A 72089-nucleotide genomic window follows, 5' to 3' on the forward strand; every position below is an offset into this window, starting at 1 on the left:
CCACGGCCACAGATCCGCATCATCGACACCACCCTTAACCCAACCACTAGAGCAGCTTCCGACACCCCGTCCACGGCCGCAGATCCACGTCGTCGACACCATCCTTAACCCAACCACCGGAGCAGCTTCTGACGCCCCGTCCATGGCCGCAGATCCGCGTCGTCGTCACCATCCTTAACCCAACCACCGGAGCAGCTTCACCAATGCCCTCGTCCACGGCCACAGATCCGCTTCGCCCACACTGTAGTCCGCCCTACCGGAGCCGCTCCACAAACACCCTACTCGATGGTTCTAGATCTCCTTACCGGACCCCGTCAGCCAGCGCAGCATCATCACCCTTGACGTTTCTAACATGAGTCCCACCGTCTGGAGAGATGCCAAGCACCCGCCACAGCCTAGGTACTTGTCACCTTTAAACCCATCCAGCATCACCTACCCGATGTACTTCAAATATACTAACCGGTCGCTGTTACCTATTATGCAGCTGGCAAAAACTACAAGGACGATGTTTCTTCTGGATCTAACAGCTTGGCCAACCAAGATCCTGGACTGAGGCATTGCTATGATCTTGTAAGCACGTCTCTCTCTCTCTCTTGTATTGTTCTGTGCCTGCCAGCGTGCTTTGCTAGGATTTTCAACCATAATCCCTTTGTGCAGACAATGATTTCTACTACTGGCTGCTAAATTAGATATGTAGATGTCATACATGATACTACCTCGTACCTCCCTTCCTAAATATAAGTCTTTCTTGAGATTCCACTATAGGCTACATACGGAGCAAAATGAGTGAATCTACACTCGAAAATGCATCTATATACATATGTATGTGGTCCATACTGGAATCTATACAAAGACGTATATTAGGAACAGGGGCAGTATATTACACAAAATCGTAGGTGGCATGTAGGAATTGCAGTGCACTACATTAGGCTCCCTTAGAGTGCCCGCTAGTCCAGCATACAGAGTCATGGCTAATTTATGGTACGCACATAATCGTTAATTGGTGGTTTAAATATGCGCAAGGGATATGCAATGTAGTATCATGTAGAGATGTCTGAAATTAGCCGTGTCAACTTGCAGATAGGGTTACACAATGAAAAAGTACAACATGTATGTGGCAATTTCATGAACATCGCAAAAAAAGGAGAGGCAGCGGTGAGCCTATACAGTGTGCTATGGTACGTCACTCCTCCATTGCAGTTATTTGTACGCCATTTTTATTAGCCAAGTTTCTTAGGGACAGTTATTACGAGTTATCCTAAGAAAATAAGCACCTGTGAATATAAGCTCCATGTAATAAGCCAACCAGTTCTTTTCATTGCGTTTTCTGCTTATCTTTGGTATGATCAGCGGAAAGTCTAGATTGAATTATATTTTTTTTCATTTTGCTGCCCATATGGAAATTAATTTGACTTGCAAACATCACAAATTGAACCCAGTGCAGTAATTAATATGATGGGAAAACAGACCATCACTATTTGCTTAAAATGCAAATACAAAGATACCATCTACTTGGCACAATCTACTTTGGTCAATGTTTTCCATAGAGATCCCATTGCCTAATTTAAACGAAGAACGCATGACCCACATTTAAATGAAGAACAATTATTTATTGAAATTCGATGGTCCAAGTGGCTGGTTATTATCATATAGCAGCACCACCTGAAAGCGTCATATAGCAGCAGCAGCAGCTCATAGCAACTCATCATACAGCAGCAGCAGTCTGCAATTCATCATATACTAGCAGCAGCTCATAGCAATTCATCATATAACAACGGCAGGAGCATCTCATAGCAATTCATCATATAGCAGCAGCAGGAGCAGCTCATAGCAATTCATCATATAGCAGCAGCAGGAGCAGCTTATAGCAACTCATCATATAGCAGCAGCAGCAGCAGCTCATAGCAATTCATCATATAACAGCAGCAGCAGCTCATAGCAACTCATCATACAGCAGCAGCAGCTCATAGCAATTCATCATATAACACCAGCAGGAGCAACTCATAGCAATGCATCATATAGCAGCAGCAGAAGCAGCTCATAGCAATTCATCGTATAGTGGATCAGAATGAAAATTTGGCAAAATATCAGAGGAGATCCTCACCTTATTGGATGAGCTCATCCTTCAACAGCACCTCAAGGCCATGGCCTGGGAGGAGGGTAGGGGGAATAAGGTGCCTTCTGCTATAGTGTGGCATCAGTCGTAGTTGTGCAGCGCCCGCCGGAGTAGTGCGTTGGACGAACCACAGTGGAGCAGCTGCTGGAGACCATGAGAATGAGGGGCGGTGCCAGAGGGAGGAGTAGCCAGGGAGATTTGCCCCTACCCACCCCCATGTAGCCTAACTGGACATAGCATCATCGAGGACCAGGCCAGATGGGACCAGTGGCGACGGCTCGCTGGAGGAACCCTAGTGCTGCAGGCAGGGGATCGAGGTAGAGGGAAAGGGGAGAGGAGATGCAAGCGGGTAGGATATGAATGCTTGCGTGTTTGTTTTTACTTGAGGGTCAGGTGTGACACGGGCGGCAGCAGTTGCATTTTGAGTGTAATATAGGCAGACAACAGAGTCATTTCACTATTCCCCTTCCCTTCAATTTTTAGTGAGGTTCTACCCAAAACACACCCCTCCAAAGCGAAATTAGTTAAGCCCAAGCCCATAACTCAAAAATGACTTCTTTACATCTTTTATGGATTATTTTGACAATATGCCCTGAAAAGCCGGAATCGAACTGGCCCTTAACCTGCAATTCAATTGTGCGTGCAGTGATGAATCACTCCTGCCTGCTATATGTACATTTAGGCATCATCATACATGGCATAACCTAATACATGTGCATTCCATTATAGAATCTGGAATATGCAATGTTTATGTTAGTTCATACGTTGCACATGATGTTTAAATGCCCCTTAAATCTGGTGAGTCAAGTGATGGTCTTTAAGCCTCCGTCTTTGCTTCTTTTCTTGATATGTAAGATTTGCTCACACATCTGTTCAATTACTTGTTTGCATCAGCCAGCCATACTAGGACTGTTTGCTTTGATTACTTGTTGTTCTTGACCTAACACTCTAACAGAGCTTGTCAACGATTTAAACACTAAGGGCTGTTGTAGTGGGGCCTTGTCTAACTCATAGGTGACATATAGGTTTGGCTGTACACTACAGTAGGCTCTCCAAGAGTACCTGGAGATCTAGTTCGAAGGTATGCCTAGTTTTTACATAGTGTAGACATAGTAAATGCTCATTTCATTGTGTGCAAGTGCAAGAGATGCGGCATGTTTCATTATGTGGTGTTGTTTTGTTATAATCTCATCCTTTTGTGTTCACAGACTGGAAAGTATGCATATTTATCTTCCAAGGAGACGAGTAACTAGTTTGTGTCACCTTGTAGAGGGGGTGCAATGAAGATAAGATTGAGGATTTCCAAGTACAAGATGTTAGGAAGGAGCCTTGCAAGAGAAGTAGGAGCTGCACTGAGCCTCTTCAACCTGCTAAGGTAAGTCACTGTATGCAACTCAATAGTTCAATTCCTTGTTTGTTTCAGGCATAGTTAATTTGCTCTTTTCAATTGCTTTATTTGTCCTCAGTTAATGAGATGCCCAAATAATCATGCCTAATATTCGGTACTTGTATAACTATTAGTTGACATAATTAAAGGCCTTACCATTTAATTACTCTGCGGAAGTGTGCTTGAAGCTTTGAAGTCTATTAACCAACTAGTATTGCATGAGGCTCACAATCTAGTTTATACTACGCTAATGATTGCATAGTTTTGCCTGTTGTAGTATGTTTGTATGAAACCCTCTGTTGTTCATTATGCTCCCTAAGACTTTAATTGAGATACAGAATGGCCAACTGCTTGCTTATACGCAACATGTTGTCTAAATTTGTAACTTGTCTGTGTTTTCAATTGGGCCCAAACATCATGCTCCTCTGGTGAACTAAGAGGGATTTCTGTATGCAGGCTGCACAGACTATCTTTCTTATAATTTTTAAAATATCACCTGCTTATGCTTCATGACGTGTAACATTATTGTTAGTCATGTTTTGCCATGTAGTACAAAATAGTGTCTTGCTCGCTTCACTGTTGTAACTATATTTTTGCCCTAGTCATGTGTACTTACAGAAACATTTCAGGATGAAGTGACATCAACACAAAGATCTGCGAGCAGTGCGGCATGGACGTTGCTGAATGATTATGGATTGGAATTGGAATGTGATGATGTTCTCGAGCATCAACTAGAGGTGACAAGACAACGTGTACATGATTGTCAACATTTAATCTACAAGTTGAGACTAGACATGCAGGTATTAGATGCAGGAGTCAAAAAATGAAACAAGACACTTAGGTAACCATGAAGGAATTGGAGATTTTGCAGACTGAAATTTGTGCTACCTGAATCCGGCCAATTGATTATAGTTCAAATGGAGTTAAGTTGATGCGCGTCCATGATGTATGAGCTGTATTTGCCCAGTGTATGTAATTTGTTGTTTGTGTATGCTTTATTAACACATGTGCCGAACCATAATGCACAGTGGGTATAATCGGCTGTAATTTATTTATTGTATAGTGTAGGATTATTCTACCTTTCTATGCCTTGATCTCTTTGTTGTATAGTGTATGCTTTTTAGAGGTGATAGTATTGAGTAGGATAATTCTTTGAATATGCTATATCATTCAAACGGGGCCCAACTCGCCCGACCATGGCCCTTAACGGGCCGTACGATCCCATGGGTCATGTACGGGCCTTCGGATCCATGGGCCTTCAATCGGTCGTCGGACCCATGTGCCTTCAATGGGCCGTCGGACCCATGTGCCTTCATTGGGTCGTCGGCTCCATGGGCCTTCAATGGGTCGTCGGATCCATGGGCCTTCTACGTCTCGTAGGATCCATGGGCCTTCTACGTCTTGTAGGATCCATGGGCCTTGTAAGGGCCGACTCATTTATGGGTATTGTACGGGCGTTTAATGGGCCGTAGACGGGCCTTTAATGGAAATCGAACGTTTTATGGGCTGACCATAACGGGTCGTTAATATGCCGTATTTGGTGATGCTATGAAAATGGCCCAACAGATTAATGGTCCACAAACGGGCCGACTGTAACGACGGGCTGAATTTGGCCCACAAGCAGAAAATGACAGTAATGGGCCGTAAGTAACCGAATGCTGCAAATGAGCCCAAGAATAAATGGGCCCTCAGAAGGCCGAAAGATAACTTGGGCTGGAATGGAATAACGGGCCGTTAATGGGTACAAAGTGATACATTATTCATTACGGGCCAGTTTCACCATGGGCCGTTTATGGGTGTAAAGTGATACACTGTTCATTACGGGCCAGTTTCAACACGGGTCATTAATGGGGCAATAGTTACAAAGGGCCTCATATGGGTCGAAAGACGTCATGGGCCATACATGGGCCAGAAGTGAAAACGGGCTGGAATCATATTGGATGGCCCAGATGACGCTACTGGGTCTAATTTGGATAGGGCATAACGGGCCTTGGGTTAGCGGGCTGTAAATGGGCTATACGCGAACAGGTCGTTAACAGGGTTTCCATGGGCCGGCCCTCCACCTTTTGACCAAGTCAAATGGGCCGGCCTTTTCACAGGAATGGGCCACTGTTGGGCCGTGCCACGTGTCGACGTATCATAGGCGCCTTCTGTCCAATGAGTGGATGACATCTGTCCCAACGATGAGCCGACACGTGTTTCCTCCAGCCAATGATGATTTTACACGTGGAAAATCCCCATTGGTCGGGGCTGTTAACGGGTTATCGGATCCAAAAACCGACCCAATAGCTTAACGGCGTTCCGTTACGGTGGATGCCACGTGTCGGTCACCCTTGACGAAAGCACTTCTTTGACGCGCGATTTATCGTCATGGAAGTGGACACTTCTGTGATGATAATTTTGGTAATGTCATGGAACACTTCTACGACAGCACAAGTATGATTATCTTGATTCTGTCATAAATTTGTCATGGATGTACATGCATGACAAAAAACGCGACCTACTGTGACAAACACGTACAATCACGGAAGTGTATTTTTTTTGTAGTACAACACCGACCGCACAAGGAAAAAAATGTAGTTCTAGGGCCCAAGTTGAAACTAAGCTCTGGTTGGGCCGCCACATTGCGTTGAGTGTCGAAGGCCCACAAAGATAAAAGAGTCCTAGAAAATAGTCCATGCACTGGCTCTATTTTTTGGCCTACTTATTGCAATGGTAAATCCAGTTATTGCCATGCCGAACAAAAAAAGTGCATGATGGTAAATCGATTTATTGTTGGACTTGCCCATGTCAAATTTATTTGTACATATCGCGGCAATATCCTTCTGTATATAGCCTACGGCACAACACTTTGATTTTTTGACATGCGGGTATTATAAACATGTTTTTGTTGCAAGAAAAATATTGTATACACAATTTTTGTTTTTGTTTTTGTTATTAAGAGCATGTCATATTTAATTATGTAGATCATGATATCCATCTGAAACCACGTCTAAAATAAAGTCTGGTGGCACCGTTAGCTACCATATCCATCTAGAGAGAATGTCCAGGGCTCGGCTACGGGACCATATCTATCTAGAGAGCATGTCTAGGGCTTGGCTACGGCACCATATCTATCTATCGATATCTCACATAGCAAGCATACATCCATAACATAGAAAGTAGCAACCATAGCATAGTTCTTACATAAAACATAGGGTGCCCTAAAACATTTTTTGCGGGTGAAATAATGTATTACTCATCATGAAAGGTTCAAACAATCAATGAAAGCTAGCTCTGTCGCTAACAAAGGCCCCGACCCTATCCAAGTCATAGTTCTGCCTTCTAAACGAGCAAAATTACCTAAGCTATCACTAACGAGGGAGTCCATCTGGATCATAACGGGAAGACATAACGACAAACCCTCCATACACGCACATAGTTTAGCTTCAAGGGTAGCCAACAACATAACATAAATATATAACACGTTGTACATAAAAGAGTTCATGGTACAACCAATGACATAACGTAAAAATATGGGATAAAATATATAAAAGCCCTAATGGGCAAGACAAGCTTCACGAGACCGGTTGGGCCTTCACCACCATCTTCACTGCACCTTATCTTCAGTGTTCCTCCTCCATGTCGTCCTCGCCGAGGTAGTAGGGGAGGCTGTGCATACCGTTGCGGGTGGGAAGATGATATCGAAGTCTGTGAAGATGTTGTAGGTGATGAATGCGATGAACTTGCATCCACACCAAAACACCTTGTCGAGGAGGTAGTTCGCATTGAATCTGTTGGTGAAGTTGCCGATGAGCCCTATCGCCGGAGTGGTAGAGTTTGGATGCACTTCCTCTAGTCGGAACATCATCGGCGAGCCCGCACCAAGGAACCACTGGACAAACTCCTTTCCACCCCTCCAGTGTGAGAACGCCCACACGTGGAGCATCGTCTCCACGACGACACCGGGAGGATACTGCCTCTCCGGCACAGTTGGTAGGAGCTGGAAAGTGGGGCCGTTGTACTACATCCTCGCCTGGCTTTGAGAGTGCTCTGGCTTTGGGTGAAGAAGAGATGGGGGCAGCACAAATGGATGTGTGGAGAATAGCTGGAGGCATGGGTGGTTTAAATAGAGGGGTAATGTGGAAGGAAAGGGGAGTGGTATCGTCCGCGCTTTGGATTTGCTACATTCAAACGATCGGCGTCGATCGATATGCCACTTTAATTGCCACGTTGAATAGATGCGAGTTGATCAAGGAGACAAGTGTGTGACATGAGATGAACCAGCAGCAACGACTGTCCCTGCGTCTGTGGCGGCTCGCGTGCAGAAAGATGTCGGTCAGCGTTCATGGCGGCTCACGTAAGAAAGAGGGGAGGTCAGCGCCTCGTGGCGGCGGGCATCAGCACATGTAGGCAGGCTAGCTACGTGCATGCATAGCAGGCTCATGTCATTGTGGCGCACGCAGGGCCCAACAATCTAGCCACGGCCCAATGGGCGAACAAAGGCACCGTCTGACGCGGCCCCAATTGTCAGGTCCAACGGGCGACATAGTCCAGCGCGACCCCACTCGTCAGAGTTAACGGTCAAAGCACTGACCCGACGGCATCCACCGTTTGTGACCATGTATGAGGGTTTCAGACAAGGGAGTGGGGAAAAGTGAGCAAAAGTTAAGAGCGTGGGGATGAATGAGTAGAGCTAAGGAACCAGGGGCACGTATGTAAAAAACCCATAATTAAAATAGGGATACTCTCCTCTCAGCTGACCAACAACTTGTCTCCCACTTCTACTTCACAGGATCCCCAATCACATAGAGTGGGTTACCACTATGCACACTCATGCAGTGGGTCTCAAACCCATCTCCGTCGATAAATTATCTATTACATTACGCGATAAACCCTTTGTGAAGGGATCTACCAATTTTTTGGATGTTTGGATATAATCCACGTAATAACTCCGGAGTTCCTCAATTTTCTAATAGATTTTAGTCTCCTCTTCACATGCCTTGAGGACTTCATATTGTCCTTAGAACTTTTATCTTTATGATCACAGTTTGATTATCACAGTCCATCAGGATAGGGGGTATTGGTTTTTCAACCATAGGTAAGTCCATCAAGAGCTCACGAGGCCACTCTGCTTCAACAGTGGCAGTGTCTAATGTTGTGAGTTCTGCTTCCACAGTTGACCTCGTTAAGATGGTCTGCTTGCAAGACTTCTAGGAAACAGCGCCACCACCAAGTGTAAAAACATAACCACTTGTGGCCTTAATCTCATCAGCATCAGATATCCAGTTTGAGTCACTATAACCCTCCAGTACCCTCGGATACCCAGTGTAGTGAATCGAATAGCTCGCAGTGCCTTTCAAATAGCGCATAAATCTCTCAAGCGCATTCCAATGATCATCTCCCTGTTTAGACACAAACAGACTCAGTTTGTTCACATCAAAAGAGATGTCAGGCCTCGTGGCACTCGCCAAATACATAAGCGAGCCAATAACCTGAGAATACCTCAGTTGGTCTCTAGCAATCCGTCGGTTCTTTTGAAGCAACACACTAGAATCATATCGAGTTGGAGAGGCGTGCAGTCGCTATACCCAAAGCGACTCAAGATCTTTTCCACATAGTGAGACTGAAGGAGTGTAATCCCACCATTCTCATCTCTCAACAGCTTGATGTTTAAGATAACATCAGCTACTTCTAGATCCTTCATCTCGAAACAATGAGATAAGAAATCCTTAACCTCCTTGATTAGATCAAGTTTGGTTCCAAAGATCAATATGTCATCGACATACAAACAAAGAATAACTCCTTCGCCCCAACCATGGCGATAGTACACACAGTTGTCACCATCGTTTACTATAAAGCCTACAGTAGTTAATGTTCTTTTGAACTTCTCATGCCACTCCTTGGGAACTTGTTTAAGGCCATATACATACTTTAATAACTTGCACACCTTTCCTTCCCGACCAGGTACTACAAAACCATCTGGCTGATCCATGTAGATTTCCTCCTTCAACTCTCCATTGAGGAAAGTCGTCTTAACATCCATTTGATGAACGAAAAGACCATGTGAGGCAGCTAGTGATAGTATTCCCCGTATAGTGGTCAGTACAGCCACAGGTGAGTAAGTATCAAAGTACTCTTCACCTTCTTTCTGGGTATAACCCTTGGCCGCAAGTCGTGCCTTGTACTTTTCAATCGTACCATCATGTCTAAGCTTTTTCTTGAACGCCCACTTACATCCTACAGGTTTGCACCCATAAGGACGATTAGTGATTTTCCGGGTTCCGTTAGCTAAGATGGAAACCATCTCGCTGAGGACAGCTTCCTTCTAGTAGTCAGCATCATAGGATGCATAGGCTTCTGAAATAGGCATGGGTGTGTCATCCACGAGGTACACAATAAAATCATCACCAAAGGACTTTGCGGTCCTCCGTATCTTGCTCCTTACAGGAGTTTCATTTTCATCCTCAACAGAATTCTCAATGTGTTCTGTCACAATGGTGGATTCAGGAATTACAGTGAACTCCTCACTAGATGGAGTAGGTATCTCCCGATTTGATGAACTAGACATATCCTTCATAGGAAATATGTCCTCAAAGAAAGTTGCATCATTCGACTCCATAATCGTACCAACATGCATGTCAAATACCTCAAAGTTTATTATCAAAAATCTATAGCCAATGCTATGAAAAGCATAGCCCAGAAAAACACAATCTACGGTTTTTGGTCCCAGCTTGCGCTTCTTGGGAATTGGTATATTGACTTTCGCCAAACAACCCCAAGTACGTAGGTAGGAGAGTTACAGTCTTTTCCTTTCCCATTCCTCAAAAGGAGTCATGGTCTTATGCTTTGTGGGAACTCGGTTTAGGACATGACATGTAGTCATTAGCGCCTCCCCCCACCATGCCTTGGAGAGACCCAATGTGTCTAACATGGTGTTAACCAAATCAGTTAGAGTTCGGTTCTTTCTTTCGGCTACCCATTTGACTGAGGTGAGTAAGGAGGCGTCCTCTCATGGATTATACCATGTTCCGCACAAAAAAATCAAATTCATTAAAAAAATACTATCCATCACGATCAAACCTAAGCCGTTTAATTTTTCAATCAAGTTGGTTCTATGCTTCAACTTTATAGTTTTTGAACAAATTTAAAGCCTCATCTTTTGATTTCAAAAGATACACATGACAATATCTAGTGGAGTCATCAATCAACGTCATGAAGTATTTCTTTCCACCTTTTGTCAACATGCCATTCATCTCACAAAGATCAGAATGTATAGGCTCTAGTGGCGCCAAATCTCTTGCCTCTACAGTCTTATGGGACTTGCGAGGTTGCTTAGCTTGCACACACACTTGGCACTTGGAGCCCTTGACAGTGGTGAATTTCGGAATTAAACTCATATTGGCTAGCCGCATCATGCAATCAAAGTTAATATGACAAAGTTGTGAATGCCAAATATTAGACTCATTATCGTGGCAAACATGGTTAATAACCTTAGTGCAAATATCTGACAAAGACAGGCGGAACAAGCCTTCGCACTCATAGCCTTTTCCAACAAATTGTCCACACTTAGAAATTACAACTTTATTGGACTCAAAAACCAACTTAAAATCATCTCGACATAAACAGGAACCGCTGACGAGATTCTTATTGATGGACGACACATGATGAAAGTTCTTTAGACGCACGATCTTCCCCGAAGTAATCTTCAGATCGACCGTACTGACACCTCGAGCAGTGGCATGTGACCCGTTCCCCATAGCATGGGAGAAGTCCCAATGACCTGGTAAAAAGAAAACACGAAGGTGTGAGCACAAACATGTACATTGGCACCGGTGTCAATTAACCAATCAGGAGATTGAAATACTGAAAGGATGGTAGGAAGAATACTGTACCCAGATTCCTTCATATCAGTATCATCGATGACAACATTAGCGGACTTGCCACTCTTCTCATGTTCACACTCCTCAAAGCGGTTAGGACATTTCGGAGCCCAGTGATTAGGATCACCGCAGACATGGCAATGTCCCTTCCCATTCTTATGAGAATTCTTCTTGAAGTTGGTAGAATGTGACGACTTGTTCTTTGCATCAAACTTGCCTTTGCCCTAAGTTTTGTTCTTATTGTTTTTGAACTTATTGGGCTGGAAGTTCTTCTTCTATACCATGTGGACACTGGAAGCTCCCTTAGCAACTTGAGCACATGTGTCTTTTGCTCTCGCCTTCTCTTCAACATCAAGAGATCCAAAACGCAAAACTCATGTCTCTTGTGTCTCAGGGAAGTAGCAAAATTATTGCACGAAGGTGGAAGCTTAGAAATAATTCCTTCGACAACAAATTTGTCCGGCAACACACACTTGAAGTACTTAAGCTCCTTTACGAGTGACTATATCTCATGAGCTTGTTGGACAACAGAGCGCTCATCAGTCATCTTGTAGTCATGGCATTGCTCCATGACGTACAACACTTCTAGTGTCCAAGGCCCCAAACTTAGCCTCGAGCACAGCCCACATGTCCTTGCCGTTGTCAAACGACATATATGAATCCACAATGGAATCATCAAGAACACTCAGAAGGGTGCCTTTAAAGAGGGTATCGATCTTCTCAAAAGCTTCCTGCTATGCAGGATTAAGAATGCCATTAGGCTTGCCCTTGGTGGTGTCATAGCAGTACATGGTTTGGAACCAGTAAACTGCTCTCGTGTGCCACCTCTTATATTGCACACCCTTAAAGGTAGGCGTCTTCAGATGCGCAGCAAAACCACTCGGAGTAAATTGCGTATGATCAGGTTTTTGGATTGTTGAATATACTAGAAAACTACTATGAGATTTAATCCGAATAAGCACTAAATAAATCATGGCAGCAAGAACAGAGACTAAACTAATCATGCGGACTAGCATAGTAGATGAACAGATTATATCTAGAGCACAGACTAGAACTAAGAATTCTAGCAAGATCTTGAACAGGAAGGACAAGATCACATACGGTGCAGTGGGAGCAGGATCGCCGGTGTCGATGTTATCGCCCATATCGTTGATGAGGAGGTTACCGAGGTTGGGGAAGAAGTTGTCGTTGGCGAAGTCGTCACTGCCAGTAGTCGCGCGAGTGTGCTCCCCAAAAACCTGATCGCCCCTCTCACGTACAGGATCACGAGAGGTGGGGTTCCAGAGGCCTGCAGTCCCTTCTCATGGTGCACATCGAAAGAAGGGATGGAGAAGACTTGCATGGCGGCGCAATGATCTAGAACGGTGGTGCAAAACCATAAGATGCAGGGGCGACTAGGGTAGACGTCTGTCTGACTATATAATGCGGGTCGGGTAGGTCGTGTAGAAAACCCCACGTTCAAGTAACAGCCCCACGATCCAAAAGAATAGGAAACCGCCGAGTAATTAACGCGTCCATTAATTTAATTAATGACTTATTAAGTTTTCCCGAGCAGCAAAAAATATAGCAACATGCATAGCTTTGTCCTTTGCTCGGCTCATTCCCGCAAACCGTGGCGCGTCGTGACAAGGCGAGGCGAGGCGTGGTGTGGCGAGGTGAGCAAGGAGGAGGAGCACGGATGTTGGTCTCTTCTTCTCATGCTCATACAAGTGGTAGAAGAGCTCGGCTTATAAACAGGTGCAAGTCTCACTCAACTTCCTGGGTGGGACTAAACTTTAGTCCCACTCACACCACTCACTACCTATGCATGAATGGGTCAAGAGAATTTCAGAATTTAAGTTGGGCTTTGGGCCAAAGGCCTACTAGTAAATTCCAACACTATCTTGCGTGGATTCTCCATGACGATAGTGGTGGCGTCTGCAGCATCGTCCCCTTCCAGAAGGCTCCATCACGGCCGCTCCCAGTCATTGGTGTGATGGGGAACGGAGCAGGAAAATCAAAAATTTCCTATGGAACACACAAGATCTAATCTAGGAGATGTAGAGCTACGAGAGGGTAGTGTGTCCACGTACCCTTGTAGACCGAAAATGTTAGCATCGTAACGCGGTTGATGTAGTCGTACTCTTCACGACCCAATCGAGATCTAATTTGATCTAGTGCCGAACGGACGGCACCTCCGAATTTAGCACACGTATGGCTCGGCGGTGTCCTATCCTTCTTGATCCATCATGGGAGGGAGAGGAGGTAGATGAATCTAAACTAACACAACGGCTTGGTGGTGGTGGTGTCAGCGAAACTCCGGCAAGGCTTCGCCAAGCGCGTACCGATGAAACCTGGGAGGAGGTGGAAGAGGTAATGGGCCAGCATCAAAGGGGGCTGCCCCCAAAGCCTCCCCACCTTTAAATAGGCATGGGGGGGCTGGTGGATTTCCCTCCAAGGCCCTAGGGTCGTTGGCAAAGGGGGGTGGAGGAAATCCCTCCTTTCGTTCCTCACCGATCGCTATCCCCACTTTTTAGGGATTCTGATCTTATCACTTTGGGATATGATACTATTCCTTTTAAGGGAGGATCTTGGTGCGCCTAGACCAGGGTTGTGGGGACTTTCCCCACTACCCACGTTCATGTGGGTCCCCATGTAGGTGGGCCCCACTCCGGAACCTTCTAGAACCTTCTGGATACAATATCGAAAAAACTCGAACTTTTTTTGGAACCCCGATAACAACTTTCCATATATGAATCTTTACCTTCGAACTATTTCGGAGATCCTCGTGATGTCCTGGATCCCATCCGAGACTCCGAACAACCTTTGGACTTTCCACTATTAATATCTTAATACTACCTAGCGCTATCGAACGTTAAGCGTCCGACCCTACGGGTTCGAGAATCATGTAGACATGACTGAGACTCCTCTCTGGTCAATAACCAATAATGGGACCTAGATGCCCATATTGGTTCCCATGTATTCCACTAAGATCTTTGCCGATTGAACCACGATGTTAAGGATTCAATCAATCCCGCATGCAATTCCCTTTGTCCGGCGATATGTTACTTGCCCGAGATTCGATCGTTGGTATCTTCATACCTAGTTCAATCTCGTAACCAGAAAGTCTCTTTACTCGTTCCGTAATACAAGATCCCGTGACTAAACTCATTAGTCACATGCTTGCAAGCTTCTTGTGATGTTGTATTACCGAGAGGGCCCAGAGATATCTCTCCGTCACACGGAGTGACAAATCCCAGTCTTGATCCATGCCAACCCAACAAACACCTTCGGAGTTACATGTAGATCATCTTTATGATCACCCGGTTACGAAGTAACGTTTGATAACACACAAGGTATTCCTCCAGTATCCGGGAGTTGCATGATCTCATGGTCGAAGGAACCGATACTTGACATGAAGAAAACTATAGCAAATAACTTAAACGATCTGATGCTAAGCTTACGGTTGGGGATAGTCCATCACATCGTTCTCCTAATGATGTGATCCCGTTATCAAATGACAACTCATGTCTATGGTTTGGAAACCTTAACCATCTTTCATCAACAAGCTAGTCTAGTAGAGACATACTAGGGACACGGTTTAGTTTATGTATTCACACATTATTTAAGTTTTCGGTCGATACAGTTTTAGCATGAATAATAAACATTTATCACGAACGGAAAATATGACAATAACTACTTTATTATTGCCTCTAGGGCATATTTCCAACAGTCTCCCACTTGCACTAGTGTCAATAATCTTGTTAACATCCCCATGTGATTAACACCCAATCAGTTCTGAGATTCGATCATGTTTTGCTTGTGAGAGAGGTTTTAGTCAACGGGTCTGTAACATTCAGATTTGTGTGTACTTTGCGAATCTCTTTGTCATATTATAGATGCTGCTACCATACTCCACTTGGAGCTATTCCAAATGACTGCTCCACTATGCGCGTCCGGTTCACGACTCGGGGTCATCCAGGTCGGTGTCAAAGCTTGGATCAAAGTAACCCTTTACGACGAACTCTTTATCACCTCCATAACCGAGAAACATTTTCTTAGTCCTCTTTAGATACCTAAGGATAAATTTTGACCGCTATCCAGTGATCCACTCATGGATCACTCTTGTACCCCCTTGCCAAACTTATGGCAAGACACACATCAGGTCTGGTATACAGCATGCCATACATTATAGAGCCTATGGCTCAGGCATAGGGGATGACCTTCATCCTTTCTCTTTCTTCTGTCGTGGTCGAGCTTTAAGTCTTACTCAACTTCACACCTTACAATACAGGAAATAACTCCTTCTTTGACTGGTCCATTTTGAACTCCTTCATATGTGCTCTGTGAAAGTCTAATCAGGTGTCCTGATCTATCTCTATAGATCTTCATACCCAATATGTAAGCAGTTTTATCCAGGTATTCCTTTGAAAAACTTCTTTCAAACAACCCTTTATGCTTTCCAGAATTTCTACATCATTTTCAGTCAACAATACGTCATCCACATATACTATCAGAAATGCTATAGAGCTCCCACTTAGTTTCTTGTAAATAAAAACTTCTCCACAAACTTGTATAAAGCCATAACTCTTTGATCACCTCATCAAAGTACTCTGAGATGCTTGCACCAGTCCAAAGATGGATCACTGGAGCTTGCGTTCCTTGTTAGCATCCTTAGGATCGACAAAAACCTTCTGGTTGCATCATATACAACTCTTCTGTAAGGAATCCGTTAAGGAACGATGTTTTGACGTCCATCTACCTGATTTCATAATCATAGTATGCGGCAATTGCTAACATAATTCTAACAGACTTAAGCATCGCTACGGGTGAGAAAGTCTCATCGTAGTCAACTCCTTGAATTTGTCGGAAACCCTTTGCGACAAGTCGAGCTTTATAGACGATGACATTACCATCAATGTATGTCTTCTTCTTAAAAGATCTATTTATTCTCAATGGCTTGTCGATCATCGGGCAAGTCCACCAAAGTCCATACTTTGTTCTCAAACATGGATACTGTCTCGGATTTCATGGCCTCAAGCCATTTGTTGGAATCCGGGTTCATCATAGCTTAGTCATAGTTCGTTGGTTCGCCGTTGTCTAACAACATGACTTCCAGGACTAGAATACCATACCACTCTGGTGCAGAGCGTACCCTGGTCGACCCATTAAGTTCAGCAGTAACTTGATCCGAAGTATCATGATCATCATCCTTAGCTTCCTCTTCGGTTGGTGTAGGCATCACCAGAACTACTTTCTATGATGTGCTACCTTTCTGTTTTTGGCATCTATTGAAAATGCTCTATTTTTTTGTTTAAGATTACGCCTAGGCGTATCGTATTTTTATGGAAAACATTTATTTTCAATCGGCTGATAATAGCTACGCATAAGTCGCTTCGCCCTAACAACGTGTGTCCCGCGTGGCGTGGTCCCGTGCACACCTTATCCTCCCCGCGTGCCCTCGTCCTCCTCCGCTGAAATTTTATCCCGTCCTTTAAATCCCCACCGCCTTCTACCGACGGAGGAACAACAAGCTACCACTGACCACCGGCCCGTCGTCACCGGCAGCAGCCACCACTGCAGGAGCCAACCCAACCGCTGTTGCGGGCACCACCAGTTGGTACAACTGCTCCACTTACTTCTTCTCTTTTTTCTCGTCACGGGCACATCAGCTGTTGCGATCCCACGATCTCGCTGTCGATGATGGAACGCGGATCAGCGGCGGAGCTGCAGTGCAGCAAGCCACATGCGACCCGTAGAGTCGGAGCTGTCAGCGCTGCGTTGGAGCTCCACCGAGACTACAATGGAGCTCGGCCGGAGTTGCAATGGAGCTTCGTCGAAGCCGTCAGCATTGCGTTTGAGCTCCGTCGGTGCTGCAATGGAGCTCGACAGGAATTGCAATGGAGCTTCGCCGGAGCCGTCGGTGCTGCGTTGGAGCTCTGTCGGGGTTGCAATGGAGCTTCGCCGGAGCATCAGTGCTGTGTTGAAAAATCGTGACCGTGTGGGTCGAAAAATCGTGACAGGTCAGTGACCGTGCCGCCCGGGCGTTTGAGGAGTGTTTGGGGCAGCCAGGCCGTAGATGGTCTAAGGTGTCTCAAATTACAATTTCTTTGGGACCGACGGCTGTTTTTGGCATCTATTGGAAGATGCTCTGTGAACAGCCAAAATGGTTTGCGTGTACGTACCAAACCGTGCAACGAAGTTGGTTTTGCTCTAGGACGCAGCTCTCTCGGCGTTGGCGTCATATGGCACTCACACATCCTCCAGCGCCCCTGGAGCGTCCACGTCCTCCACCGCAGCGGATCACGGTACCGCTCGCCGCCCGCCGCGGTGGGTGGGCGCCGGATTGCGTCACGTCCCCGAACCCCGCACACCGGCACGCAGATCCCCACAAGTCCACCGCCCCGCGTCGCCCACCGCAGGTTTTCACACCGTCCGTCCGTGCCCGTGTCGCGCTCCCCGCGCCTCGCGGATCGCGCGCGCGCGTCCACCGTTGCGGCGTCCACATGTCAGCCTGGTCGAGCACCGCAGGCAGGCGGCCAGACGGGTGGAGACGGGCACGACTGGGGGGCGGCGGGCGGACGTGGGGCCCAGCCCGGCCGTGTGGCGGTGGGCCCCCCGGGGTTCCCCGTTCCACACGCGTGTGCGCCCGGCCGCCGCTCGGCCAGTGGATGGGATGGGATATCCGCACTTGTTTATGTTTTGATTGATAGTGGGGCGTGGATCGGCGGCCGGCGCCACGCAGGGCCCGCCGTGACGTCGCCGTTTCCCCGTTCGCCGTAGCTTTCCGCTCCGGCGCGCTGTGCGGTCGCTCGCGGACCCGATTCGCTTTTTGTCTGACCGTGGCTCTACGCCGACAGGCCTCTTTTACACCTGCAAGGCTGCAAACTGCCACCGACCGACGACGGGTGGTTGGGCGGGCTCCCTTGGCCCTGACCGACCGAATCGGTCGATTGGCTTGGGCTGCCGCTCCACATCGTCGTAAAGCTACGAAGCGTTCGATTTTCTGGTCGGCCTCGTAGAGTAGAAGCTTCAGGAGTTGGAGGGCTTCCGAACGATCCAGGGCTTCGGAACGGGAAACAGAAATTCAAAATTTTGAATATGGATGGATGGACTCTCCCTCTCGCTGCCGGTGATTTGACGCCAAGAGCGATTGGATTGGATTGGATGATGAGACGATCGAACACCCAACATAGGAACTAATCATTTTTCCAATCAGAACCTTATTTTAATTTTTTTTCAAAACGGAGGCAAAGATTGTCTCATCTATTAAATAAGCAGAAGAGAATTGCCCAATTAATTACGGAAAACCGGGCAAAAACCGAAACAACAAGGGCCAAGCCCATTCCCATAGACTGAAACACACAGGGCAAAGCCCATCCTTATCGACAACATGCCGACCTACGGCCAGACAACGCAACTCCGACTTTGACAGAGAACTCAGAAGAACGAAATCAGGCACGGCTGGCGCCACGGAAGATCGTCGAAAGGGCCACCTGCAGCCAGTCATCGTACACCACAGGGCCCCACCGCCGCATCTTCGACTCCACAGCAACAAACAAACCGAGGCAATACCGTGGACACGCCGAAGAAGAGCCGACTATCGCAACCATTGCCGCGTCGCCGACATCGCTCCCACCATCATCGTTGCCACAGAAGTCTGGCCGCCACAGTGATTCTCTCGGGGCCGCCGCCCCAACATCCACCGCTCCCTCGCGCCCAGCGCAATCAACCGGCACCGCCTTCCGGGGCCGCCGCCCCGACATATCACCACTCCCCTCGAGCAGCAACGCCGCGCAACCCGGCTGCCCGCAGCCCACACTGCTCAGGGCAACCGCTCGCAGGCCACGAACGTCACACCACATCCGGGGCCGCCGCCCCGACGTAAAGTCAGACCGCCCCCTCTAGGGCGCATCGACCAGGCCGACGACCTCGCTACCCACGCAACACCAAGCCGCCACCAAAACAATGCACAACCGCGACTTTACCCCATAGAGGCACCGTTGCATCGCTATCCGAGGCCGCCGCCTCGGCGTACATCCACCGTCCAGAGCCGCCGCCCCGGCCTCCATCACCCCGACGGCGACGCAGCTCTGCACCACTGCCATGAGACCACCACTCCACAAAGGTCATTGCTTCCAAGGCGGTGCCTCCAAGAAGGTAACGGCATAATTGCCGCCGCCGCCCGCTCCAATGGAGCTTGGGTTTTCACCCGGAAACACCAGACAGTTGCGGCAGTAGATGGACGTAGCTCCGCGATGTGCCTTCAGCAAGGAATGCAATGCTCAAGAACATCGCCAACATCGGCACCGACCCGAGAAGGTGCAAGACTTTCGCCCGGAGAATCTACTCCACTGCCGAGCCTCACGAGGTAGCCAATGACATAGGAACACAGCAAGCTGCGCAGAGTGCATCGTTGCCAACCACCAGCCCTCAACACGCCGCAGCAAAACGCCTTGCCAGATCTGCGCACCCCCGGCCACCTCCAGCCCAAACTGCTGCTCCATTGCACACACGGCCAGAGCGGTAGAAGAGTACACCACTCCGGTGGCTAGAGACCGATCTCCACGACCACCATCACAGCGCCGCTGCGTCGCCGCCCAAAAACTGCGGCTCACCGCCACCGCCGCAGCTCACCAACAGAAGAAACCTCCACCGTCGCGGCGCCGCCACGCCGCCATCCAAAAGCTGCGGCTCGCCGCCATCACCACAGCTCCTCCGGCCGAGGGAGGGGACCCCAGGCACCCAGCGCGCCAAACAGCCGCAGCCCGCCGGAGCGTCGCCGTCGCAGCACGCCGGAGCGCCTCCACCGACAGATCTGGGCGCCGGGCGCCAGATCGACGACGGCGGGACGGCGCTGGGGCAGAACCTTATTATTAAAACACGGCCGACGAACTATAGCGCCGGATTATTTTATCTGCAACAAGACCGCGGCAGCGCGGGCGACACGAGCGAACAGGAAGCTGCAGAGAAACCGGGGCAGGCAGGCAGGCAGGCGGGCAGGCGTCACGTTGCCCACGACGGACGAGGCCGCCAGCGCGTGGGCACGCACAGGTGGCGTGCTGCACCGCGTGATGGCCGGCGGTAAAGCGAAGGTCACGACGCCTCCGCGCCAAACAAACCAACACGGCCACCACAAGCCGCGTCGGAGAAGCGAGTTCAGAGTGACGACTTTGAAAACATATGCACATGATCTATCTGGTCAAAGGGATTTGCACATGATTTACACCCTGAGCTGCACGCACGCGGGGCTGATTGCTCCCGTGCAGATGCACCGTCCTCCGATAGACAAAATCTGAGCCACAACAGGAGGCCCGCGTTGGGTCTAACTCCAACGCTCATCATCCTGCTCCTCGCCGTCGTCTTGATCTTCTTCTCCCTCCGCCGAATCAAATGTGTCCTGCAAAGCATCGGACGTGAAACCGTGTCAGTTTGTTCTCTCCGGCCAGTCTGGACTGGAGAGCGGCATGGGCAAATTCAGAGACAGTGCATGTAGTGCACTGGATAGATATGACCAATGGGTGTGAAATCTTCTGTCCGTGCGAAACCCAGCGGAAGAAAGAATCTGGCAACCAGAGTATCACAAGTTGCATGGTGCCAAGGACTGAAAGTATACATCTGGTGAATAGTTCAATGATGATTTTGCCCAGTCTCAATATTAATTAAGATAGTCTAAAAGGTTGCCCACCGTGGTTCATGGTTTCTGTTTCATTTTGTGCAGTTTGCTTAACTATTACTACAGATCACCAACCACCAATCAACTTAGAAAGATGACGGTAGCATTAGATTGGGCACCTCAATTTCTTCTTCTACATATGTAATGCAAAACATATTACTGCTACCCAATACTTGGGTGCAGACGTATACATGCGAGAAAACCCAGATTTTATCCCCAGACCCCACCCATCAGAAGCTACTTTCCTCCCTTGAATATACTGAGGGGCCTCTTCTCCCTCCAGCCATTATCTATAGATGTATGTACAGATATGAGGTAGATTTTATCATTACCTGCCGTGAAATTTGACATCGCTTGCCCCTTGCAACAGCCACCGCTGATCTCTTAGCACCCTACAAAAGGATGTGTCAGAAATGATAAAATAGACATCAAACCCCTGTTAAACGAGTTAAAAAGTCAGTTTTTTTTTCTTACAACACGAACAGCACGTGCCGAGGGCACGCTACGCATGTTTTGCTCCAAGGACAGAAACTTCTTCTCCCAAGTTTCATTCAGTCCTTGCAGAGCTTGGTTAATCATCAGCTGCACCTGCTCCTGTGTGAATCTTGGCTGTTGTCCCTGTCTGCTCAAGAAATCTGGGGAGGATTTTGACGATGAATCAGTCTGGGCCTTCTTGCTGGCAACAGGAGTACCATGGTACCTCTCACGCTTCGAGCTCCCCAACTGCTCTTGCACAGGATGGGGGCCAAGCAGAGGATCTCTGGCCTCCTCAGCATCCCAGGATGTGGTATCCTGAAAAGTAGAACAAAACAGAATCATCAATACATTCTGAAAATGATAGCACCCAGAAATTGCATTCTTAGTTATTAACTTATTACCTTAGGGTGCTCATGCATTGCTATGATTTGTGAGCCTGCAGCAGCAGAGGGGTGGCCTCCTGCATTCCGATTCTTTCTCTTTTGGTAAGAAACCTTCATAAATTCGTCTTGGGCCCAATGGTCACACAACATTTCCCACCATGCTGGTTGCATCCAATCAGGGACAAACGGTTTCCAATTCAGTGGATCATCATGGTCGATCGACACAACGGACCCATCTCCCTGTCGTTCCTCTGAATCTTCTCTATCGTCTCCCTTTTCTAATTCTCCATTGGCCCTACCAACCACCGAAGATCCTTTGAACTTCTTTGCTGCCAACTCCTCTCTAACCCTTTGCTTCTCATAGCAAAAGAGGTTAACTAACTGTCTAACTGCTTTGCGCTCAAAGATCTTCTGGCACTCCTCTTCGTGGCCAGGGGCCCACTTGTAGCGTTTCTGCAGTATTCAAATGACAGGAAATCATCACCTGCAAATCTTACAGTGAGCAAAACATAGTTTGAGACGTCCTGATTAGTTACTCACAAGGAATTCATCCAACACGGTAGCCCTTACATCTGGAGGGCATTGGTGCCAATAGTGAACCACAACCTCACAGGATCTTCCCTCGTCATCCACTGAAATACAGGTCCCAGGATAGTTCTGCTTGATAAGAAGGGAGATGGTAGTTGCTACCTTCTTAGGAAATGGCGGGTGGACACTCCAGTTGCTGGTTACAAATTAAATTGACACATGAAGATCAGAATGTATCAGTTCTCCGACCATCGATAAACATAAAGGCAGGGGGGATACTTACTCTGTACCACTGGGCGTCAACACAGGCCTATCAGCTTCTTCGCGTGGTTGCACTAGCACTGAAGGGCCACGCCCCTTGCGCTTTTTCGATGACTTGCTAAGAGATCCTGATAGCATATCATCACACTGTGCATCCTGAAATTGCTCGATATCAGACAATCACAAAGATTTCCATGAAAAGGTGAAATTCTTAGTTTCTCGGAAAAAAAGAACACCTCTTGCAAAAGTTACATCTTTGGGTCTTTCTATCATAACTAGAACCTTTGGTGTGCCTTCCCATGCCGCTTAAGAAGATACCAAGGATTAAGACATACCACAAGAAAGAAGACAACACGATGCATCCACAAGTAAAACATCCATACCCATGACCAACAGACCTTTGAGGAAATAAATATACTCTTTGGACAACTTCAATCCCTAATTCCCTATACACCAAAATCACATACAGTCCAACACAGAAACCACGAGGAAAGACAAAGGCCGATGATGAGTCCTACGACAAGCAACACATAAGGCGGATGCCAAACAGTGGCTGTCGCTACAAACCATGGAAATGGAGGGAAACTGAAAACACGCCTTATAATGGACACCTAACAGTCCTTTAACAACAACAGCCAGTCCCAGAAGGGCATGCAGGGTGCCATTTCGGGTAGCCTTACAGCTTGGAGGAGATCCCATTGACAATACAGGGCTTTCCATTTGTAATACAATTAATCTAGCATGAAACATTAACACAAAACCAAAGTAAAGCTACTACAGATGAAACTCATGCCAACACCTTTTAACTGACAAAAAGGTTTTCAAGCTAACGTTCTCAAAAAAAAAAGTTTTCAAGCTAACATCACAAGTTCGCAAACCTGCATCGGAAGTATCAATTTCAAATGGTAATAATCAAAACCCATCTCACCAAGCCATTGGCAAGAACACATTTGAATGGCGGCACAACAGTTACAAGTGACACTATGCATTGCTGTCAGACGAACACTGCACATCACACATAACACTTCTGACCATGCATTGAAAACAAAGTTCAGTAAAGAAGGGGTGAGGAGAGGGACCTGGGAATATATAACTGCTCGTGGTTGGTTATGCGGTGTTATTGGACTGCTGCACTGAGGTGGTAGCTCTGCAAGAATGGGAGGCGCATGTTAGTGATACACAGCTCTCAATAGAGATTACCAAATAGGTTGCAGAGAGGGACATACTTTCAGGTGAAGAAATCGAGGAAATAGTGGGCAAAGTAGCGGAAGCTGGAACAGGCAACAAGGCAGCAAGGCGGCTGCATGAAGCAGCCAAGTTTATCGGCCTGCCATGCTCTGCAAAATTCTTGCTGTGAGGCTTGAGTCGCACCTGCTCCGAGTGGTTCTTGCCACTGCAAGCTGCTTCTGCCACTTGTCCATCCATATACTGATTTTGACCATCTGATGGACTTGAATGTACTTCCTCATCACTTCCATCAAGCTGGTCAATCCCATTAAAGCTTTTTTGGGGAATCTCATGCTCATGCGATGAACTAGAATCAGGATTAGGAAGTGCCCACCCAGTCTCTGGAGAGAGTGTTTGATCAGCTATGCTACTCGCAATCTGTGGAGCTTCTGAATGATTTTGATGGGGGGAAGCATCTAACATCTGGATAGGCTCAACATCAATAAGGTCTGGTGATGATCCCTTTGACAGGCGTTTACTGCGCCTAAGCTGAGGCCGCTCAATAGAAGAATTCATCAAATTCTTGTTTTTCCTCTTACGATTTCCTATGGTATTTTCGGTGCTCTTTATATTTTTGTTTGATGGCTTGCAGACAGAGTCCGCCTTTTCCTGCTCCATGTGGACTCTGTCACTAGGATTTTCACCTTCCTGCTGCTCATGGTCAACTTGATGCCGAGAACGTACCTGCTCATGCTCGATAGCACTAGGGACAGCCACATGTTCAGTTCTCTGCTTGCCGTGCTTTGGAATTGTGTCATCAGGAAACCCTCCGTCTGCCTGGTTTATATGAACCGAAGACTCAGTGGGCATTACTTGTGCCTGTGATGCGTGGACATTTATCAAATTACTGTTTTCCCTCTTATGATTTCCTTTAGTATTTTCGGCGCTCTTCCTATTTTCGCTTGATGGCTTGCAAGCAGAGTCCCCCTTTTCCTGCTCCATGTGGACTGTGTCAATAGGATTTTCACCTGCCTGCTCTTCATGGACAACTTGATGCTGAGAACGCATCTGCCCATGCTCGGTAGCACTAGGGACATCCACATGTTCAGTTATCTGCTTGCTGTGAATCGGAATTGGGTCATCAGGAAACCTTCCTACTGCCTGGTTTGTAGGAACTGAAGACTCTGTGGGCATAACTTGAGCCTGTGATGCATGGACAACCTGGTTAGGCTGCTCTTTCTGGACATTTCCTTCTTGCCATGATTTTGGACCAAATACAAATCTATATGTCCTCTTGCCAGACCTGGCAATATTTCCTTGGACAGGTTCAGTATGTGACTCCTCCCTGTGGATTGAAGCATTAGGAAGCTCATTTTGTAGTGTCCTTGCTGCATCAATTTGTGTCCTCTTGCCAGGCCTGGCAAGAGTTCCTTGGACAGGTTCAGTATGTGACTCATCCCTATGGACTGAAGGATTAGGAGGCTCAATTAGTAGCGTCCTTCCTGCATCAATATGTGTTCTTGGTTCAGCTCGAAATGAATTGAAGGACTCCTCTCCAAAAAAATGCTTGTATTGTTGTGAATGAATGGGTTTTTGAACCATTCCTGCACGAGCTGATTGACTCGAAGGCTGCTGCACCTGCTGCACAATATGGGTCAACAAAGAAAAGAAAATTGAACAATAGATACAGTGCATGATATACTCCCTCTACTAAAAAAATATCACATTGGTAAATGCGGACAATTCTTCGTCAACTTTGAAGGTTTGACCAACATGTTAACAAAAATTGGATTGATCACATGATAACTGTATAAGTTTATCATGAATACATATTCATAACGGGCACAAATTTCAATGAAGCATCCAACGACGATAACGAGTGAAGCTATGGCTCCATGGAGCTGATAAACAATTTTCTGTTCATAATCTTGATATTTTGTAGCTTTTGCTATAAGGTAATAAAACCAATGGTTCAATTTGCACAAAGAAATAAATTAAATTTAAATGGGTAAAAAGAACACCTTTTTCATGGTCAGTGGCAATAACATTACGATTCACTCTGACGAGTCTACAAGTTGACACTTGGCACTGGAATAGGGACCCTACCAACATGCTGCCGCTGGACACCAACCAAGACAACCTTCTCCTTGACCTGGTCCTCATGAGCCACCCATGTCACAAAGGTGCATGGTTGTTTGTCCTCTGAACTAAGTCTGGTTTGCTGGCTCCTTTTCTTAGCATTTCTCCCTCTGTTTTTTGGGTCCAATAGCAGTACAAGTTGTTGTGCCACAGTAGTAGCTTCTCTGCGACACAGATCATGCTCTGATTTGGGTAGTTGTGTACAACATGGGAGATGCTTCTGACTTCAGGTTCGTCTCCCCTCCCTGCCTTCATATCTTTTATTATAATAGTGTGGCATTTGTATAATTGGTGAGTTAGTTCCCCGGCCAGTCAGAGATCCACGAGACCATCCGGCTCCTAAATATTGGTTTTTGGAATGAAGAGCGGAACAGGAAATATCACATCCAATGAGGTTGTCTAAAATTTTCAAAGCATCTAAAACCCATATTCCATAGCCACACTGGTTTCAGTAGATAAAGTTCTTTGTGATTCACTATAACTTATCAATTAGCACAAGTCTTGAGCTACCCAAAGCACTTCCTGCACTTGTATCCCTTTCTTAAGCTGTTTCTTTGATTAATTTTCACCAAACTTGCTTATTATTGACAGGAGTATAGTTCTTGTTCTAAAAGGGCCACCAATCCTCAACTCTGCAGGCAGTCTTTAACCTTGTCTATTTCTAGCCGAACAAGAGAAAAATGCAGACTGCTACAACAAAATCGTGGAGACAGGGACCCTACATTGGCCACAGCTTACTGAACCAAGCTATTGAAAAGTAAAGCAAAATATCCTAGCCCTAAATTCCTGACCTGATTTAACCTCACTGGCTAGAACTATTAGACAAGTCAGAAATGTTCAATGACTAAATAGCGACGACACAGGCATTACACATTCTTAGCAATGCTTCTAGTAGCCTATTCAAGAGCTCATATAGACAGAAACGATAGCATCGTAGCAACAACCACTGGCACTACGCTAAGCAACAATGCATGACAATGGAATCCCTTGGAGCGAACGACTGCGAGCAGTACCTCTGAGGCATTCATTGGCCGGGGGGAGGAGATTGGGACGGCTGTGGGCGACACCACGACCGGAACTGCGGCGATGGGGAAGGACGCGAGCTCGACGCCGCAGAGCGGGCAGGCGAATCGCCCGGGGCCGTGCGGCACGCTGAGCACGGATCCGCATCCGCCGCACGTGACTCGAGCGGGCGCGGCGGGCGGGGCGGGCGCGGCGTAGGGGGCGCCTCGTCCGGGGAGCGGGAGCGCGCGGCGAGGGCGGGGCGGCATGAGCTCCGGCGGGAGCGACTGGGCCATGCCGCAGTCGGGGCAGGCGAACTCCGTGAGGCCATGCTCCACCTCCAGGGTCTCGCCGCACCCCGCGCATCGCACCTCGAGGATCCCCGGCGGCGCCGCCATGGGAGGACGCGGCGGCTGATAGGGTTTTACTTTTCCCCTGTGAGCGGCTGAGCGCTGCTGTGTGGAACGATAATGCCGACAGCTACTTACGCGAAACAGAGTTTCCTGGCTACTCTCCCGTCAGTTGTTTTCTGTCATGGAATGCCACACCAACAATATTTGAGAAATGTCAAATGTTTGCTAGTGACAGGTTGGTTATCAATTTTTCTTGCAAATCTCATATAAAGTCGTCAACATTTCGTAACTTTTGATTTTGTCAACTGTTATAGAGCGACCACGTTCATCGGGAATGGTTTTCTGAACGAATAATCTGTGATGTGTTTGATCGTGTGCGCGAATGATACATGACAAGTGTCGTGGGGTACCATGGCAATATGAGGGAACAACACAAGGCGCGTCTTATCCCTTTACTCCCCTCCCCCTCTCCCTCAAAACTACGTACAGATGGCAAAAAAAAATCAAAAAAAAAAGATGGCAAAAAATATCTAGAGCATGTCAGTTTATGTGTGTAGCATGACATGTCCCTCTTGTTTTTACGAGAAACTTCTGATCTAGTCATCAATTGTGAAGCTAGTATAAAGAACACTAGAAGTAAAATTTATATTCAGGTCTGTAGATCATCTAGCGATGACTACAAGCACTGGAGCAAGCCGAATGTGCGTCGCCCTCATCACCCCTCGCTCGTCGGAGCCGGGCAAACATTGTTGTAGTGGACGGTCGGGAAGTCATCGTAATAAGGCCCCATAGGACCAGCGCACTAGAACAGCAACTGTCGCCGATGAAGAGAAGCATATATCAGAAGGATCCAACCTGCAAACACACAGACATAAGCGAACCGGATCCACGGATCCACAAAAGACAAACACCGACTGAATCCCACGAGATCCGCCGGAGAAACACCTCCACACGCCCTCCAACAACGCTTGAAGCATCACCAGAACTGGGCTAGGCTGGAAGAACCTTATTCCATCTTCAAGAGGTCACTACCGCGTATCTTTCTAAGCATGGCACAAACCCTAACAAAACTCAGAAAAACATCTAAAAACGGAGCCCTCCCACCGACAAGGGCTGGGGTCCACCACGCCTACATGGTCCAAGGACCATAGGAGACGAAACGGACCGGCACCAGCGCTGACGAGAGGCAGGGAAACCCTAGATGAGAGTTCACACGAGGGCTTGAGCAAAGGGGTATAGCACGACATGGCCCTTTGATGTAACATGAGTCATGTAAGATGTCAATTTCTCTATGAACCATGGCAGTTGTCGTGGTTCTAAGTCTGACAGTAGAAACGGGGGTAGGAATGGAGAGGCAAGATCTTAGCTATGGCGAAGATGTACACACGAGGTTTACGAGTTCAGGCCCTTCTCGGAGGAAGTAATAGCCCTACATCTCGGTGCCCGGAGGCGGTCGATTGGATTATGTGTGTTGTGTTACAGGGGGTGCGAACCCTTGTGTCAGAGGAGGGTGTGGCTTATATAGAGTACGCCAGGACCCCAGCCCGTCTCCATTATAAGGGAACTAATGTACATAAAGTAAGGGGCGTTACTGGTAACGCCAGCATTAAGTACTCTTAATGCCCATGAAGACTAAGGAGTAAATATCTGGCCGTTGCGTGCTCTTCCGACTCCCGTTCTTCGATATGGTCGAGTGGTCTTCCTTATGATCGAGTGACGGTAGGTAGTGACCGTCGAGTGATGTGACTGTCGAGTGGATTGCACTCGACGTACTTGACTGGCGCTCTTCTGTTGATTCTTGGTCCTTTCGTCTTCCAGGGTAGTGACCTTGGATAGGACGTATAGGTCGAGCCTATGACCCTACCCCGGGTCTGTATCCTCGTCAGTAGCCCCCGAATGGATTAAGGTGTGAGAGGAAAGTAAGACAAAGTTGGACCTGTCTCGAGCTTTGTGTCTCCGTGAGTGTTTCTTGCTAGACTGAACGCCTGTGTTGGTACTTCGGTGTCGACTCGATTGCCTTGATCCATTCAGAGAGCTGTTGATTGAACTGGTGACCTCGTGCGTCGAGTGTTGCGTTGGAGTGCGAGATCTCGGGCGCGATTGCCCGCGGGGGATCCCGGATTCCGCGGGTACGAGATTTCGGGGGAGCGCACGGGCAGGAGGGCGCCGAAAAAAGGGGGGCCCGGATAAGCAGCGACGCCTCGATCATCGTGCCGCCTTTTTCGCCACGTTCGCTGTGCGCAACTGTAGCAGGATTTGACGGGATTGCCCGGCCCCACACGTCAGTCACTCGGAAGTGATCCTTTATAAGGCGACGGGGCCTGGGCGCTTACACTGTGTACGCCTGCCTCTTCTTCTTTCTTCTCTGTTCCTCCGCCGCGGCAAGCGCCTCTGCCTCCGATACCGCCGCTTTCTCACCATGGTGAAGGACAAGACGACGGCGCTAGAGCGCGCTAAGAAGGCGACGGGGGCGGCGAAGGGCAAGAAACCGAGCCGTGGATCGTTGTCGCGCTCGGGGTTGCCGCCGGGTTGGATCCAAGGCGATTGGATCCGGTCTTCGATCCGGCAAGAGGATCTGGCCGACCTGGAGGAGTCCGGGCTGATTGCAAAGGGGGCGGCGAGGCTGCCGAAGGGGGAGACGAAGCCACAACCTCGACCGGGTGAGTGTGTCTTGCTTGCCACTCATGTCGACCGGGGCTTCTCGCTTCCTCTGCACCCTTTCTTCCGTGGGTTTTTGAACTTCTTCGGGGCACAGCTCCACCATCACATATCTAGCCGCATTTGTGTCGATGTGCGAGAACTTCTTAGGATGTCGACCGCACTGGGGTCTCTTCAAACACATCTTCACCATCCGTTCCCAGTCGGTTAAAAAGGCGAAGTCGAGTGACTCGAAGACCCACGTTATCCAGATGTGCGGGGGCCTAGGTATCCAAAAGAGAAATAGGAGTGCTTTCCCTGCTGTGACCCTTCCTGAATCCGTTAGGGGTTGGCAATCGTCCTGGTTCTACTGCCAGGACGTTGCGGCTCCAGGTCAGTCGACCGGTCTTCCTCCTTTTTCATTCGACCGTGTCCAGACTCATGCTCTACTGAAGGTTACTACTGCTGAGATCATGGAGACGAGGATGTTAGTAGACTGAGTGGTCCAGCTCATCAATGATGGTGTCACTGGCTTGGACTTGCTGGAGGTGTTCCTCAGTCGGCGTATCCAGCCTCTTCAGGCCCGTGATCACCCGATGTGGTTGTATTCCGGACCGGACGACACCGCTCGGGTCCATCCAGAAGAAGTGTCGCTCGACACCGTGGCCTTGTGGTTGAAGGGTATCACGGGCAATCAAGACAACCCTAGAGGATCCAGGCGAGTTGTCCCTTTCGGAAGTGACAACCCACCCGACAAGGTACATTCTCCGTTCTGACTGTTTTCCGCTTGCGTTCCGACTGTACATGATGTTGGCTGGCTCTTGTTTTGATCGATTTGCTTTGCAGGTATTCACTAAGATGCACTCAATGCCCAACGGCGAACAGGACTTGGTGCCGGACCAGGAGGGGGAGGGCAGTGCAGAGGAGAGTGGAGAGTGGGAATCCCCAGAAGAAGAGGAGGAGGAGGAGAGCGAGGAATCGGACGAGGAGGAAGAGGTCGACTCGCCACCACGCTCTGAGCGTCGATCCAAACAGCAACACGATCCGTCTGGCGGTCATGTGAAGAGTGTGGCTCCGAGTGTCACTACCCAGAAGCCCACTCGGACGTCGACTCCGGAGCCGACGGAGAAGGTGGCCAAGCAGCCTAAAGTTGCCCCCTCCAAGACCCAGAAGACATTGCCGCGAATCAAGATGGACGTCCCCGTTGCCTCAGGGTGGGTATCTTGTTTGCGTTTCCGTAAGTCGATTGAAGGTTTTCTCGATCCGACTGACTAATTCTCGTGTCCTTCCAACCCCGCCTCTGCTGCCACTGACATGGACGTTGACAAGGCACCAAGAGACGAAGAAGCCACCTCACGAGCTGGTAAGTTCATCCAATCCAGTTCTGTTTAACTGAGTAGGTGGTCGATTGACTGAAAATTTGATAGTTCTCTTCTTATGTAGCTTCGCAAGACATCGTTGTGCTTCCTGATGACGAAGAAGAAGAAGTGCCTCTACAGGAGAGGAAGAAGAAGAGTGGAGGTTCGAGCAGGAGGAGACTTGAAGTCCAAATCCCTCAGTCGACACCAGCACCTGAGGCGATAGCTCGGACTAACGTCACATTTGCTAACCCGTTGACGACTGATCGTCCATCAGGGTCGACTGCGTAGACGCCTGCTGCACCGGTGCAACTCCACTCATCCGACCCGGCAACTACTTCGACCCCTTTGGAGCCATCCCTCTTTGCTACATATCAAACTCCGGATGAGTCGCCGGGTGCCGCTAGGGAAGCTCTTCGCCAGGCGAATCTTGTCATTGAGCAGGTGAAAGTGATGCATGAAGCTAGTCAGATAGCCTACAATGCCAGCACTTCCCTTCGGACCAATGTCCAGGTCAGTAAACTTCCGACTGAATTTTTGAACGTTGCTTTATATCTGATCACCCACTGGGTGTTCCTTTGTTTAGAACTCAAGAAATCTTCGATTTTGCACTTTCCGAATCAGTGGGGGCACGTCGAGTGCACCCACTGGGTTTAGTCCCCGAGACCACGGTCGGCTGCTGGCAGTCGACTGAGGTCTGATGAGTATTGATCTCCCTGTCTCTTTTTTTTTTAACTCTCGCTGAGTATTGATCTGATCCAATGGGGGCACGCTAAGTGCACCCACTGGGTGTAGTCCCCGAGACTACTGTTGAATATTTGATTCGACAGTAGTCTTAAAGTAATTCTTCTCCTTCACTGTCGCTTATATGTGTCGACTGACATGTCTATCTTTCTGTCTGCAGAGGTATTGTGATCTTGGAGCTCGGCTCGCCGAATTAAAGAAGAAGCATATCGGTGTTGAAATTGACCTCGAACTTGCGAAGAAGAATCTGAAGAATGCTCAAGAAGAAACAACCACCATGGGAGGTAATCACTCGGCCATTTTGTCTGCTTTGTAGCTTCACGCTCGCACTGGTTTTTCTTTCAGTCTCTTTGAACCGAGTGAATTCACACAAACAGATGTGTGTAGTGAAAATCGCCAACTTCAGTCCCGTCTGAAGAGTGTTGTTTCTTTAGAGAGGATGAAGGCAGCTTTGGAGCAGAAGGATTTGGATCTGGCAGTTGCTCAGAAGGAAGCACGCGAGAAGACGAAGCTTGCGGACGAGAAGCTGGCTTCAGTCGGCAAGTTGGAGGACGAGAACGCGACATTGAAGACGGCTGTCTCGGACGCTAATCGTGAAGTCGAACAACTAAGGAAGGACAAGGAGAACCTGACCGCTGAAGTTGAGGGTCTCAGGACCAAGACTGGCAAGATAGAGTTTCATTTGGAACAACTTGCGGCGAAGCTTGTCCTGAAGCTTGAAGGTATGTCTGTTCAGTTAGATAACTGTCGTCGACTGAGATTTGCAATATTGTCGACTCATTGTTTGTTGTCATGCAACAGAACTCTGTCGGGACTTTGAGGCTGAAACTGGACGGGTCGAGACAGGTCTCGACCCTATCAACTGTCCCATGAAAGATGAAGTTGCGATGAACTTGCTTCGACTGGAATCGCGCTTGGATGGTGCAGTCGACTATCTGGCTCGGCTGAAGGCGGCGATGGCCCGAATGGACGTCGAACTCTGGCCTCAGGAGGAAATATCTCAAGACCTTGAGTCCTTGATGACTCGGCTAAACCAGATCACAGACCGAGTGCAAGAGTTGAAGAAATCTTTTGCCCGCTGTGGTGCTGACGTCGCCTTATCTTTGGTCCGAGTGCACTGCAAGTAGGCTAAGGAAGACAAGCTGGCAGCTCTCAAAGTGGTGAACACTAAGAAGCACTCCTTCCAGGACTTCATGGACACTTTCCTCGAGGCAGCCATTCGCATCGCCGACAGCATCGATCTTAACAGCTTCTGCGAACCGGCCAGCCCTTCTCCCGCCGAGTGATTAAAAAACATTATGCCATCGCTTTTATTTGCCTCGGAATGCCGAGTGGATTTGTAACCATTAAAACTCCTTCGGGCCTGATGTCCGAGCACTTTATTCTGCGGTTAAGAAACTTTGGATTTATCACCTCATATATTGCGTCTGTCTTCGAATGAAATTCGTTTTTCTCTCAAATTGTTGTCCGTTTGCCTGATGCAGCTTCTGGAAAAGAATGGACAGTCGCCTGATAGGGCGATCCTCGAGGAGCATCGGTTGGCACATCAGCAAGGCACTCAGCCACGGTCTTGACGTTCTAGTCGGCCGATTGAGTGATCCTTGAGTAACATTGATCAGCTCATCAGCAAGGCACTCAACAATGGTCTTGACGTTCCAGTTGACCGATCGGGTGATCCTTGAGTAGCATTGATCAGCTCATCAGCAAGGCACTCAACAATGGTCTTGACGTTCTAGTCGACCGATCGGGGGATCCTTGAGTAGCATTGACCAGCTCACCAGCAAGGCACTCAGCAATGGTCTTGACGTTCTAGTCGACCGAACGGGTGATCCTTGAGTAGCATTGACCAGCTCATCAGCAAGGCACTCAGCAATGGTCTTGACGTTCCTGTCAACCACCCGGTAAGGTTTTTCAAAACTTAGGTGAGCACTGGGCTGCAACTAAGCCTCCGAGCGGGAGGATTGCTCTTCACTCGGTAGGACTTTTTCCAACTTAGGCGAGTATGGGACTGCAGCTAAGCCTCCGAGTGGGAGGATCGATCTCCACTCGGTAGGATTTTTTCCAAACTTAGGCGAGTACGAGACTGCAGCTAAGCCCCCGAGTGGGAGGATCGCTCTCCACTCGGTAGGATTTTTTTGAACTTAGGCGAGTACGAGACTGCAGCTAAGCCTCCGAGTGAGAGGTCTGCTCACCACTCGGTAGGATTTTTCAAACTTAGGCGAGTACTGGACTGCAGCTAAGCCTCCGAGCGGGAGGTTTGCTCACCACTCGGTAGGATTTTTATCACTTAGGCGAGCACTGGGCTGCAGCTAAGCCCCCGAGTGAGAGGTAGACTCATCACTCGGTAGGATTTTTATCACTTAGGCGAGCATTGGGCTGTAGCTAAGCCCCCGAGTGAGAAGCAGACTCATCACTCAGTAAGATTTTTATCACTTAGGCGAGCACTGGGCTGCATCTAAGCCTCCGAGTGAGAGGCAGACTCACCACTCGGTAGGATTTTTATCACTTAGGCGAGCACTGGGCTGCAGCTAAGCCCTCGAGTGAGAGGCAGACTCACCACTCGGTAGGATTTTTATCACTTAGGCGAGCACTGGGCTGCAGCTAAGCCCCCTAGTGAGAGGTAGACTCACCACTCAGTAGGATTTTTATCACTTAGGCAAGCACTGGGCTGCAGCTAAGCCCCCAAGTGAGAGGCAGACTCACCACTCGGTAGGATTTTTATCACTTAGGCGAGCACTGGGCTGCAACTAAGCCCCCGAGTGAGAGGCAGACTCACCACTCGGTAGGATTTTTATCACTTAGGCGAGCACTGGGCTGCAGCTAAGCCCCCGAGTGAGAGGCGGACTCATCACTCGGTAGGATTTTTATCACTTCGTCTTAGGCGAAGTAGATTTGCAGCTAAGGTAATGTGCACAAAATAAATAAACAACAATCATTCGGAAGAAGTAAATTATGTCTTTTGATAGTCAAACTAAAAGGTATTTCTTATTACATCTAATCAGTCTAAACATTTAAGAATAGAAAGGGCGGAGCAGATCTGCATTCCAGGCGCGCGGCTCATCTTTATTGTATTCGACGTTGAAGAGACGGTACGCTCTGTTGTGGAGCACCTTGGTGATGACGAAAGGGCCTTCCCAAGCGGGGGCGAGCTTGTGTGGCTTCTGTTGATCCACTCGGAGGACCAAGTCCCCTTCCTGGAATGCATGACCCCTTACGTTCTTGGCATGGAATCGACGTAAGTCTTGCTGATAAATGGTCGACCGGATCAAGGCCATCTCTCTTTCCTCCTCCAGGAGGTCGACTGCATCTTGTCGAGCTTGCTCTGCTTCTTCTTCTGAGAAGAGTTCGACTCGGGGAGCGTTGTGGAGCAAATCGCTCGGCAAAACGGCTTCGGCTCCGTAGACTAAAAAGAATGGAGTCCGTCCAGTCGACCGATTGGGGGTTGTCCTCAGCCCCCAAAGCACCGACGGGAGCTCGTCGACCCAAGCCCCTGCCGCATTCTTGAGGTCGCACATTAACCGAGGCTTCAGCCCTTTGAGAATCAATCCATTCGCTCGCTCAGCCTGCCCATTCAACTGGGGATGGGCGACCGAAGCGTAATCGACCCTCGTGCCTTGGGAGGCACAAAAGGCTTTGAACTCTTCAGAATCGAAGTTCGAGCCGTTATCCGTGATGATGCTGTGCGGGACGCCAGGTCTGAATATAAGTTCTCTGATGAAACTCACGGTTGTGCTTGCTTCAAGGCTTTTGATGGGCTTGGCTTCGATCCATTTGGTGAACTTGTCGACTGCTACCAGCACATGAGTAAATCCACTCCTGCCTGTCCTCAGAGGTCCAACCATGTCCAGTCCCCAAACGGCGAAAGGCCAGATGAGTGGAATAGTCTTTAGAGCTGATGCAGGTTTGTGGGACATGTTGGAATAAAACCGACAACCTTCACACTTGTCCACTATTTCCTTTGCCATCTCGTTAGCGTGCGGCCAGTAAAATCCGGCTCGGTATGCTTTGGCTACGATGGTCTGAGAGGATGCATGGTGACCACAGGTCCCCGAGTGAATATCGTTGAGGATCATTCAGCCTTCTTCTGGCGTGATGGACTTCTGGCAGGCCCTAGTTACACTTTCTCTGAACAACTATCCTTTTATCACCGTAAAGGCTTTAGACCGTCGGACGATCTGTCGAGCCTCTTCTTCATCCTCTGGGAGTTCCTTCCTAAGAATGTAAGCAACGTATGGCACTGTCCAGTCGGGAGTGATGACCAAAACCTCCATGACTTAGTCGACCATGGCTGGGATTTCAACTTCAGTCGGATCTGTGGCACTCTTGGGCTGCGGTGACTCTTCGGTGAAAGGATCTTCCTGAACTGAAGGTGAATGAATATGTTCCAGAAACACGTTTCGGGGAATGGCCTCTCTCTTTGAACCTATCTTGGCCAACTCATCTGCAGCTTGATTTTTCAGTCAGGGTATATGGTGGAGCTCCAAACCTTCAAACCTCTTCTCCAGCTTTCTCACTGCATTGCAATAACCAGTCATGGCTGGGCTCCTGACATCCCATTCCTTCATCACTTGGTTAACCACCAAATCTGAGTCGCCGTAGACCATAAGGCGACGGACGCCGAGTGAAATGGCCATACGCAACCCGTATAGAAGTGCTTCATATTCGGCTTCGTTATTGGAGGAATCAAAATGAATCTGGAGAACATAACTAAGCCTGTCTCCGCGGGGGGATACCAAAACTACTCCAGCGCCTGAACCATTCAGCATCTTGGAGCCATCAAAGAACATAGTCCAATGCTCCAAGTGAACTTGAGTTGGCAATTGCTGCTCAATCCACTCGACAAGGAAATCTGCAATTGCGACTTGATGGCCTTCTTTGCCTCGATCTTGATATCTAGTGGAAGAAGTTCAATCACCCATTTTGCCACTCGACTAGTTGCGTCTCTGTTATTCAGAATTTCGGATAGTGGCACATCACTGACGACTGTAATGGAGTGGTTAGAGAAATAATGCGCAACCTTCTTCATGGTCATGTATATTCCATAGACAAGCTTCTGATAATGTGGGTATCGTTGCTTGGATGGAGTCAAAACTTCAGAGAGATAATAGACTGGGCGTTGAACTTTGTACGCTTTTCCTTCTTCTTCTCGCTCAACCGTGAGTACTGTGCTGACAACTTGTCCAGTGGCTGCAATGTAAAGCAGTAAAGGCTCTTTGCTGATTGGTGCAGCGAGCACCGGCTAGGTGGAAAGCAGGGTTTTGAGCTCTGCAAACGCTGCATCAGCTTCATCAGTCCACTCGAACTTATCAGACTTCTTCATCAGTCGGTAAAGAGGCAAGGCCTTTTCACCAAGACGAGAAATGAATCGACTCAGGGCGGCCAGACAACAAGTCAACTTTTGAATGTCATGCACTCGCACGGGGCGTTTCATTCAGAGGATGGTATCAACTTTTTCTGGATTGGCGTCGATCCCTCGTTCGGAAATGAGAAATCCGAGTAATTTTCCTCCTGGAACTCCGAACATGCATTTTGACGGATTAAGCTTGATATCGTACCTCCTCAGGTTGGCAAAGGTTTCTGCAAGGTCAGTCAATAGGTCGGAACCTTTGCGAGACTTGACCACAATGTCATCCATGTACGCTTCCACATTCAGACTGATTTGAGTGAGCAGGCACTTCTGAATCATTCTCATGAATGTGGCTCCGGCATTTTTCAAACCAAAAGGCATGGTGACATAGCAAAAGTACCCGAATGGGGTGATGAAGGCTGTTTTTATTTCATCGGGACCATACAGTCGGATCTGATGGTATCCGGAATACGCATCTAAGAAAGACAAGCGCTCACACCCCGCAGTCGAGTCAACAATCTGATCGATGCGAGGGAGAGGGAAGTGATCTTTCGGGCAGGCCCGATTGATATGCTTGAAATCAATGCACATACGAAGTGAATCATCCTTCTTAGGAACCATGACTACATTGGCTAACCACTCGGAGTGGTAGATTTCACGGATGAACTCTGTTGCCAACAGTCGAGCCACTTCTTTGCCAATTGCTTTCCTCTTCTGCACGGCGGACTGCCGAAGGTGCTCTTTGACGGGTTTTACTTTGGGGTCGACACGCAAACGGTGCTCGGCCAGTCCCCTGGGCACACCTGGCATGTCAGAAGGTTTCCATGCAAAGATGTCCCAGTTCTCATGGAGGAACTGAACGAGCGCTTCTTCCTATTTGCTGTCGAGCGTCGTTGATATATGAGTCGGTGCAGCATTGGGATCCGTCGGGTGAATATGAACTGGCTTCGTCTCACCAGTCGATTGGAATGCGGAATCTGTGGCAGGCTTCTTGGCTCTAAGCAAATCACTCGGATCTGCATTCTTCTGATATTCTTGGAATTCAACTACTGCCATCTGTTCGTCGGTGATCTTGGAACCTTTCTTGAAACATTCCTCAGCCTTCTGCCGATTGCCTGTAACTGTGATCACACCTTTGGGGCCAGGCATCTTCAGTTTGAGATACACATAACATGGTCGAGCCATAAAGCATGCATAGGCTGGCCTACCCAAAATGGCATGATAGGCACTCTGGAAATCCACGACTTCAAATGTCAACTTCTCCTTACGGTAATGCTTCGAGTCACCGAAAACCACGTCAAGGGCGATCTAGCCGAGTGATTCGGCTTTCTTTCCAGGAATAACACCATGAAAACTCATATTGCTCTCGCTAAGCTTGGTCATCGGAATGCCCATCCCCTTCAAGGTCTCAGTGTAGAGGATGTTCAGACCACTGCCACCGTCCATCAGTACTTTGGTCAGTCGAGTGCCTCCAACCACGGGGTCGACCACCAGAGCTTGCCTCCCAAGGGTGGCCACGCGAGTAGGGTGGTCAGACTGGTCGAACGTAATGGCTGTCTGAGACCATCTCAGGTAGGTGGTCGTCGCCACGGGAGCGACCATGTTCACCTCCCTGTTGATGACCTTCAATCGACTCTTGCTTTCAACGTCAGCAAATATCATCAGAGTGGAATTGACTTTGGGATAACCATCATCTTCCTCTTCATCTTCACCTTGGTCCGACTCCTTCTCCTTCTCATTGGGTTGTTTCTCTCGGAACTGCTGGATTAGAAGTCGACACTGTCGAGTGGTATGCTTCGAGTAAATCAGATTACCTTCCTCATCTTTCTTCGTGTGGATGTGGCATGGCAAATCCAGCACATCATTCCCTTCTTTATCCTTCACCTTCTTAGGGGGCCAGGGCCCCTTAGGTTTTCCCTTAAACTTTCCTTGATTCACTACTGCAATCTCTCCAGGTGCCGCTGGCGCAGCCTTACGCTTCTGTTTCCGACTGGAGTTACCTCCACCGGCCTCTTGGCCGACTGGTATGCTCTTCCCTCTACGGAGTCGATCCTCTTCTTCTCCATTAGCGTACCGGGTGGCTATCTCCATCATTCGAGTCAGAGTCATATCCCCAGTTCGACCGAATTTCAAGACCAACTCCCTGTATTTGACGCCTTCCTTGAAGGCACATACATCTTGATGCTCTGAAACATTCTAGACGGTGTGATGCAAAGTGGACCATCTCTGGATGAACTCCCTCAAAGTCCCATTCGGCTTCTGCACATAATGCTACAACTCGGGCAATCCTCCTGGTCGCTTGCACGTGCCCTCGAAAGTTCTCACGAACACTCGGGATAGCTCTTCCCAACTGTGAATACTGCCCGGAGTCAACTGAGTCAGCCACGCTCGGGCCGACCCTTCCAACATAAGAGGGAGATGCTTCATTGCTATCTCGTCGTTACTGCCTCCAATCTGCATAGCCACTCGGTAATCTTCAAGCCAAGTTTCAGGCTTGGATTCACCGGTGAACTTACTGACCCCGGACGCCAGCCTGAAGTTGGGAGGTATCACTGCTGCCTTGATGGCTCTGCTAAAACACTCGGGGACCAGAAATATGCACTCGGCTGCCACTTGGATGATCTCTGCCAGGGTCTTCTCTGTGTGCTCTGTTCCTATCGACCAGGCCTTGAACGAGGATAGACCTCGCATCGAAGCCTGGTTCCCTTGGGTCGATTGAAATCCTGCGCTCACCACTGTGATGGCGCCTATCATCGTTCCGCCGAGGCACATATGACGCACTCCTCGGAGGAGGCGTGGGTCCCCGATGATGATTGTCACGGTCAAGTGGATGATCATATTGCCCACGGCCTTCACGCTGTGGAGGCGATCTTGGGCTGTGAGCCGACTGAACCATGTCCGCTGCAACGGATCTGCTGTGAATCATATTCTGTGACTGAGATACTGTTGTATTCTGCTCTCCTGCTGCCCTGAGCAGGGCCCGGATCTGCATTAGCCCTCTGCCAGCTTCTGACTGGGAAGGCTGGATCGACTCTGCTATTCGGGCCGCAGTTGTGCGATTCTGAATCAGAGTGCGGTATACATTAGGTGGAGGCGGGAAAAGCTATCGTCGACTGGATTCATGGATCCGCTCCTGGGCGCGCTCGTCGAGAGCATGCTGAAGGTTATCCAGTCGAGTGCGCTCAGCCAAGTTGGCTAGGCGCACCTCCTCCAAGGCCCGAGCCTCGGGGGTTTCTCCAACGATGGGCGTATGGAGTGCATCCATGTTGCGGCAACGAAGTTCTTCCCTCTGCTGCGAAGAGAGGGGCTCGGGTCGGTATTCCTCATGGAAGTGCGACGGATTGCGGCCTCCGTCTCCGTCGCCCTCGTGGCGGAACCCGGGCGGGCTGTGAGGACCATCGACCATCAGGACTTCGCCCGCAGGATTGCTGCTATCGTACTCGGATGCAGTCTCCACAGAGCCAGTCTATAGATTGAACAAGCCATGGAGGGTTTCGTGGGGCTCGATTGCCGCGACTTGATGGGTGGTCGAGCGCCGAGCCACCACGTGTTTCACCCAGTGCAGAAGCCGCGATCGACCGGACCACTTGAGATGGCGAACAACAGGGAGAGAAAACACCGTCGGAGCCGACTGATACTGAGTCGACGGCTGCCGGAGAAGGACGCCGCGAACGCACGCGCAAAAGTGCGTCGCCCCTCGAACGGGGAGCGCCTCAACATCGAGCGGAGCTTCCTGAAGCCACGCCGAGTCGTCAGCGACGAAAACAAGCGCGTCGAGATGGATCTCGCGGCCCTCAACCATCTTGCCGCCGGAAACCATGATGATGATCAGGAAAACTTGCAACTTCACCAATAAGTCGCTAAGACACCTGCCCCAAGGTGGGCGCCAACTGTCGTGGTTCTAAGTCTGACAGTAGAAAGGGGGGTAGGAATGGAGAGGCAAGATCTTAGCTATGGCGAAGATGTACACACGAGGTTTACGAGTTCAGGCCCTTCTCGGAGGAAGTAATAGCCCTACGTCTCGGTGCCTGGAGGCGGTCGATTGGATTATATGTGTTGTGTTACAGGGGGTGCGAACCCTTGTGCCAGAGGAGGGGGTGGCTTATATAGAGTACGCCAGGACCCCAGCCCGTCTCCATTACAAGGGAACTAATGTATATAAAGTAAGGGGCATTACTGGTAACGCCAACATTAAGTACTCTTAATGCTCATGAAGACTAAGGAGTAAATATCTGGCCGTTACGTGCTCTTCTGACTCCCGGTCTTTGATATGGTCGAGTGGTCTTCCTTATGGTCGAGTGACGGTAGTTAGTGACCATCGAGTGATGTGACCGTCGAGTGGATTGCACTCGACGTACTTGAATGGCGCTCTTCTGTTGACTCTTGGTCTTTTCGTCTTCCAGGGTAGTGACCTTGGGTAGGACGTATAGGTCGAGCCTATGATCCTACCCCGGGTTTGTATCCTCGTCAGCAGTTCCCTTTGAAGAAACATGAAAATACCTGAAACATGTGTGGCAATTTCTTTGTTATAGCATGACATTTTGTCTATTATAGGATGGCGTTTTTCTCTATTGTAGCATGACAATTCTCCATGATGTAGCATGTCAATTCATGGACATGTGTGGCAATTTTCTTTGTTGTAGGACAGTAATTTTTTCACTAGCATGGTAATCATCTCCTGTTAGCATGAGAAATTCTGAACAGGTAAGCAAATTTCTCTCATATAGCACAACAATTATTTTACGCTGCAACATGACAATCCTTGAACGCATATGAACTCCTCTACTGTAGCAAGGCAATTCTATTCTGCTGATAATATTGCCATAGCATGATAGTTCTCTCTGATAGCATGACACAATCCGTTTTTTGAAGGAAAGAAGGTGTTGAGGAGGGGATTAATAGGTTGTGTGTGTGTTGGGGGGGAGGGGTCATTTTGTGCGCGACTGCCACCCATTCGCTTGCGAAAGCCTCCCAGAGCGCACAAAAGTTCGCTCCAAGGCACCAGAGAGGGCACGTCCCCTCCCCATTGTGGTTCAACAAAAACATTGTCCATAATATTTTTAAGTGTGTCAAAACATGAAAAGGAACATCACAATGTTTCAAACACAATTTATGCAACAAAATTGTTACATGTATGTAACTAATCTTCGTTGATCTAGCAAAATTGACAAGAAAAGTCATCACGAATATTCAACATAGAAGTCAACACTTGTAGCGCAAAAACAACTTACAACATGAATGCAATATTTGCAACGTACACTCAAAGACATTGCAGCATGCGTACATTGTGTTTGCAGCAAACCAAAAACAAGCTAAAAATATGTTGAACGAATGTACTCGGCACACAAAAATCACTAAATTCGTTACCAAAGATTTGAGGTGTTGCTCTTTGCCATTTAAGACTTGTCAACAATAATCTTGACTAGCCGAAGTACCATTGTTGTCGCATATTGTGAGTCTGAACTCATCACCCTCGTAAAATCAATCGTACCCCTTCGCTCGTGCGACCAAGGGCATTCATGATATGGTTTCTCCTGCCTCTTGCTGGTGCCGACACCGGTCTACCTTGTCTCCTGTGGTACTAGGACCATGGAAGCGCTATGGATACCGACCCTTGCCGACGGGAGGACTCTGTTTTTAGGTGTTTTTTGTTTCGTTAGGGTTTGTGCCCTGCTCAAGAAGGCGAGATAGCAGCGGTTTGCCTAAAGATGGAATAAGGTTCTCCTTGCCTAGCCCCCATCTAGTTGGTTCTTCTAGCGTCTTCGTAGAGCGTGTGGAGGTGTGTCTCCCACGAAACTCGCGGGATTTCGTCGGTGTTTGTCTTTGGTGGATCCACTTGGATCTAGTCTGCATTCATGTGTCTATAGGTTGGATCCTTTCGGTCTATGCTTCTCTTCATCAACATTGGTTTTTGTTTTGGTGTGATGGTATTATGGGGCCTTTGCATGATGACTTCCTGGTTGTCTACTACAGCAACGTCTGTTTGGCTCCAGTGGGGAATGGGCGATGACGACGACACACCTTCGGCTCTCTCTAGTTCTTGTAGTAGATGCTAGGTGGTCTATGGACTTAAATGTCTTTTTTGACTTCTGATATTGTTTGTACTACCTCGACAGTTCATGAATAGATTAAAAGTTTCCCCGCAAAAAAAGAACTCATCACCCTCACCCCATCCTTCATCATTGAGTCGTTGGCGCAAAAAACTCTAGGTCGAAACTCTAACTCGACCTCCACTTCAAGAATCTAGTGAGGGGGCAAGAGAAGGAGGAGGAAGACACACCTAGGACCCCCCCATAATGGTTGGGACAAGAGGCAGAAGCATGTGAGAGGAGGATCTCAAATGAGAGGGTTCATGATGCGGATCATCCCTCGCTCATCCCCATGGACTCTACTACAACTTGTCAAGCATCTCGAGGACCAATGACAAGAGCACGTGCACGCACTATCAAAACCAAGGTCACTTCTTTCCTCTCCGAGTTTCCTTCGGATTCACTTGAGAATGTGATTCTACCTCAAAGAGATGCGTTATGCATTCTTAGGTACTTCGGAGATCATCACGAGAAAGCACGAAGGGATCACCAAGTTCACCGGAGACCTACGGAGGAGGAGAAGGAAGAAGGATGCACGACAAGAGAGAAGAAGGAGGAGCCCTGGACACCCCGGGTGCTCAGGCACTTTGGCCCTGGAGGCCCGGCCCCTCCCCTGGCGCCGCTCCCAGCCGGCCCCGGGTGCCCGGCCATGGAGGGCCCGGGTGCCTGCACCACCCCCGGCGCTGCCCCCAGCCACCCCCGGGTGCCCGGCCTTGGCCCCCGGGTGCCCGGACTCCTGCGCCCAGCCGCCCTCTGGGTGCCCGGCCCCTTGTCCCAGCTGCGGCGCCACCCCGGGTGCCCGGACTTGGGACCCCCACGTGCCCGGCCACCTTTCAGCCATGTCCCTATACATGCCGGGTGCCTGGCCCTTTCGCCCCTGGGTGCCCGCATTTGTTTTTCCAAGTGTTTGTTCTACTTGTTCCTTTTGAAGGAATCACTAGACGGTGCGACATTGGAGAGTGCCCATTTCAAGCTTGAGGATGATGAGTACTTGGTGGTTGCCCACTTCTACACGGCGACGCCCTCTCTTTCCCATGGTGATGAAGATCATGATCCGTGGACGGATCTCTCCCAAGGGGGGGAGATGATGCGGAGCATCCCTCGCTCATCCCCATGGACTCTACTACAACTCGTCAAGCATCTCGAGGACCAATGACAAGAGCACGTGCACGCACCATCGAAACCGAGGTCACTTCTTTCCTCTCCGAGTTTCCTCCGGATTCACTTGAGAATGGGATTCTACCTCAAAGAGACGTGTTATGCATTCTTAGGTACTTCGGAGATCGTCACGGGAAAGCACGGAGGGACCACCAAGTTCACTAGAGACCTATGGAGGAGGAGAAGGAAGAAAGACGCATGACAAGAGAGAAGAAGGAGGAGCCCTGGACACCCCGGGTGCCCGGGCACTTTGGCCCCGGAGGCTGCCCGGGCACTTTGGCCCCGGAGGCCCGGCCCCTCCCCTGGCGCCGCTCCCAGTCGGCCCCGGGTGCCCGGCCGTGGAGGGCCCGGGTGCCCGCACCACCCCGGGCGCTGCCCCCAGCCACCCCCGGGTGCCCGGCCTTGGCCCCTGGGTGCCCGGCCTCCTGCGCCTGGCCGCCCACCGGGTGCTCGGCCCCTTGTCCCAGCCGCGGCGCCACCCCGGGTGCCCAGCCACCTTTCAGCCGCGCCCCTGTACATGTCGGGTGCCTGGCCCTTTCGCCCCCGGGTGTCCGGCCGAACCTAGGTGTTGGTCCCTGACCGGTCCGGCTGCCCGGACCCCTTTGCACCGGGTGCCCGGACCTCTCCGAGGGCATGTGTGCCTTTTTGGGCTTTTCCCCTTGTATCCCTCTCCCCCTCTTATTTCGTCCCTAGACTATAAGTACCCCCACCTAGCTCATTTAGGGGATAGCAAAGTATTGGATAGACAAAGAGAGAGCTTTGCTCATCTTCCTCCCATGGAGATCATGACCTCCTAAGGGAGAAGATCCTCTTGTGGATATCAAGACCCCATCTAGGGAAGGATCCCCATCATAGGATCATGAAGACCTCTCTCCTCATAGGATTGGGATGAACTAGTACCTTCTATCTTTCCTTTGTTGTCCTTGGATTCATTGTGACCTCTGGTGTGTTCTTGGATCTAGCATATGTGTGATTGGATCTAGTCAATTTGAGTGTTTCCCCTCTCTTGTGTTCTTCGTGTTCTTGGGGATTTCCCCTCCAATTCATGAAAGATCTCCACATAGGGTTCCACCCTACAACATCTTGGTATCATGAGCCATGGTTTCTCATGAAATTGGAGCCCCCATCTTGTTCTCTAGCCTAATTTTGTCGTGTTTCTTCCCAATTTTGAAAATTCTCCATCAAAAATAGCCCCAATTTTTTTGTGATTTGTTGGTTTGATGAGGTTTTGTTGAATTTTATCCATGGATTTGCTTGGTTTCAAGTGGATCTAGCATTTCCCTCATCCATCTCCATCTTTCACTTCACGAAATCCACCAATTTCTCCCATTTTCCCACGAATTTCCGCCCAAATCCGCGATCCCCGACACCCAGACCTCAAACCCCGGGCACCCGGACCCCCCCATGCAACCCCGCTGACCCCCCCCGGGTGCCCGCACCCCTTACCCCCGGGCACCAGGACCCCCGGTCCATCTCCTCCGCCCAACTCCCCTGACCACCCCGGGCACCCGCACCTCTCACCCCCGGGTGCCCGCACCCCCCGGAATCAGCCCACCAACATTCACCATGTTGGCCATAACTTTCACTCCCGGAGTCCGATTTTGACGTTCTTTAGCTCGTTGAGTAGCTATTGGCATCCCCCATCCATCTAGATAGGTTCCAACATCTTTTGACTCCATCAAAATTTTGGCATTTTGGCATCTTTGCATAGGCCATCCACCATATCATTCGCAAAACCACCATCGCTTTCCGCCACCGAACCCATTTTTGACCTTTATAGCATTTGTGGTTGCTTGAGAGGTGACTTGAGTCTCCTAAGGTGTTTCGGCTACTTAGGGATGATTGCTTCATCATAAACCACCACCACCACTTCCGCATTGCTAACTCCGGAACCACCAACGCATTTCGCTACCACCTTTTGACATTTTCCTTTGAGATTTTGAGTTTGCGGTTTTTCTCTCATTTCCTAGGGTGTTTCGGCTAACTAGGAACGGTTCGACATCGACAACACCGCCGCTCACCTTCGACAAGGATTCGTCATCGACCTCTTCACCATTTTGACAACCTAACCATAAGCATGAACGGTAACCTCCTTATCACCTTGGTATCGTGGTATCCCATCATTGTACATTCTTGCTGAGGGAGTCCCGGACTAGGGGGTGTCCGGATAGCCGAACTATCATCATCGGCCAGACTCCAAGACTATGAAGATACAAGATTGAAGACTTCGTCCCGTGTCCGGATGGGACTTTCCTTGGCGTGGAAGGCAAGCTTGGCGATACGGATATGTAGTTCTCCTACTATTGTAACCGACTTTGTGTAACCCTAGCCCTCTCCGGTGTCTATATAAACCGGATGGCTTTAGTCCATAGGACGAACAACAATCATACCATAGGCTAGCTTCTAGGGTTTAGCCTCCTTGATCTCGTGGTAGATCCACTCTTGTAACACACATCATCAATATTAATCAAGCAGGACATAGGGTTTTACCTCCATCAAGAGAGCCCGAACCTGGGTAAAACATCATGTCCCTTGTCTCCTGTTACCATCCGCCTAGACGCACAGTTCGGGACCCCCTACCCGAGATCCGCCGGTTTTGACACCGACATTGGTGCTTTCATTGAGAGTTCCTCTGCGCCGTCACCATCAGGAAGGATGCCTTTTCCCGTCTTTAAAGACAGCACCGTCGTCAAGGGAGCTTTGGCCGCTGGCCAGACTATCCGGCTAGGCGATTTTCTTATGACCGCCTGTTCGGCCACCGCTCCGACAATGACCTCTCGAGTCATTAAAAGCGATCTTCACGTCAGCTCGGAATTCGCCGAGCAGCTAGATCCGATTGAGCTCTCCTCCGTAAACGAGCTCTTGGATCGCATCGCCGCCCTGGGAGTCGCTACCGACTACGATCAGATTGGGCTTAAAACTGATCTGAGAGAAATCAACCCTCCCCAAGTTACCCACCACGTTGTCGTGGTAGAGGAACAATGCGGCGACTCTTCTTCTATGATAAAAACCAACTATGTCCGGATTCCCGATCCCTCCATGCCGGATTCCCGTGGAGGGACGGACGTTAATTAAAAACTGAACCTAAAGTCAGGCATCAGACCAGATTTGTGGGAAAGCGTCCAGCAAACCAAGCTTCCGAATCCGGAAGCTTCGTGGCCTTTGAGCCTCAGATTGGACGGGGTTCCGAACTTGATTCCGCCCGCCCACCCAAACACAAGCGATCTATCTCAAATACGGCAAGAGCCCGATGAAACAGTACATCATTACTGGGCCAGATTCCTCCTGGTTATGGACAGGATAAAGGACTGTCGTGAAGAAAGCGCGATTTCAATCTTCTGCAACAATTGCACGGACAAGGGAATCATAAATGCCATCAGTCGCCGCGAAGTTACACGCTTCGCCGACCTAACGACCATTGTACAAAAATACTGCGCGATGGAAAGTGCCTGGAAAACCGAAACTAGGTTTTGGGACAATCCGGCCCTGAATACAACCCCAGTCCGAAATAAAAGGGTGCGTCATACTCAAGCACCTGGGTTAAAAACCAAAAAGCAAAAACCCCATAAAGGGTACGGAACCGTACTGGAGGGATGGCTCAACGGACCCTGCAAAATCCACAGTACGGAGGGCGCCACTCCAACACATAGCCTTCGAGCATGTTGGATATTACGACAGGTGGCCAAAAGTGGCGAAGGCTTTTTAGCCCCGGGCAACCAGCCCAGCAGCACCAGTACGGTATTAACAGTCTTCGAGACTTTCGCATCAAATAACATGCGGAAACGAACAATCCGCAGTCTTGCCGAAGTCTACCAAGTAGCAACAACAAATCCATGGAGCGACACGGCTATCACCTTCAATGCCAGCGACGAACCTAAATTCCGAACAGCTAGAGCACCAGCCGCATTGGTCCTCAGTCCGATAGTGGACGGCTTTCGTCTTACCAAGGTACTCATGGATGGCGGCAGTAGATTAAACCTCATCTACGAGGAAACCCTTCAAAAAATGGAAATTGACTGGAGCTGCATTGAGCGAAGCAGCACAACCTTCAGGGGAATAATCCCTAGTCGAGAAGTACGCTGCACAGGAAAAATCACACTAGATGTAGTGTTCGGCTCGCCGGACAATTATAGGTCCGAAGAGGTCACGTTCCAAGTGGCCCCATTCGGCAGCGGATATCACGCCTTGTTAGGGCGAGAGGCATTCACAATCTTCCAAGCTATACCCCATTACGGGTACATGAAGCTGAAAATGCCCGGACCCAATGGAATAATCACTCTCGCCAGTGATCCAGATACAGCACTCCGCGCTGAAAATAAGACAGCCGCACTGGCCCTAGAGGCATTATCCGAAGCCCTAGCGGCAGAGGAATTAACTGCGCTGCGCTCCATGGTGGATAGGGACGATGTGATACTCGATAAGAGGTCCAAGTCCACCTCTTTTAAACCAGCAGACGAAATAGTCAAATTTCAGGTCCATCCAACGGACCCCACAAAGACGGCATCCATTGGGGCACAATTAAATCCTGATGTAGAAGCCGCACTACGAGAATTCCTTCGGGAAAATTGGGACATTTTTGCCTGGCACCCTTCAGACATGCCAGGAATCCCACGCAGGCTGGCAGAGCACAGCCTAAATATCCTAAAAGGATTCAAGCCAGTCAAACAAGCTCTTCGGCGATTTTCCGAACCCAAAAGACAGGCAATGGGAGAGGAGCTAGCCAAACTCTTAGAAGCCGGATTCATCAGAGATATCAAACATCCGGACTGGCTAGCCAACCTGGTAATGGTACCAAAAAAGGACAAATCCTGGCGCCTCTGCGTCGATTTCAAAGACCTTAACAAGGCCTGTCCAAAGGACCCTTTCCCTCTCCCTCGCATCGACCAAATCATCGATGCTACCGCAGGGCACGATTCATTGTGCTTCCTCGATGATTACTCCGGATACCATCAAATCAAGATGGCGGAAAAAGACCAGGCCGCAACGGCATTCATTACTCCATATGGGCCATTCTGCTTCAACACAATGCCCTTCGGACTCAAAAACACCGGCGCAACATATCAGCGCATGATTCAGACATGTCTGGCTACCCAGATAGGCAAAACAGTAGAGGCATACGTAGACGATGTGGTCGTCAAGACCAAACACGTCGAAACTCTAGTAGACAACTTGAGGGTGACATTTGACAACCTCCGAGCATATGACATTAAGCTCAACCCAGAAAAATGTGTCTTCGGAGTACCAGCCGGAAAGCTTTTGGGCTTCATTGTATCCGGTAGAGGAATTGAAGCAAACCCAGCCAAGATCCGAGCTCTGTCACAATTGGATATCCCAAAAGACCTCAAGCAAATACAAAAACTAACTGGGTGCGTAGCGGCTCTAAGCCGCTTCATCTCCCGTTTGGGAGAAAAGGCTCTGCCCCTCTATCGCCTCCTCCGGCGCACCGAACACTTCGAATGGACGGATGCCGCCACGGCCGGACTCGAAGAAATCAAGGCCATACTGGCAACAAATCTGGTCCTGGCCGCGCCCAACCTGGGCGAACCTATGTTATTATATATCGCAGCAACACATCAAGTTGTCAGCGCGGTACTCGTCGTCGAACGAGAAACAGAAGGGCACAGATTCCCTCTTCAAAAACCAGTGTACTACGTATCCACTGTCTTAACTCCATGCAAGTCCCGGTACCCACATTATCAAAAGATAGCGTATGCGGTGTTCATGGCATCCCGGAAGCTGCGACACTACTTTCAAGAGTGTTCCATAACGGTGGCCTCCGAAGTACCTCTCAACGATATTATAAACAATCGCGACGCAACGGGCAGGATTGCAAAATGGGCCATTGAGCTCTTACCATTTGACATAACCTACAAACCACGGCGAGCTATAAAGTCGCAAGTCCTGGCTGACTTCGTCGCCGAATGGACCGAAGCCGAACTCCCTAAAGAGTACGGCGCGTACTCCAATTGGATCATGCATTTCGACGGATCCAAAATGTTGGCTGGCTTGGGGGCTGGCGTCGTCTTGACGTCCCCAACTGGAGACACAGTCCAATACGTACTTCAAATAATGTACATGGACTCCAACAACGCAGCCGAATACGAGGCCCTTCTACACGGCCTCCGGATGGCAATCTCCATGGGCATTCAACGCCTAGAGGTGCGCGGGGATTCAAACCTCGCAATATCCCAAGTAAATGGAGACTTTGACGCCAAAGATCCGAAAATGGCAGCTTACCGCAACGCCGTCCTAAAAATGTCAGCTCGGTTCGAAGGACTCGAATTCCATCATGTAGCCCGGGATAATAACCAGGCAGCAGACGTGTTAGCACGCATCGGCGCAAAACGTGACGCCGTCCCTCCAAACATCTTCCTGGAACGGCTCTTTAAGCCATCCGTATTATGGGAAGAGGAGTCCGGAAATAACAATCCGGAGCCAGCTGCATCACCTAACTCAGACAATTCTGACACAATCGGCGGCTCAGCCAATGAAATAACACCTTCAGCCCACGAAATAATGGCAGTAATTGCCCCGTGGACGGAACCATTCCTAGCCTACTTAATTAGGCAGGAACTTCCCGAAGACCAAAACGAGGCCCGCTGCATAGTTCGGCGATCTAAAGCCTACAAGGTCCATGAGGGAGAACTTTATAAGAAAAGCACAACCGGAGTCCTTCAAAGGTGTATCTCCGAAGAGGAGGGGCGAAATCTCCTGGCTGAAATTCACGCCGGACTCGGCGGGCACCACGCCGCAGCCCGGGCCCTTGTAGGCAAGGCCTTCCGTACAGGATTTTATTGGCCAACAGCCCGGGCAGATGCTCAGGACTTAGTCCAACGATGCGTCGGTTGCCAGCTCTTTGCTAATCAGAGCCACATGCCACCCACCGCCCTCAAAACTATACCCATCACCTGGCCGTTCGCGGTCTGGGGGCTTGACATGGTTGGACCCCTTAAAGGGGGAACCCACAAGCACAAATACTTATTGGTCATGGTGGACAAATTCACCAAATGGATTGAAGCCAAGCCGGTTAAAACGGCAGAATCCGGACCTGTGATAGACTTCATATCCGGGGTAGTACACCGTTTTGGCGTCCCCCACAGCATCATCACTGATAACGGCACGAATTTCACGGCCGACGAGGTTAAACTCTGGTGCAAAAACATGGGCATCAAGCTCGACTACGCTTCAGTCTATCACCCTCAAACTAACGGTCAAGTCGAGCGAGCAAATGGTCTAATCATGAGCGGCATCAAACCCAGACTAGTGCGGTCCCTCAAGGAATCTAACACGCACTGGGTAGAGGAGCTCGACTCCGTACTCTGGGGGCTGCGGACCACGCCAAACCGAACTACCGGATTCACACCATTTTTTATGGTGTACGGCGCAGAGGCAGTTCTGCCCTGCGATATAATTCATGACTCACCTCGCGTGCGCATGTACGAAGAAAGAGAAGCCGAGCTGGATCGGCAGGACAGTTTGGACGCCTTAGAGGAGGAGCGGGACGTGGCAAAAGCTCGTTCCGCATTTTATCAACAGCAGGCTCGAAGATATCAAAGCAGAGAAGTACGGGCCAAAGCTTACAATGTTGGCGAACTTGTTCTACGCCTGCCGGACAAGAAAAAGGACAAACTTAAGCCCAAGTGGGAAGGTCCCTTCATCATCGACCAAGTCCTGACCGGCGGAGCATACCGTCTACGTAACGCATCTGACAACCGACTCGAGCCGAACCCATGGAACGCAGCCCGTCTCCGAAGATTCTACGCCTAACGCCGGACTCAGAGTTCGTCTCACTCCTCCGTCCACCTTTTTACATTTTCACTATCTCTTGTCCCCCTCCTTCTTCCCACTTTTTTTTCAATACCTTTGATAGGCTGATTTGCGCATTGTTCGCACACACTCGATGTGCTCCTAGCACTCGTTATACCTGGGGGCTTCTTTAACAGAAGCTTATTTATACGGGCTTCATGCCCAACACATGTGTCATACTTCCGCATGTACCTTTTATTCACCATTATATGCATCGATATGACTTAAGTTTTGGCCAAGCTGGGTTGCCTGGCTCCTGTGCTTACCCCTACGTTCCCGATTGTTCGGCTAGGAGGTAAAGGGAGCACCTCTGCGATTGTTACTGCCGGGTCAGCCGGATGTGTACCTCAGACTGGGTGAAGCCGAAAGCTAGCGTTCTTAAGAGAATATTCGGTCGGTGACTTGAAAGATGATTTATTACTTACTTATTTATTTGCCCCCAGATGCTTTTTCTGCTATTTTCGCAGTCCGGACATGCACTTTAGGGCATGCCTCCCAGGGAAAGGAACCCTTAACGGAACTATTCTCCCTGGAAGATGTTTCTTACTAACCATGTAATATAACATAGCTAGTTGGGCACTTGTCTGATAAAGCAATTATGACCCCGACGCCTTGTCTCCACGCATGCCCCGGTTCTTCTATAACCGTAAGGGTATTCGGACACACTCCGGACTGTTGGGTCCGGAGGTTGAAGCGAAAAGGTCCGCAAAGACAAACGATCTACAATCCGGCTAGAAGGCATTTTACATGTCATTTCAAATTACATCGTCAAACTGACTGATTGTACTCCTCTTCAATCCCATCTAACAGGCTGTCTAATTTACAGTCCTGTTGGGAATATTTCGCGGCCAGTTCTACTTGGCCGTACATCAAGCTCACAGGGATCTCCTTCCCATCAGGCCCCGCAGGTCCGACCTCGGCCATGTGGTTTGGGTCAGCCTTCGGGTACCGCGTCTTCACCATGGCCCAGGCCTCCCTGGCGCCTTGACGGCAGGCCGATATTTTCCACAGACGGAGGCGTCGCCGTGCTCCCTGAAGCTTCTCAGCAAGCTCTCCAAGGCCCTCGGGTAGGGAGACGGAAGGCCATAAAGCCTGAACGACGCCACTCATCGCCTGCCGAACACGTTCGAGCAGTTGAACCAGCTCGGGAAGTTGGTCACCCGTTGAACCAGGCATTTCCTCCGCAGGGCGACCTGTGAGCACACCTAAAGACACATTTCTGTCAATCGACTTCCTCGCCGAATTCTTCTTTTCAAAGGAATTTGCTCAAGCACTTACTATAAATGCCGCGACGAAGCCGCTGATTCTCCTTCACGGAGCCAGACAGCTGGGCCCGAACACCTTTCAGCTCTTCTCCTAGCTGGGTGTGGGCATCTTGGAGCTTGTTTCTCTCCTGCTGCACCTTCATAAGCACCCTCTCGCCGGCCTTTAGCTGACGCAGTAGCTGTTGCTTGTCCGGATCTAGTCCGGCGCCCTCTGCAATATTATTGTCAGATTTACGCACACGCCGCACTTTGTTAACTACTTATCTTTTCGAAGTACGTATTACCAGCGGGGGTCTCTGTGGCTCCCCCTGTGGTGGCTAGTGCGGCCTCAAGTTGGGCCTTGCACTCTTGGAGCTCCTGGGACAGGTGGGTATTCTTCTCCGTAAGATCCTGCATAATAAATGATCCTTAAATCAGTTATTTTAACTATTTTAAGTCTCGGGGGCTACTAGCATATATAACTATTAAAATTACTTACCCGTATGTCCTTCACATACTGCTCCGTGGCTCTGGTTAAACCATCTTGAGCAGCACGGAGGTGCGCGTTTCCCGCATCAAAGGCATTCAACGCCTCCGGGGAGAAACACGCGTCACGAAGAACTGTCCGGCGACGCCTGTGATTCATGGCGCTCTCCACCTCAGACCGGGTGGCGGACAGCCTGTCGGCATCCTCCGTCGGAGGAGCATCCGGCTCTTGCCTTGTGTTCGCCTCCACTTCCGGACCACGCGATGGAGCATGGCTGGCGGAGGCTTGATTGGCAACCTCTCCGGACACTGTCCGGCGAGCGCTCTTTCTCCTGGAAAAGTTATGAGCGTTAATATACCTCATAGGGATCCTTCCCTTAAAAACAACGGTGCGCCGTACCGTTGCGGCGACGTTTCGATTTGCGTCGCACTCCTCTTCCGCCTGCTGGGCCGAACTGACCCTTGCTGGTCAGCCGCCGCAGGTTCGGCTTCCCGCCTTAAAGGCACCTCCTGCGATGCACCATCAGTATAGGATGGTCAGAATTGAGCACGGATCAAATGATGGTGTCAAGACCTCGGTCGTAGTCACCTGGGAGGCCGGAATCAAACCGGGGTAGTCAGCCGTAATGGCGACTAGGGCATTGTCCATGCTAAGTTGGTGGAACACCCCGTCAATCAGCTCCACCTTTATGTCCGGATCCTCTTCGGAGGTCGGATCAAGGGATCGTTCCGGATCCTCGGGCTGTGGAGTTAGGCTTCGTATGCCCTCCACGTCCCGGCGCAGCTCCTGCGTCGAAATCACAAAGTAAAATACTTGACTTTGGAAGTATGGATCGGGTAGATAAACGTCCGCTTACCCAGCTCCGAGGGTTATTCATGGAGAATCCGTTCAATGGATTCGTGCGGAGAAAGTCCTCCTCCTCCCCCTTGTACAAGCCGGACAGGATCTTTGCCAGATCGGCTGCCGAGCTCGGCCCTCTGCGGCCGTGACGGGTGGCGTCGTCTTCCCCGTTGAAATCCCACATAGGGTGGCCCCTATATTGGAGTGGCTGCACCCCTCGCATAATGCACGTGGCCATGATTCCAATCATGGTCAATCCGGAGTGGGCCAGTAACCTAATCCGGCCCATCAGATAATGGACGCTCCTATCATCCTCCCGTTGAGGGCTCCGCGGGCGCCAACTCAGGCGTTTCTTCAAGGGAGCATTGCTGAACTCCGGGAGGCCGATCCGAACTGGATCCGGCAGAGGGGCGTCCTCCATGTAGAACCATTCCGAAGGCCAGTCTTCGGACGCCTTCTTCGGGGTGCCGGATAGATATCCGGTCCCGGCGATGCGCCATATTTCGGCTCCGCCCACTTGATATATCGACCCCTCATAAGAACGGGGTACAAGGCAAAACAATCTCTTCCACAGCGCAAAATGGGGCTCGATGCCCAGGAACAGCTCGCAAAGAGCTACAAAGCCCGCGATGTGCAAAATGGAGGCAGGTGTGAGGTGGTGAAGCTGGAGTCCGTAGAACTCCAGGAGCCCCCGGAGAAACGGATGTATGGGAAATCCGAGCCCCCTTATTAGATAAGGGATGAAGCATACCCGCTCTCCTTTGGAAGGGTTGGGGACGCTCTCCGCCTGCTTTCCACCCTTGAAGGTGGCCAGTCCGGCTCGAACCGGAACCATGAAAGCTGGGGGAAGATATCCCTCGGTTTGGAGCGCCACTAGCTCGCTGTGTGGAACTGAGCATCTCCCCCAATCTCCTGGCTTAGGGCTGGGAGCGCGAGAGGAGGAGCCGCGTCGACTATCCATGATGGAATGGATTTTTGTCAGAAGCGCTTCGCTGAGAACTTGCGAGTGGAGGATGGAGTGAGCTGGATCTAGATCCTCGCCTCTCTTATAGGCGGCTCGTTCGCGCGGCTAGGGGGTAAAATGTAAAAATACCCTAGCTTTTCGCATTCATACGACACGTGGGAGAAGGCCATTATTGGGCGCAGAAGCCAAGGAGCGCAACATTTATAAGGAAGCCAGACACTGTTCGACAGGAACATGAAGTTTGAAGGAGAACCCGCCTTGCAACGCCGAAGACAATATACACGCCGGACTCGTCATCGCTGAAGCCCGGTTCGGGGGCTACTGAGGGAGTCCCGGACTAGGGGGTGTCCGGATAGCCGAACTATCATCATCGGCCGGACTCCAAGACTATGAAGATACAAGATTGAAGACTTCGTCCCGTGTCCGGATGGGACTTTCCTTGGCGTGGAAGGCAAGCTTGGCGATACGGATATGTAGATCTCCTACTAATGTAACCGACTTTGTGTAACCCTAGCCCTCTTCGGTGTCTATATAAACCGGATGGCTTTAGTCCATAGGACGAACAACAATCATACCATAGGCTAGCTTCTAGGGTTTAGCCTCCTTGATCTCGTGGTAGATCCACTCTTGTAACACACATCATCAATATTAATCAAGCAGGACGTAGGGTTTTACCTCCATCAAGAGGGCCCGAACCTGGGTAAAACATCGTGTCCCTTGTCTCCTGTTACCATCCGCCTAGACGCACAGTTCAGGACCCCCTACCCGAGATCCGCCGGTTTTGACACCAACACTTGCCTTTACATTGTTAACTCATTAGCCCATTTTGCGTCACTTGCCTATCGAGACTAGCCATTAAATATTGCCGGCAACGTTACTTGTGCACATTAGTGATCCGTACCTTCCATTGCATACATACCATATCATATTGGTATCATCTTGGTATCATCATATCATCCCTTGTGTCACAAGATTGTTCCCGCATATACACAATTGCTATCTTGGTTTGTGCATTTCGCATAAGTGGCCATATCAAAAAAAAAAGAATAAGATTCTAAGCAAAAAGAGAGCAAAGAGCTTGTGAGCAAGAGCCATAGCATCATACCACATTGCACATAAGATTGTCATATCCGATCATCTTGGAGCACCTTGAGAAGAACATCGGGAACATCATACACATAGCATACTTGGGATAGAAAGCTCATACATTTTGCATCTTATAGGTTGTGCACAAGTGTCGTATCCGCCTATTGAGCAATCGCGCTAGCGTCTCTCTTGAGTTGTGCAACACGAGCGTTTCCTGATTCCACATTTTGTGCTCATTCCTTGGTTGCACGACCCCATTTATCTATCGGTGTGTGTGCTTCCATGTGCCACCCATTGCTTTTGGTCTACTTGTTTCACTTGCGAATTTGTGAATCTTTTCCAACATTATTGACTCTTGCTAACATTTTGCATCAAATTTTTGTGCCACTATCCTCACCGAGCTCCACCATAAGCCTTACTTGTGTAGGTGTGAGAATTGACAAGATCTGGTACCAATTGTGCTATTTCCTTGTTACATTATCGAGTGCTCATTGATCCATCTTCAACATTGGATAAGGTACATTGGTCTAGTTCTTTCCTTTCTTCCGCTCACATTTGCTCGAGTCTTGTGATGGATAGGCAAGGCATTTCATCTCCAGTCTTCCACGACAATGATGACGCGAACAACTACATCACCAAAACGTCCATCTTCGGTCTACAACGAGCAATGCGAGGCATTGAGCGACTCACCGTCGACATTCACCAAAGCGAAGCACGGACAAGGGACTACATCAACGCCAAGTTGGAAGGACAATTGGATGACATCCGATATGTGTGGACCAACTACAAGTCTTCTTCTTCTTTGTCATCTTCAAGGCGGAGACGCTCAAGTCGCAAGTCTTTGGAGCGGCCACAAGATGCAAGTACCATGTGGCACCATCATCATCTTCGAGACGGCTGTCGGTGTCAAAACTGGCGGATCTCGGGTAGGGGGTCCCGATCTGTGCGTCTTAGGCTGATGGTAACAGGAAGCAAGGGACACAATGTTTACCCAGGTTCGGGCCCTCTCGATGGAGGCAAAACCCTACTTCCTGATTGATTAATATTGAAGATATGAGTAGTACAAGAGTAGATCTACCACGAGATCATAGAGGCTAAACCCTAAGAGCTAGCCTATGATGGTATGATTGTAATTGTGATCGGCCTTCTAAGGACCATCCTCTCCAGTTTATATAGACACCGGAGAGGGATAGGGTTTACATTGAGTTGGTTTACCAAGGAAGGAAATATAATATCCGGATCGCCAAGCTTGTCTTCCATGCAAAGGAGAGTCCCATCCGGACACGGGCCGAAGTCTTGAGTCTTGTATCTTCACGCTTCGATAGTCCGGACGATGTATATAGTCCACTGTCCGGATACCCCCTAATCCAGGACTCCCTCAGTAGCCCCTGAACCAGGCTTCAATGATGATGAGTCCGGCGCGCAGTCTTGTCTTCGGCATTGCAAGGCGGGTTCCTTCTCCGAATACTCCAATGTACCCATCACGACGAACAGTGTCCAGCATCTCATCAATGTTTGTACTCCTCGGCTTCAGTGCTTCAATAATGACCATTTCCACATGTCGAGCGAATGCGGGGAGTCGAGGCATTTTTGCATTTGCCACCCTCGGTCCTTTGGGCTAACCGTCTATTTGAAGAGACGGTGTAACGCCCCGGATCCGATGCGCCAGGTGTCTGCCAGTTATTCGTCGTCGTTGCCATGTCATTTGCTTGCGTGTTGCATTTTATCATGTCATCATGTGCATTTCATTTTGCATACGTGTTCGTCTCATGCATCCGAGCATTTTCCCCGTTGTCCGTTTTGCAATCCGGCGCTCCTATGCCCTCTGGCGTTCCCCTTTTGTCTCCTGTTGTTAGTGGGTGTTAAACGTTCTCGGAATGGACCGAGTCTTGCCAAGCGGCATTGGTATACCACCGGTAGGCCGCCTGTCAAGTTTCGTGCCATTCGGAGGTCGTTTGGTACTCCAACGGTTAACCGGGTAACCGCAAAAGCCTCCTTCTCCTTGCAGCCCAACACCTCTCCAAAGTGGCCCAAAACCCATATAACTCCCCTCCATGCTCTCGGTCGTTCGATCACGATCGTGTGGGCGAAAACCGCTCCCCATTTGGACTCTCCTAGCTCCCTCTACCTATAAATATGTGTCCCTCCCCGTCCAAATCGCAGATGAAACCCTAGCAAACTCCTCCCCGCGCCGCCGGACATGTCCATCCGCGCCGGACATGTCCGCCGGACACGTCGCTCTGACCAATCGGGCATCGCCACGTCATCGTCACCGCCGCCCGCAGCCAATCTCCTCCCGCCACGTCGCTCCCGCCGACGTCTCCACCGCGCGGGCCCGTGAGCCCAGATCCGGCCCGTGGGGCCCGAGCCGCCGCCCGCCGCCGCCCGTGCGGATCCCGCCTCCGCGCCCGAGGCCGCCTCCGAGCGCCGCACTGCCGTCCTCGCAGCCGGTCACCGCCTCCCCGTCGGCGACCAGCGCTTCGCCACCGGCGACCTCCCAGGTCACGCCGCCCCTCGCCGCCTCTCTCCCTCTCTCTCCTCGCCCCGCCTTAGCTCTCTCTCCCTTGCAGGAGCTCGCCGCCCCGATGCCCGTCTGCGCCTCCCGGCCATCCCCGCCGCCCGCGTCGCCCGGATCCGGTGCCGGCCGGCCGGATCCCGCCGCCGCCGCCGCGCCCCGGCCACTTTCGGCCTCGCTGCCACCGCGGCAGCGCCGGCCATCACTGCCCCTGCCTCCCCTCGTGCGGGCACGGGGAGGACGACGCGCCCCAGCGCCTCCCGTATGGGCCCGACCGTTCTCCAGCCGGCCCAGCTCCCTCCTCCTCGGATGGGCTCAGCCCATTGGTGAGAAACGCACAGATCCCCGCCCGTGCGCTATGTACTAAATCACGCTCATATGGTTTTTTCCTGAAACTTCCTGAGTCCCCAGATTTGCACATTATCATGCCATGTTCGTTGCATTGTATCTCTGCATCCGTAGCTCCGTTTTGTGCGTGTAATATGTCAAATTGTTCGCCTCAACGAATACATCATTTCATTCATTGCATCATATTCATTTGAGATCATCTTGATGCCCGAATCATCATTGCAAGAGTGCTTCATGATGTTGTGTGCTGTCTGTTAACAGAACGAGCTCTTTTGTCATTTTTGCCATGATTGATGTGTGCATCTTATGAGGTTGATGTCTACATGTGTTTTGATCTATGCCATGTCTTCTTTACAGAGGTGCTTACCATGTTATTTTGTGATCAATGTGGTGACTAGCACAAGCATGTAAACTAGGCTTCGTGATGTTGTTGATTTTAGTCCCTGTTCTGCTGTTATTTTGATGCCATGTAAACATGTTGCTACAGAGAGATCCATGCATATTTTGAGATACTTCAGTAAGGATGTTTTGAACATATGGTTTTACTATATCCATGAATGCCCTTGGTTGCCATTATGGAGTAGTGTAGCATGTCATTTTAGTGCTCTACTTTTGCTTCAAAATGTTTCCTGGCAGATTGTTTACTTGTTATTCAATTTTGCCAAGGTTGCTATAGTTGATCCTTGCATGCTATGAACTTGTTCTTGACTTGGTTTGTTTCATAAACATGTCTTCTTGCTGATGCTATGTTTATCTTGTCATGCAATGACTTGTGGTGAGTGAATCAAGCTTGTTAAGTAGTGTACTCGCTGTTGCTGATTTGCTAGGCTGAATCTGTTATTTCGTGATGCTATATAAACATGTTACTACTAATCATTCTATGCATAATATGGAGATGGTCACTAAATATGTTTTGTTCTACATGTCATGCTTTATCCATCCATGCCCCTGGTTGCATTTATAGCTTGTTGTAGCTTGTTCATATCTTGCTCCAAAGTTGCTTCATAATGTTGTTGTCAGCCTGTTAACATTAAGTTCAGTTGTTGCCATGTGTTTTCCTAGTGTTCCATGCACCCTATGACCTTGCTATTGCCATGCTTAACTTCACAAACATGCCTTCTTACTGTTGGTTTCCTTGCCATGCCATGTTTTGCTCTGTAGTGAGTTGCACAAGCTCACGAACATGCCTTCATAATTCTGTTCCTGCCATGTATGAATCTGTATTATAACTTGCTATGTTTACGTGGGTGCCATCATATTTTCTGATCCTTTTTGGCTCATGGTCAGTAAGGGACTTTTGATCTATGTAATTATTAGATTCATGTCATGCCTTTGTTTGCCATGATAAGTTCCTGTAACATGTTGTTTGATAGCTCTAAACATTGCATCCTGATGTTATTTTCTGCAAAGTCTGAATTATTATTACTTGCAATCTTACCATGTGTGTTTGAGCATGTTCTAGTGATTTCTGGAGATAGCTCAGTGTTCATGTTTTGTTATGCTTTACCTGTACATCATGACCATGCCTTTTGTTTTCATGTTGAGATGCTGTAGCATGTTGTTTTGGTGCTTGCAATATGCCTAGTTGATGTTATGGACAGATTACTTGTTTCATGTGTGTGTGTTGAACCGTTGCTCCGTTTTGAGTGTGCTCTATATGAAACTTGCTTAATTTTGCATCTAGTTTCATATTATCATGTTGCATCCTTGTTTTGAGGTATTTGCTTTATGTTTGGGTGCATTTTGCATCAATGCCATGTTTAACTTGTTTTGCTCATATCTTCTAGGCCATAGCTCCGAATTAAATGAACTTTATATGTAACTTGACTAGAATCTCGTGTAGATCATCTTGGTGCATCTTAAATTGATGTTTAACAACTTGAACATAAGGTTTATTCAGATCTGGACCAATTTCGAAATATGCATATGAGGACTTACCGGAAGTGTTATATGTTGTTCCCGGCCTCATTTAAACTTGCCTTGATGTGTTGCTCTTGTTTGCATCTTCTCTTGCCATGAGTAGCTTCATGTAGCCTTGTCATGCATCATGCTTGTTGTGCATCATGCCTTGTTCATGTGTGGTGTGTTTACTATGTTGTGTGTTTCTTCTCGATAGTTCCTGTTTCGTTGCGTTCGTGAGGATTCGTTCGTCTACGCTTGGTTCGGCTTCATCCGTTCGTCTTCTTCATGGACTCGTTCTTCTTCCTTGCGGGATTTCAGGTAAGGTGACCGCTACCCTGGATCTCACTACTATCATTGCTACGCTAGTTGCTTCGTTCTATCGCTATGCCGCGTTACCTATTTTTTGCTCATCAAGCCATCCCAAATTGCCATGAACCTCTAACCTTTGACACTATTCCTAGCAAACCATTGCTTGGCTATGTTACCGCTTTGCTCAGCCCTCTTATAACGTTGCTAGTTGCAGGTGAAGTTGAAGATTGCTCCATGGTGGACAGGTTTTTGGTTGGGATATCACAATATCTCTTATATTATTAATGCATCTATATACTTGGTAAAGGGTGGAAGACTCGGCCTTATGCCTGGTGTTTTGTTCCACTCTTGCCGCCCTAGTTTTCGTCATACCGGTGTTATGTTCCCGGATTTTGCGTTCCTTACGCAGTCAGGTGATTTATGGGACCCCCTCGACGGTTTGCTTTGAATAAAACTCCTCCAGCAAGGCCCGACATTGGTTTATGGGACCGGTGTTATGTTCCCGGATTTTGCGTTCCTTACGCAGTCGGGTGATTTATGGGACCCCCTCGACAGTTTGCTTTGAATAAAACTCCTCCAGCAAGGCCCAACATTGGTTTTACCATTTGCCTCACCACCACCTACTTTTCCCTTGGGAGTCGCCCTCTCGAGGGTCATCTTTATTTTAGCCCCCCCCGGGGCCAATGCTTGTCTAAGTGCTGGTCAAAACCGAGCGATGTCCGGCGCCCCCTGGGCAACCAGGGTCTATGCCAACCCGTCATCTTTCTCATCCGGTGTGCCCTGAGAACGAGATATGTGCAGATCCTATCGGGATTTGTCGACAAAGCAGGCGGTCTTGCTGGTCTTGTTTTACCATTGTCGAAATGTCTTGTAAACCGGGATTCCGAGTCTGATCGGGTCTTCCTGGGAGAAGGTATATTCTTTGTTGATCGCGAGAGCTTATCATGGGCTAAGTTGGGACACCCTGCAAAGTATAATCTTTCGAAAGCCGTGCCTGCAGTTATAGGCAGATGGGAATTTGTTAATATCCGGTTGTAGATAACTTGACACCAGATCCGAATTAAAACGCATCAATCGCGTGTGTAGCCGTGATGGTCTCTTCTCGGCGGAGTCCGGGAAGTGAACACGGTTTCTGGGTTATGTTTGACGTAAGTAGGAGTTCAGGATCACTTCTTGATCATTGCTAGCTTCACGACCGTTCCATTTGCTCTCTTCTCACTCTTATTTGCATATGTTAGCCACCATATATGCTTAGTCGCTGCTGCAACCTCACCACTTTACCCCTTCCTTTCCCTTTAAGCTTTGCTAGTCTTGATACCCATGGTAATGGGATTGCTGAGTCCTCGTGGCTCACAGATTACTACAACAACAGTTGCAGGTACAGGTTATTCGATGATCATGACGCGAGAGCAATGTTACTTGTTTGGAGTTCTTCTTCTGCTTCTTCGATCAGGGGATAGGTTCCAGGTCGGCAACCTGGGCTAGCAGGGTGGATGTCGTTTTAGTTTTTGTTTGTGTTTCATCCGTAGTCGGATGATGCTCTGATGTATTGTGATGTTGTATTCGAGTGGCATTGTATGCCTTATGTATGTATCCCCATCTATTATGTAATGTTGATGTAATGATATCCACCTTGCAAAAGCGTTTCAATATGCGGGTCTATCCTTGGTGGGACCATCGAGTTCCTTTTGGATAGGGTCGTATATTGGGCGTGATAGACGGGGATTCCCAGATCCAAACCTCACTCTCCCTCCTCGAGCAAGCATCCAACAGAGCGCCCAGAAAAAACCATTCCAACATGGCCGGTCGTCGCAGCTCTTCTGCTCGCTCCCCTTCCCCCAAACTGGGGGACTGGGGAGAGTGTTCAGTTTCTCATAGCCGTTTGATAAAGTTACAAACCCAAGGGCTCCTCCCGCCGGCGTTCATGGTCCCTATCCGAGCCGGAGTGGCCACCTATAACGGCGGAGAACAAGCGGAGAGATCTCCTAATCCATCTCCAGAGGAGCGAATATGGGCTCATTCCGCATCTGTTAAGGGGCGTCGGGTTCCCTATTCATCCATTCCTTCGCGGGCTCCTGGAGTTCTATGACCTCCAGTTGCACAACTTTACCCCAGCCCCCGTACTACATATAGCAGGGTATGTCGCCCTTTGTGAGCTATTTCTAGGTTGCGAGGCTCATTTCGGATTGTGGAAGAAGCTGTTCTGCCTTGTCCCTCGCAACCAGGGAGAATCCCTATGTCAAGTGGGCGGGGCCGAAGTATGGCGTATCGCTGAGACCGGATACCTATCCGGCACTCCCAAGAAGGCACCAGATAACTGGGCTTCAGAGTGGTTTTATATTGACGACGCTCCCGTTCCAGATCCAGTCCGGACAGGACTCCCCAAGTTCAGTAACACCCCGCCGAGGGCACGTCTAAGCTGGCGCCCCCGAGGCCCCCAAGAAGAGGATTCCAGGGAAATACATTTCCTGATGAGTAGGATAAAGTTACTGGCCAAATCCGGACTGACGATAGTCGAGGTCATGGCAATATGCATAATGCAGGAGTGCAACCACTCCAATATCGGGGCAATCCCATGTGGCATTACAATGGGATAGACGATGCCACCCACTGCGGCCGTAAGGGTTCGGACTCCGACACTGTTCTAGCAAGGATATTGTCCGATCTATACAAAGGAGAAGAGGAAGACTTCCTTCATATCAAACCGCGAGACGGATTCTCCATGTACAATCCCCCAAACTGGGTAAGTCATCATTTATGTTCTCGCTTCACTTATCGTGGCGTTCTTTGCTAAGATTACCCGCCTCGATATTTCCAAGCAGGAACTGAGGAGGGCCGTAGAAGGAATCTCCAGTCCTTCCCCGCAGCCAGAGGACCCCGAAAGGGCCCTGGATCCAGGACTCGAAGAAGACCTTCTCAAGTTTTGTGCTATCCCTTCTCAATCCTTTTTCAAGAAGAATAAGTAGTACGCAAAATCCATCATCATCTTCGAGACGGCTGTCGGTGTCAAAACCGGCGGATCTCGGGTAGGGGGTCCCGATCTGTGCGTCTTAGGCTGATGGTAACAGGAAGCAAGGGACACAATGTTTACCCAGGTTCGGGCCCTCTCGATGGAGGTAAAACCCTACTTCCTGCTTGATTAATATTGAAGATATGAGTAGTACAAGAGTAGATCTACCACGAGATCGTAGAGGCTAAACCCTAAGAGCTAGCCTATGATGGTATGATTGTAATTGTGATCGGCCTTCTAAGGACCATCCTCTCCAGTTTATATAGACACCGGAGAGGGATAGGGTTTACATTGAGTCGGTTTACCAAGGAAGGAAATATAATATCCGGATCGCCAAGCTTGTCTTCCATGCAAAGGAGAGTCCCATCCGGACATGGGCCGAAGTCTTGAGTCTTGTATCTTCACGCTTCGATAGTCCGGATGATGTATATAGTCCGCTGTCCGGATACCCCCTAATCCAGGACTCCCTCAGTAGCCCCTGAACCAGGCTTCAATGACGATGAGTCCGACGCGTAGTCTTGTCTTCGGCATTGCAAGGCGGGTTCCTTCTCCGAATACTCCAATGTACCCATCACGATGAACAGTGTCTGGCATCTCATCAATGTTTGTACTCCTCGACTTCAGTGCTTCAATAATGACCATTTCCACATGTCGAGCGAATGCGAGGAGTCGAGGCATTTTTGCATTTGCCACCCTCGGTCCTTTGGGCTAACCGTCTATTTGAAGAGACGGTGTAACGCCCCGGATCCGATGCGCCAGGTGTCTGCCAGTTATTCGCCGTCGTTGCCATGTCATTTGCTTGCGTGTTGCATTTTATCATGTCATCATGTGCATTTCATTTTGCATACGTGTTCTTCTCATGCATCCGAGCATTTTCCCCGTTGTCCATTTTGCAATCCGGCGCTCCTATGCCCTCCGGCGTTCCCCTTTTGTCTCCTGTTGTTAGTGGGTGTTAAAAGTTCTCGGAATGGACCGAGTCTTGCCAAGCGGCCTTGGTATACCACCGGTAGACCGCCTGTCAAGTTTCGTGCCATTCGGAGGTCGTTTGGTACTCCAACAGTTAACCGGGTAACCGCAAAAGCCTCCTTCTCCTTGCAGCCCAGCACCTCTCCAAAGTGGCCCAAAACCCATCTAACTCCCCTCCATGCTCTCGGTCGTTCGATCACGATCGTGTGGGCGAAAACCGCTCCCCATTTGGACTCTCCTAGCTCCCTCTACCTATAAATATGTGTCCCTCCCCGTCCAAATCGCAGATGAAACCCTAGCAAACTCCTCCCCGCGCCGCCGGACATGTCCATCCGCGCCGGACATGTCCGCCGGACATGTCGCTCCGACCAATCGGGCGTCGCCATGTCATCGTCACCGCCGCCCGCAGCCAATCTCCTCCCGCCACGTCGCTCCCGCCGCCGTCTCCACCGCGCGGGCCCGCGAGCCCAGATCCGGCCCGCGGGGCCCGAGCCGCCGCCCGCCGCCGCCTGTGTGGATCCCGCCTCCGCGCCCGAGGCCGCCTCCGAGCGCCGCACTGCCGTCCTTGCAGCCGGTCACCGCCTCCCCGCCGGCGACCAGCGCTTCGCCGCCGGCGACCTCCCAGGTCACGCCGCCCCTCGCCGCCTCTCTCCCTCTCTCTTCTCGCCCCGCCTTAGCTCTCTCTCCCTTGCAGGAGCTCGCCGCCCCGATGCCCGTCTGCGCCTCCCGGCCATCCCCGCCGCCCGCGTCGCCCGGATCCGGTGCCGGCCGGCCGGATCCCGCCGCCGCCGCCGCGCCCCGGCCACTTTCGGCCTTGCTGCCGCCGCGGCAGCGCCGGCCATCGCCGCCCCTGCCTCTCCTCGTGCGGGCACGGGGAGGATGACGCGCCCCAACGCCTCCCGTATGGGCCCGGCCGTTCTCCAGCCGGCCCAGCTCCCTCCTCCTCGGATGGGCTCAGCCCATTGGTGAGACCCACAGATCCCCGCCCGTGTGCTATTTACTAAATCACACTCATATGGTTTTTTCCTAAAACTTCCTGAGTCGACAGATTTGCACATTATCATGCCATGTTCGTTGCATTGTATCTCTGCATCCGTAGCTCCGTTTTGTGCGTGTAATATGTCAAATTGTTCGCCTCAACGAATACATCATTGCATTCATTGCATCATATTCATTTGAGATCATCTTGATGCCTGAATCATCATTGCAAGAGTGCTTCATGATGTTGTCTGCTGTCTGTTAACAGAACGAGCTCTTTTGTCATTTTTGCCATGATTGATGTGTGCATCCTATGAGGTTGATGTCTACATGTGTTTTGATCTATGCCATGTCTTCTTTACAGAAGTGCTTACCATGTTATTTTGTGATCAATGTGGTGACTAGCACAAGCATGTAAACTAGGCTTCGTGATGTTGTTGATTTTAGTCCCTGTTCTGCTGTTATTTTGATGCCATGTAAACATGTTGCTACAGAGAGATCCATGCATATTTTGAGATACTTCAGTAAGGATGTTTTGAACATATGGTTTTCCTATATCCATGCATGCCCTTGGTTGCAATTATGCAGTAGTGTATCATGTCATTTTCGTGCTCTACTTTTGCTTCAAAATGTTTCCTGGCAGATTGTTTACTTGTTATTCAATTTTGCCAAGGTTGCTATAGTTGATCCTTGCATGCTATGAACTTGTTCTTGACTTGGTTTGTTTCATAAACATGTCTTCTTGCTGATGCTATGCTTATCTTGTCATGCAATGACTTGTGGTGAGTGAATCAAGCTTGTTAAGTAGTGTACTCGCTGTTGCTGATTGGCTAGGCTGAATCTGTTATTTTGTGATGCTATATAAACATGTTACTACTAATCATTCTATGCATAATATGGAGATGGTCACTAAATATGTTTTGTTCTACATTCATGCTTTATCCATCCATGCCCCTGGTTGCATTTATAGCTTGCTGTAGCTTGTTCATATCTTGCTCCAAAGTTGCTTCATAATGTTGCTGTCAGCCTGTTAACATTAAGTTCAGTTGTTGCCATGTGTTTTCCTAGTGTTCCATGCACCCTATGACCTTGCTATTGCCATGCTTAACTTCACAAACATGCCTTCTTACTGTTGGTTGCCTTGCCATGCCATGTTTTTCTCTGTAGTGAGTTGCACAAGCTCACGAACATGCCTTCATAATTCTGTTCCTGCCATGTATGAATCTGTATTATAACTTGCTATGTTTACGTGGGTGCCATCATATTTTCTGATCCTTTTTGGCTCATGGTCAGTAAGGGACTTTTGATCTATGCAATTATTAGATTCATGCCATGCCTTTGTTTGCCATGATAAATTCCTGTAACATGTTGTTTGATAGCTCTAAACATTGCATCCTGATGTTATTTTCTGCAAAGTCTGAATTGTTATTACTTGCAATCTTACCATGTGTGTTTGAGCATGTTCTAGTGATTTCTGGAGATAGCTCAGTGTTCATGTTTTGTTATGCTTTACCTGTACATCATGCCCATGCCTTTTGTTTTCATGTTGAGATGCTGTAGCATGTTGTTTTGGTGCTTGCAATATGCCTAGTTGCTGTTATGGACAGATTACTTGTTTCATGTGTGTGTTGAACCGTTGCTCCGTTTTGAGTGTGCTCTATATGAAACTTGCTTAATTTTGCATCTAGTTTCATATTATCATGTTGCATCCTTGTTTTGAGGTATTTGCTTGATGTTTGGGTGCATTTTGCATCAATGCCATGTTTAACTTGTTTTGCTCATATCTTCTAGGCCGTAGCTCCAAATTAAATGAACTTTATATGTAACTTGACTAGAATCTCATGTAGATCATCTTGGTGAATCTTAAATTGCTGTTTAACAACTTGAGCATACGGTTTATTCAGATCTGGACCAATTTCGAAATATGCATATGAGGACTTACCGGAAGTGTTATATGTTGTTCCCGACCTCATTTAAACTTGCCTTGATGTGTTGCTCTTGTTTGCATCATCTCTTGCCATGAGTAGCTTCATGTAGCCTTGTCATGCATCATGCTTGTTGTGCATCATGCCTTGTTCATGTGTGGTGTGTTTACTATGTTGTGTGTTTCTTCTCGATAGTTCCTGTTTCGTTGCGTTCGTGAGGATTCGTTCGTCTACGCTTGGTTCGGCTTCATCCGTTCGTCTTCTTCATGGACTCATTCTTCTTCCTTGCGGGATTTCAGGCAAGATGACCGCTACCCTGGATCTCACTACTATCATTGCTACGCTAGTTGCTTCTTTCTATCGCTATGCTGCGTTACCTATCTTTTGCTCATCAAGCCATCCCAAATTGCCATGAACCTCTAACATTTGACACTATTCTTAGCAAACCATTGCTTGGCTATGTTACCGCTTTGCTCAGCCCTCTTATAACGTTGCTAGTTGCAGGTGAAGTTGAAGATTGCTCCATGGTGGACAGGTTTTTGGTTGGGATATCACAATATCTCTTATATTATTAATGCATCTATATACTTGGAAAAGGGTGGAAGACTCGGCCTTATGTCTGGTGTTTTGTTCCACTCTTGCCGCCCTAGTTTCCGTCATACCGGTGTTATGTTCCTGGATTTTGAATTCCTTACGCGGTCAGGTGATTTATGGGACCCCCTCGACAGTTTGCTTTGAATAAAACTCCTCCAGCAAGGCCCAACATTGGTTTTACCATTTGCCTCACCACCACCTACTTTTCCCTTGGGAGTCGCCCTCTCGAGGATCATCTTTATTTTAGCCCCCCCCGGGCCAATGCTTGTCTAAGTGTTGGTCCAAACCGAGCGATGTCCGGCGCCCCCTGGGCAACCAGGGTCTATGCCAACCCGTCATCTTGCTCATCCGGTGTGCCCTGAGAACGAGATATGTGCAGATCCTATCGGGATTTGTCGGCACAGCGGGCGGTCTTGCTGGTCTTGTTTTACCATTGTCGAAATGTCTTGTAAACTGGGATTTCGAGTCTGATCGGGTCTTCCTGGGAGAAGGTATATCCTTTGTTGATCGCGAGAGCTTATCATGGGCTAAGTTGGGACACCCCTGCAGGGTATAATCTTTCGAAAGCCGTGCCTGTGGTTATAGGCAGATGGGAATTTGTTAATATCCGGTTGTAGATAACTTGACACCAGATCCGAATTAAAACGCATCAATCGCGTGTGTAGCCGTGATGGTCTCTTCTCGGCTGAGTCCGGGAAGTGAACACGGTTTCTGGGTTATGTTTGACGTAAGTAGGAGTTCAGGATCACTTCTTGATCATTGCTAGCTTCACGACCGTTCCATTTGCTCTCTTCTCATTCTTATTTGCGTATGTTAGCCACCATATATGCTTAGTCGCTGCTGCAACCTCACCACTTTACCCCTTCCTTTCCCTTTAAGCTTTGCTAGTCTTGATACCCATGGTAATGGGATTACTGAGTCCTCGTGGCTCACAGATTACTACAACAACAGTTGCAGGTACAGGTTATTCGATGATCATGACGCGAGAGCGATGTTACTTGTTTGGAGTTCTTCTTCTGCTTCTTCGATCAGGGGATAGGTTCCAGGTCGGTAGCCTGGGCTAGCAGGGTGGATGTCGTTTGAGTTTCTGTTTGTGTTTCATCCGTAGTCGGATGATGCTCTGATGTATTGTGATGTTGTATTCGAGTGGCATTGTATGCCTTATGTATGTATCCCCATCTATTATGTAATGTTGATGTAATGATATCCACCTTGCAAAAGCGTTTCAATATGCGGGTCTATCCTTGGTGGGACCATCGAGTTCCTTTTGGATAGGGTCGCATATTGGGCGTGATAGACGGGGATTCTCAGATCCAAACCTCACTCTCCCTCCTCGAGCAAGCATCCAACAGAGCGCCCAGAAAAAACCATTCCAACATGGCCGGTCATCGCAGCTCTTCTGCTCGCTCCCCTTCCCCCAAACTGGGGGACTGGGGAGAGTGTTCAGTTTCTCATAGCCGTTTGATAAAGTTACAAACCCAAGGGCTCCTCCCGCCGGCGTTCATGGTCCCTGTCCGAGCCGGAGTGGCCACCTATAACGGCGGAGAACAAGCGGAGAGATCTCCTAATCCATCTCCAGAGGAGCGAATATGAGCTCATTCCGCATCTATTAAGGGGCGTCGGGTTCCCTATTCATCCATTCCTTCGCGGGCTCCTGGAGTTCTATGACCTCCAGTTGCACAACTTTACCCCAGCCCCCGTACTACATATAGCAGGGTATGTCGCCCTTTGTGAGCTATTTCTAGGTTGCGAGGCTCATTTCGGATTGTGGAAGAAGCTGTTCTGCCTTGTCCCTCGCAACCAGGGAGAATCCCTATGTCAAGTGGGCGGGGCCAAAGTATGGCGTATCGCTGAGACCGGATACCTATCCGGCACTCCCAAGAAGGCACCAGATAACTGGGCTTCAGAGTGGTTTTATATTGACGACGCTCCCATTCCGGATCCAGTCCGGACAGGACTCCCCAAGTTCAGTAACACCCCGCCGAGGGCACGTCTAAGCTGGCGCCCCCGAGGCCCCCAAGAAGAGGATTCCAGGGAAATACATTTCCTGATGAGTAGGATAAAGTTACTGGCCAAATCCGGACTGACGATAGTCGAGGTCATGGCAATATGCATAATGCAGGGAGTGTAACCACTCCAATATCGGGGCAATCCCATGTGGCATTACAATGGGATAGACGATGCCACCCGCTGCAGCCGTAAGGGTTCGGACTCCGCCACTGTTCTAGCAAGGATATTGTCCGATCTATAAAAAGGAGAAGAGGAAGACTTCCTTCATATCAAACCGCGAGACGGATTCTTCATGTACAATCCCCCAAACTGGGTAAGTCATCATTTATGTTCTCGCTTCACTTATCGTGGCGTTCTTTGCTAAGGTTACCCGCCTCGATATTTCCAAGCAGGAACTGAGGAGGGCCGTAGAAGGAATCTCCAGTCCTTCCCCGCAGCCAGA

At 49.2% G+C, this 72089-nt stretch overlaps 1 protein-coding gene across 3 annotated transcripts; it reads right to left on the reverse strand.

The window, feature by feature from the left end:
• Positions 1–20509: 20509 nt before the first annotated feature.
• On the reverse strand, positions 20510–27456 carry LOC123046490 (uncharacterized). 3 transcript variants are annotated; one of them, XM_044469877.1, is made up of 9 exons: positions 26989–27456; positions 23896–25477; positions 23749–23816; positions 22692–22816; positions 22421–22604; positions 21899–22333; positions 21495–21812; positions 21353–21412; positions 20510–20744 (listed from the first exon to the last, which is right to left on the reverse strand). In XM_044469877.1, the coding sequence occupies exons 1-9, from the start codon at positions 27373–27375 to the stop codon at positions 20670–20672; spliced, it is 3234 nt and encodes a 1077-aa protein (XP_044325812.1). In that variant the 5' UTR covers positions 27376–27456; the 3' UTR covers positions 20510–20669. The 3 variants fall into 3 exon arrangements, with proteins under 3 accessions (XP_044325812.1, XP_044325811.1, XP_044325810.1); XM_044469876.1 differs by having other exon boundaries at positions 22692–22825; positions 23896–25474; positions 26989–27455; XM_044469875.1 differs by having other exon boundaries at positions 22692–22825; positions 26989–27455.
• Between the last annotated feature and the right edge of the window lie 44633 nt (positions 27457–72089).

The sequence above is a fragment of the Triticum aestivum genome, chromosome 2B (assembly GCF_018294505.1).
Source record: "Triticum aestivum cultivar Chinese Spring chromosome 2B, IWGSC CS RefSeq v2.1, whole genome shotgun sequence".
Lineage (NCBI taxonomy): Eukaryota > Viridiplantae > Streptophyta > Magnoliopsida > Poales > Poaceae > Triticum > Triticum aestivum.

What these genes read in the sequence shown, in the direction of transcription:
- LOC123046490 (XM_044469875.1), bottom strand. Translation starts at nt 27,375, where the DNA reads ATGGCGGCGCCGCCGGGGATCCTCGAGGTGCGATGCGCGGGGTGCGGC. An exon ending in CTCGATTTCTTCACCTGAAA is followed by an intron (nt 23,817 to 23,895) that starts GTATGTCCCTCT and finishes CCATTCTTGCAG; the next exon opens with AGCTACCACCTCAGTGCAGC. An exon ending in TTGACGCCCAGTGGTACAGA is followed by an intron (nt 22,605 to 22,691) that starts GTAAGTATCCCC and finishes ATTTGTAACCAG; the next exon opens with CAACTGGAGTGTCCACCCGC.